The 51,959-nt window shown below is 49.4% G+C and overlaps 2 protein-coding genes across 3 annotated transcripts in view; one reads left to right on the top strand and one right to left on the bottom strand.

The window, feature by feature from the left end:
• The window catches only part of STK32A (serine/threonine kinase 32A), a 24,491-nt gene extending 12,131 nt beyond the window's left edge, over positions 1 to 12,360 (top strand). Inside the window, exons 7-13 of the mRNA XM_032125343.1 lie at positions 4,271 to 4,360; positions 5,608 to 5,705; positions 7,522 to 7,638; positions 9,363 to 9,488; positions 10,424 to 10,552; positions 10,898 to 10,962; positions 11,234 to 12,360. Coding sequence (XP_031981234.1) covers positions 4,271 to 4,360; positions 5,608 to 5,705; positions 7,522 to 7,638; positions 9,363 to 9,488; positions 10,424 to 10,552; positions 10,898 to 10,962; positions 11,234 to 11,321 — 713 coding nt within the window. The 3' untranslated portion in view covers positions 11,322 to 12,360. The remainder of the gene's footprint in view (positions 1 to 4,270; positions 4,361 to 5,607; positions 5,706 to 7,521; positions 7,639 to 9,362; positions 9,489 to 10,423; positions 10,553 to 10,897; positions 10,963 to 11,233) is intronic.
• A 1,869-nt stretch (positions 12,361 to 14,229) lies between these two features.
• On the bottom strand, positions 14,230 to 46,225 carry DPYSL3 (dihydropyrimidinase like 3). Of its 2 annotated transcripts, none has more exons than XM_032125057.1 (14): positions 45,886 to 46,225; positions 28,765 to 28,853; positions 26,363 to 26,547; positions 25,182 to 25,346; positions 24,910 to 24,971; positions 24,422 to 24,502; positions 23,292 to 23,360; positions 20,683 to 20,803; positions 19,834 to 19,990; positions 17,368 to 17,509; positions 16,858 to 17,028; positions 16,080 to 16,259; positions 15,367 to 15,529; positions 14,230 to 14,923 (listed from the first exon to the last, which is right to left on the bottom strand). In XM_032125057.1, the coding sequence occupies exons 1-14, from the start codon at positions 46,189 to 46,191 to the stop codon at positions 14,835 to 14,837; spliced, it is 1,980 nt and encodes a 659-aa protein (XP_031980948.1). In that variant the 5' UTR covers positions 46,192 to 46,225; the 3' UTR covers positions 14,230 to 14,834. The 2 variants fall into 2 exon arrangements, with proteins under 2 accessions (XP_031980948.1, XP_031980949.1); XM_032125058.1 differs by lacking the exon at positions 45,886 to 46,225 and adding an exon at positions 35,458 to 35,598.
• Positions 46,226 to 51,959: the final 5,734 nt, after the last annotated feature.

Genomic DNA, 51,959 nt, shown 5'->3' with positions numbered 1-51,959 from the left:
GTATTTATTGGTTTGTAATTCATTAGAGAAACATTTTGTTAGCTCATATTTTTTAAAAAATCCAAGTAACTGGCTTATTGTGAGAAATTTTCATTAGCAGTTACAGCAAGGTGCTTGAAGAGGAAAAAGTCAGTGCAGGGAAGAGGCATACCTGAATTTGTTATCACTTCAGAGGCTGTAGCAGAGATGCCGCAGCTCCCAAGGGAGGCATTGCCTGGCTCTGTGACCGGGTGTGTGTGACCAGGGTTGCCTGGCAGCATCGAGCCCAGGCTCGATCTGTTTGCATACGACCTCTAATTTCAGAGCACTGGTTGATTATTTATTTAGGAGCTGGCAGCAAAGTGGCTTTGCCTCCAGGTGCTGGAGCCCCTGTCCTGCCTCACTCAGTCCTTCTCTGGCTGTTGCCCCATACACAGACTGTGGAAAGTTCTGTCCTTCCTGATGTGTTGGGGACCTGCTCCTCCAGCCAGACTCCTGGCACTGCTGGGGCTCCAGGCTGCCCGTCTTTTGTGGGACTGCCTTTGGTCAGTTCGGTGCTTTGGTGACCCATCACCATTCTCCCAGAACCTCTGTGCCCCTCAGACTGGGATGACACAGCTTCCTGAGGGATCACCATGGCTGTGGGAATGTAGGTCAGCATTCCTTGAAGAGGGAAAAAAAAAATAGGAAAAGGCTCTGTACATGTCTGCAGCTGCATTCAGCCCAAAAAGACACAACCTACTAACTTCTTTAATGACACTACAATTCAGGATGAGTTTTGAGTCTATTCTCTGTTCACTGTGATTTTTTAACTCTCTATTGCAGAGGTTTCAGAGTGTTTTTTCTGGGGACATACCCTTGACTCCAATGTCCTTTTGTCTGTGACTTGTAGTATTCCTTTTCTTCATCCATGGCCGCAAAGGTTTGTCTTCCAAGGCATACAGAAAGCTTTGGACACACACAGAGTTTTTTTTCTTGTCCCCAAGGCAGCTGCTATTGTAGCTGCATGTTTATCTATATTTAGCCTAATAGATCATGGTTGTTTTTCAGTATCTCTTTCCCTGTGGCGCAGAGCTGCAGCTCCCTATTCTCTCTTCTCTCCCATCACCAGGCTTTCACACCTGGGATCACAAAGCAGATGCAATTTACTAACATTAATTTTTTTATAATTTTTGGGACCAGTCCCCTGAGACTATGAAGGACCTGAAGACCTTCAGCAATCAGACTTCAGTCCTTAATATTTTTATACTCCTCTTGTCCCTTAACCCTGCCCTTTGGCGCATCTACTTTTCCAGCTGTGAAGCTCGTTTCCAGCTGTGACCCCTTCAGATTTAAGTTTGGAAAGGCCCCCAGCTTTTTTGCAGATGCCAGCACCCTTTTTGTGGGTGTTAATAGCCAAGGGAGTTACAGGAGCCCTTGTGTACATCACTTAATCTTTGTGCAGGAGGCTGGTTCCAGTTTTTAATGCCTCTCATGATGCCACATACTGGTTGAAATGTGTTATCCTGACACTGACTGTCATGGACTTGACACTTTTGCCTCCATCACCCTGGTTGGTGACATTCTGTATTACCGTATCAATTTCAGCCAAGGAATTAACATGAGCCATAAATGAAGTGGAATATCAGACAAATACCTCTCTGTGCAAGGAAAGAGCCATTGTTCAACATCACAGATTGAGATTAGGTCCCCCCAATGAAAAAGCCCTCAGCAGATGACACATCCAGCAGCCATTCCAAGCACAAAGTGATTTCCTCCTTTAAAGACATGTTCATCAATTTGATTCAGTGACAGCATAGCTCATGTGGGAATGAACAAATATAACAGATGGCAGTTTCCAGGAGCTGTGACTAATTAATCAGGAGATTTTGGCCAGGTCATTTGTCTAATAAACTTGAAGAAAGGCTCAGTTTTATCTCTAGTGAAACAGAGATTTTTTGCAAGAGCCCTGTAATGGCTTTGCTCAGTATTCTTGCTTGTACTACTGCCGGAAGGAACTCAAGGGCAGTGTTGTAATGGGTGAGTTATGCCAATGCAGGCATGGCACACGCGGCCCATTTGCTCTCTCATCTCAGGTGAAAAAAAACCCTTCCAGTAGCCTCCATGCTCCATAACTCCTGGGGTTTCTAGTTTCATATTCTTTAAAATGTTTTCTTGGATGAATCTGCAGAAGCATTATATTTTTTGCACTAAAGATGTTCTAGAAAGATGAAGGAATTATGAAGTAACAAAGGTGTAAAATACGATAAGAAAATTGTTTGCCTTAAGGCAAACCCAGTGATTGATCATGCAATGCCAGTTTCAGGCAGGCTGGGCTTGGGGAAGCCTCATGTGGTGCCTGAGTGCAGCTCTGGCCATGCTGGTTCAGAACTGGCTGCAATTAGAGATGCTAAGCAACCAGGAAGACACAAGCCTTAAGGTTTGACCCAGCAGCAACCCCCAGTAAATCCGTTGTGGGCACCAGTAGCTCCCACCCCGTAGCTCTCTGTCACTGTTCAGCCTCGTACTGCCCCAACCCCCTTCCTCAGCCTCACTGGCTTGATTTGGTCATTTCTCAAGTGGGCTAGTTTATAAAACTTGTCATTTATTTGAAGTGAATAATTTAAAAGATGAATCCAGAGAAAGTCACATTTGTGTTTGGAATATCAAATTCTTAATAAGCCTTGATGATTCGTATTTCTGAAAACAGCTTCTCACAAAGTGGAATGAAAGCTAGCGTTGAAAGGGAGAACGGTGCAAGGATGCAGAGGACGTAGCCAGATAGGGCAGTTGGATATCATTCTTCCTCCCTAGTGCTCCCCAGCAATGCGATGCCACTCTTTAGTGGGCAGACTGGGGGACTGAGTGCCCAGTGGATGGCGTAAGTAGTGGGGAGGGCTCCATAGGTCTGTCAGGGACTCTGTGCGAGGCGAGTGCCGATGTCTGGCTCATGCTCTCCCAGCAGTGCCATGGCTCAACAGAGGGAACATGGATATGATACAGAGATTTTAGGTGAAATCACAAGTTCTACTTTTACTCCCCAAGTTTTCCCAGCTACATCAGGTATTTGCAGCAGGCAACTTGTATTGCTGCTCTCACAGAATAGATCTATAGGCACAGTCATAAATACTTACTGAAATGCTCATGGCATCCAGAGAAGACAACAGAAGTTTATTGCCAGAGCATCAACTTTTAGACCTATGAAGGTGATCTTACTCTGCTTTGACTCATGAACTAGTGCAGCAGTGAATTTCTAGCTGTTGAAGCTAATGACTGAGGAAGGTGGTGTCACAGCCTCTGTGTCAGTAAAAGTCGCTTTGCTTCGACCTCTGTGGTTAGTGGAAACAGCAGCAATCCAGCTCCCTTCTGTTACTGCCAAGGGCGCAATGCTGCAAAACACTACAAACAGAACAGCCGATGTGTTGACAGTGAACCCACCTTTGTCAGGGGTGAGCGGGCTCAGTGCTTGAGGAGATGCAGGAGGTGGGGAAATGGAGCCTGCCTGCTTTTGATCAGGAAAATTCACCTGAACCAAACCACAAGTTTCAGAGAGACTTGCTTCTGTGCAGCCAGCTGTGTCTGATCACCTGCATCACCTTGTGGGACTGCTCCGTTCATTGACAGTGGTTCAGTTAATGGGGAATAATAAATTAAATGCCTTAGGAAAAAAATCAAGTAAGAGCACAGGCAGGAGCTAAGTGGGAGCATTGTCTTTCTCATCATTGCAGATCACATCTACCTTTTTTATTTCCTTTTTTGGTTCACAGGCAGCAGCTGTGCATATTATAGGCATGGCAGCAGAGCCTGTTCCTCCCCCAAGGGAATTTCATGATGTTTGAATTTCTGTGCAAGACTCTTGCTGCCTGCTAAAGGTGTTTGGTTCCATTCTGGAGGCATCCTCTAAAGAGGAAAATGGAGGGAGCGCTTAATACCTGGAACACCAGATGGCAAAAAACTAGGGAGCTGAACTTCAAGATTTTGGGTTTTTTTAAACATAGTGGAATTTTTTTCTGTGAGAAAAGTGCTGTTTTCCTAAAATACAGGAAGACTCACAACAATCATCACTAAATTACTTCTTGGAGAACTCTTATATTTTCTGGTTCCCCAGAGGGAAAATAAGGGAATATTTGGAAAAACAAGAGACATCTGCAAGCAGCCTGCAAGCTGAAGTATTTTCTATCAGTTCTCCCACCAGAATTTTTTTCCTGGAAATTCCTTTCCATGGAGTATTTTGCTTTATGTTTCTGATTCAGAGCTATTTCTTGTGTGAAATTAAAACCAACCATCTTATACATTAGCCTCTGTCTTTCAGGACATGTGCACATCACCGATTTCAATATCGCCACAATGCTGACAAAGGAGAGCCATGTCACCACCATTGCTGGCACAAAGCCCTACATGGGTGAGAACCAATGGCAGTTGCATGTTCTTGAATCACCATTCTATAGGCTTGGGTGGACTGCTGTGGTGGTACACAGTGAAGACATTTTTGATTAGAGTTTGGACCCTTTTCTTCCTGTTCCGCATCAAAACATACACAGTTTGAAGTGAGGGGAACCCTGGAGAGGAGACGCAGGGTGGGAACAGGAGTCCCTCTCCAGAAATGCCTCAGTGCAGCTGGGGAATGTGTGTGTCCGTCTACTGACGCAAGCACACCATGAATACAGATTTTAGCGCCATAATGCCACACTGTACAGCATGGATTTGATTATTAACTAAGATAGTTGCACTCCTGAGATCCCCAAGCACTTCACAAGCAGCAGTCACATTGTGTAGCAATGATGAAATACTCCTGCTACCCTTGAGAAGGGAAATTATGCACATCAGTTTGTTTTTAGTCCCTCAGTACATCAGCACGAAAGTCTTATGCTGCTGTACCACTAGCAATAATTTGAATTTTTATATGAAATGACTGCTTTAAAAATTAACATTACTCTGTGTTTAGGCCAAGTGAGTGGTTGTAAGAAAACATTGCTCCTTGTTTTGTTTGGTTTAGAGCAATTCTTGACTCCCAGGTTGTGCAAAAACCCTGAAGTACTTTTTCCCGTTAGTGAAAAATCTAATGGCTAAGAAAAAACATTTCAGTTGGTCCCTCCCCCCGCTTCCCATTAAAAGCTGTGGTTCTCAGGCTTCATTCAGTTAAAATTTGGTTTTCCATGCCAAGGATGCAGTTGGCACCATGTCTGCATTTATGCTGCATATTAATGTTCCCAAAGAGCTGCTTTCATTGATGGCTGAGACTGGATTTGGGCTCTGCCAGACTGAAGTGCTTGAACAAAGAGATGAGTGGGATGGGAACAGCTTCCCAAGATGCAGATCTGCTGAGCTCTGACAGGGGCAGAGACTCTTCACCAGGGAGATGAAGAGATACTCAGGCCACCTTATGCCTAGATTGAGTGAATGTGCTTACTCTGGAGGACATTTACTGTGAATGATGGGAACTCCTGTGTCAGTAAAAGGAATTTGTTCTTTTGGGGCCTTGGGGGCAGAGAAGCACAGAGAGTTTCACGTGGAGAGGACTCTGGGGCTACTGGGTGGCCCTGGTGCAGGAGCATGGCAGCACGGGAAGGGCATGGGTCAGGTGTTCCGTGTTCCTCGTTCCCACTTGGGATTGCAGCTAGGCAACTTTTTCTCCCCTGTATTTTACAGCACCTGAAATGTTTAACTCCACAAAACCCACCAGCTACTCCTTCGCCGTGGACTGGTGGTCACTGGGAGTCACTGCCTATGAGCTGCTCAGGACTCGGGTATGTGTGTGGCTCATGGCCTGGCCTTCTCTGTCCTTGGACATGCTGTTGGGAAGGTTAATGCTTTATAACAGAGATGAGACAGCCAAGATGAATTCGAGGCTTTAGGGGTTATTACAGCAGAGGAAGCAGAGACCACATCTTCACCAGGGTTCTTGTGATCATGGCTAAGAGCTCAGAGAAGCTGCTGCAATACAGAACAGCATGTTGTGGCAGTTCCCCACTGTGGCTGAGGGCCCCGGGGTTGGTATAAGTGGGACAAGGCAAACAAGCAATAGCTCCTGAAGTTTGGGCTGCAGTGTCCTTTACTTGGAGCTTCTATCCTGCAAGGAAAAAAGAAAACTTGAAAAAATAATCTTGTTGCTGTTGTAACAAGACTGAGCCGTTGTAGCAAATGATGGGAAAAGCCCAATCCCTGCCTGTGCCATCAGGGCTCTGCTGCTGACTTGGGCAACGTTGGGAGCCGAGTAGATAGACAAATACATCAGTGTGTTGGAAGTGTTGTGTAAAAAAGTGGGACAAAATTTTAAAAATTACATTCTTCTAAACAAAAGAATGTAATTTAAAGAGGAATGTTTAAAATCTTGTGAGGCTCTGAAGCTTCTTTTCAGTATGAGTATGCAAAACATGTTTTTTAAAAATTCTATCATCAGTCTTTGCAGAATGCCTGAAAAACATTTTGATTAACAGATTTTTTCAGTCGAATTTGTGTGTCTCACTTGTGAGAGATCAGTTTAGCAGACATTGAGGAGATGTGGCTGTCTGACTTGTTAGGTAACTGAGAGGCAATGCACTCTCTGTAAACATCTTAATGTAATATTTGAGTTTTCCACATATAATGCTAAATGAATGGCAGGACTGCATCTCGTTGATGGCACTGCTTCTAAAGGCAGGAGCAGAAATGCTATTTTGTGCTCATACTTGATGGCACAGCCATGTTGAGATGGTGGCACCTGCGTGGCTGCCACGTGGGGGAAGTGAAAGGAGACCATGAGGTCCATCTAGCGTTGGCACATGTCAAGCGCACCGCACCTGATCTGATCTCACTATTTATAGCTACTATTCTTTAAATGTACTTTTAATACCCTCCTGCCGTCTTCCCCCCAAAATAAGGTAAAAATCTGTGAATCAAAACTTTCAAGATGGAAACACTCTGCCATTTTAAGTTCTCTCTCCAGGTTAGGCAGCAGAATTTTTGTAGATGGAAAATAAACAGGGAGGTGACTTTACCTGAGCAGTGTCACTGGCTGTACACTGCATGTTGATGCAGGAGGAGTCCCTGGTGTTCCACTGCACCATGTGCTCCTCTGCAATGGCTCACCTATCCCAGTGACATGACACTGGCCATGGGGCAGAAGGGACTGTCACCCTGCGTCCTGACGCACACCTGAGGCTGGTGACCCTTCCTGGGACATCCTTTTCCGAGCTGATTTTATTGTTGGGACGCATTTGTCTCCTGTTCACCGGCATTGTCCCCAGCACGAGTGAAGTATCAGGAGTGCTCTAACCACAGCACTATGTGTCATAGCCTTGTAAGATAAAAACACTGAAAAGACCAAGCAAATTCCCACTGATAACTCTGACTTCCGGGGTTTGCTCCTGCCTTTCCTGCTGTTAAATGCCTACTTATTAGCTTAGTTCTTGCTGACATTTTGTTTTTTTCAACTGAGCCATGGTCACACAAGGAGAGATGTCCCACAGGAGGCTGCGGACTGGACAGTGAGATTGTGTGAAGCTTCTGGGCTCTAACCAGATTTCCCAGGGAGTCTGAAAAAGCAGATAAATTCAAGTGCTTTTCTTGTGGCGTTTCCCACAGAGGCCATATCACATTCGGTCCAACACTTCCGCAGATGACATCGCTCATGTGTTCAAGACAGCTACAGTGATGTACCCTGCCGCGTGGTCCCCGGACATGGTGTCACTGATCAAGAAGGTGAGGGTGGCTGCAGGGCGGGCGAGGGGCTGGGAAGTGTCCGGTGCTCTTGCCACTTGCAGCCTCTGCACTACATGGTGGGAAGCCCTTGCAAATGGTGACATGGGCAACCTTGGCTTCCAGAGTTTCCTCTATAACTTTGCTTTTGGGAATTAACTGACTTAGAAGCAGATATTGATATATGTGTCAATAAATTTAGCCCCAAAATTAAATTTTTTTAATTCTCAGCAATTTTTTCCCAGTAATGGAAATATTTTCAAGAAGTGCTGAGACTGTTGAAATCCTTTGATGGCATGTGGTTTATGTACCACTGCAATTTTTTTTTCAATAAAGCTGTTATCAAAATTGCTTTAAAATCATTACTGGAAGCATTTTGAAGCTGAAATCCCATTTGAAATGAAGCCATAGCTTCAGTAAACAAGACTATGGCTTAACAGTGGTAGCAAAACTGAGCACTTAACCCCTGCATACCATCACTGGCAGCAAATTTTAGGGAAGTTTAAATAGTTTTTTAATTTCAAATCAGTGTGGGCAATAAAGTAGTACTTAATGTAGCTTTCAACTATTTCTTGTTCCAAATAATTCGTATATGTATTCTATAATTTCTAATGAAATAGATGATCAAACATTTTAATGAAAAGAGGCTGTCAATTCTTTGCTGAGACAGAATCATGGTGTATTTTCCAGGAAGAAAATTGAAGAATATCTCCATTTGCTGAAAATTCAATGAAGCCAGTATTTCATTAAGCCTAACAGTAATACAGGGATATTTACTGCAGATGTCCTATGTGTTGCTATGCTGGAAGTTTTTCCCTGGACCACAGCAGGCTGCAAACCATGGAGGCTCCCTTGTGAATAAATAATACCATGTCACAATTATTTAAATTTCCCAGTGCTCCTTTGCATCTGGTTTAACAGCCATATGTATTATACATGAAGTCAACTGTGGCTCCTTTCTGGCTCAACCATCCCCTGTGGGTTTCTGTATTTATTAACGTCCCAGGCAGATGCTTATCATCGTGGAGCCGCAGTGCTGGTGTTAGGCTGGAGTCCAGAGCTCTGCAGAGGGATCTGGGCAGTGGGAACATTGCTGTGTAACTGGCTGCATGCCAGCATGAGGAGGGCTGTGCGAGTCACTTTGCCTATACCCTCCCCAAAGGGTTTGGATCTTCTGGTTTTCCTGCTCTGTTTTAGGAGTGCATGGTGTCAGAGTTTATGCAATGTATAATCCTTGAACAGAGCCAACCTCAACTCTTCCCTTCCACACAAGTAATCCCTACGGCAATGTTAAAAAATGATGAAAATAAGCAGTGTGAAGGCATGCATTCACACTGGAATAAAATTATTACTTTGGTAGAGTGAAAAAAGAGGATGTTTTACTGATCCAGTATTAAAAGCAGAACACAAAGGCCTGAGTGGAACTCCCCATTCCAAACAGATGCTTATTTTTAACATTGGACAAATTGTTTAATGCCACTGTACTGCCTCATTGCCTGCTCCTGCAATGGGGATAAAAGTAATTCGTAAAAATGGGAATAAACAGAGTTAGAGGTTGTGAGCCTGTCACGTACCCTGGTGAAGGGTACGTGCCAGAGCAGGAGAGGCACTGGTCCAAGCACCAGCACTGATGCGGTGTCTCTGGCGCCATGTGTCCTTAGCCCTGCTCCACAGAATGTGTATGCTGTGGGGATGGTCTCATCTCTTCCCTTTAACTCTTGCTGCAGTTGCTCGAGCTGAACCCCGAGAAACGTTTTTCTCAGCTAAAGGACATCCAGTCCTTCCCGTATCTCTCTGATGTGAACTGGGATGCTGTTCTCCAGAAAAGAGTAATGCCAGAATTCATTCCCATGGTAAGGCCATCTGAGTGTAAAGGTTCCTCACACCCAGCACTGGGACATGGGACATTCTGACAAATTTCCACTGAAGCATGAGGTGTCACAAGGGAAAAAGAGTGACCAGGGCAGAGCTGTCTCTTCCCAGTGTAGCAAAGAGTAGTGGAGGGAGACTGTAGTGTGGGTGCCCCAAAACTGACATGCCCTGTTTGTAATGTTCCCAGAATTTCTGGGTGCAGAACCCACTGGGTTGTGCATCTGTGTGGGATGGACAGTGCCTGTGAGCCCTCTCATGCTGAGCTGCTCCCCACACCCAGTGCACCAGGATGGGCTCAGCAGCAGCCTGGGGATCACCCACCATCTTACGGGAATTGTTTTCTCCTGTAATGCCTCCCCTAACAACCTCATTGTTAACAGTAAATAGCATATACACTAGATTAGTGTTTCTGGGCCCTTTTAAATTGAATTAAAACAGCACACAAGTAACAGAACCCTTACAGAGAATAGTCCAACTGCTCCAACTGGTTTTCAGCAGAAGTTGGGCTGAAGTATGAATATCTGTTAATTGTATATCCACCCTTTTTTCTGGGTTTCTCTGTGGTGGGTACGATTCTGTATTGCTTGAAGACCAGTTCTGCTGGCTGCTGTGCTACTCTCAAAGAGGCACAACCCAGCCAGGACACTGTCCTCCTCCTCATTGCCACTCCAAAGCATCCAAAGTGCAGAGTACATGCAGGACCACAAAAGGAGCCACTGTCACGCCTTGAATATGGCCCCTAGCTGAAGGGACTGATAAAGTATATCAGGAGTATGGCCAGTGCTCTTGGCTGCATGTGAAATTATAATGAGTCCATCTTTTTTACAAAATTCCGCTCCCAGATGCAGTCCAGTTTATAAGAGACTCCTTAAGACAGGCTCTGATCATTTAAGGCCACCTCTCTCTTCCCCTCCAGAAAGGCAGACTGAACTGTGACCCAGCCTTTGAACTGGAAGAAATGATCCTGGAATCCAAACCTCTTCACAAAAAAAAAAAGCGCTTGGCTAAGAAGGAGAAAGACACAAGCAAAAGCAATTCATCCCAGGTGAGAGCAAGCAGGTACAAGCATGTGGTCAAGGAGGTCTTTCATTTTTCAATGATTGCCATCTAGCAAGACCACAGCAAACTGAACAGAATAATTTTTTTCCCCTTGTGATCGAGTTTATTCCTAAAACTCTCCCCCATCTTCCCTGTGGCAAAAGGCAGAATGTGTATGCACAGGTTTACTGCAAGAGGAGAGCCTTAATGCCATTCTCCCCACTGCAGGGCTAAAGATGCTCTGTGCCTAAACATATCGCCATGTCTCATTGAAACTGTCCTTACAATGTTTTTCTGTGTCAACTGTGAATTTATTCCTGATCTAGTTTATTTTTCCATTCTGATGTGAAAGGCCAGCCACCTCCAGAAGCACCTGGAAATGCTCCAGAGGGACTTCATTGTTTTCAACAGAGAAAAGTAAGTTTTGATTCAGAGGCAGCAGAAGAGGCACTGGCCCTTGCCAAAGCCTGTGACAGTTTTGGGGGGCCCAGGGCTGAGGGAGCTTGGGGAGGGAGGCTGTGGGGGCCCTGTGTTGAAGGAGCTTGGGGGGCTCAGGGCTCGAGGAACTGTGGAGTGAGTGGCAGCTCATGCCAGGGAGTGGGGTGCTCCAAGGTGGCTGTGCCACTATGGGGTCTTGGCACTGTCTGGGCTTTCCCTCACAACTCAATCATCCTTTTCTATCCCCAAGGGTGAGACCTCATCATGACAGCATCCAAGAGACCATGACAAAAAGTGGAGGTACACACAGGGAGGACAACCAGAACAACCACCTCTGAGAACAGCACAGCCCGTGCAGGGGACCTCCTCGTGGGGCTGCGGCTCACCAACCCATGCACCTTCACAGTGTTGGGCCATGGACTTGTCCTCTGCTGCTGGGACCCTGCCAACAGCCCAGGGCACAGAGGAGAGCTGGGCCACAGTTGATTAGACTCAGATCCTGTTATGTTGCCTTTCCTGGTGGCAGGAATGGGACCACAAGACAATGGATAAGACAGTATCCACTGTTTTGGCTTGGCTGGCAGTTGCCACAGCTCTTGGTGTCACCATGCAGGCAACTGCCACAGTGTGACCGAGAAGCTGAGCTGCATTGTGCTTAGAGGTGCCCACCACCACGTCAGTCGCGGTACTGGGACCACAGCTGTGCCGTGCCTGAGGGCTCTGCAGAGGTTGGGATTTCTGCATGGATGGGCTCATGGCTGGCTGCCTGAGGTGGAAGAGGTGGCTCTCAGATGCAGGGTCTTCACCAGTGCATTGTGACAAAAGTGGCCTTTGCTTACAGGCAGCTCCTGCAAACATCTATGAGGATGGGCACAGGAGGCTGAAGATGAGCTCCTTCCTTAGTTGGGAGGAGGCAGCAAAGGTTTCCTGCCCATTTAGCCCTCTCTCCATGTACCCAGCAGGGCTGGCATGGTGCGTGGTCGGTGTGCCGACAGATGTGGACACCAAGAGGTAACAAGCAGGCACTGGTGAATCCCGATGCTGTACCAGTCTAGCCTGAAAAATCCATTCACTATCATGTTAAACTGCTGGAGTTCACTGAATCTGATGGGGTTTGGCTTCCAAAACAAGAGGGAAATGTGAATGTGTATTTTGAATCTCTCTACCACTGAAACAACACTCGATTTAAGCAGGGACTGCTTACAGGAAAAACTGCAGTGCTGATGTGGTCTTGCCAAGACTGAGATTGGCCAAAGCATTGCTACTGCGGTAATGGCGGGAATTATGCTATTATTTAAATGCTTTGACAGGCCTGAGGTTTCACCTCCTTATTTGACATTTTTCCCATTCTCAGCAATATAGTGAATGCATGATGAACTCTTTACCTCCCATTAACCCAAAGGTCAACATCCTGTCTGCCCCATCTGTCCCTGCAGTGGCATGCAGCAAGTGTCCCAGCATCGAGCAGCCCAGTTTGTGCCTAAAAACAAGCTTTAGTTTGGTGTCTTCCATGTTGTCGCCCCTCCTGCAGGGGTGGGGAGTGGGTGTCCCACAGCTGCTCCCCAGCTGGCTGCCGTCACCTCAGGGTGCTGGGGTGAGGGGAAGCTGCTGCGACCTTGGCTGCAGCGCTCGCCACGCCGGTGCCCCGCGTTCCTCCGCGCTGCCCGCAGTGCTCCGCACGATGTGCTGCGGCCTCACCACCTCCCTCCACACGCTGCGCCTGGGCAGCAGCATCGCCGTGCCTGTGGAAATAACCACAGGGAAAGGCCACCCTGTTCCGCACAGGGAGCCGAAAAGCTGGAGCGGAGTTAGTTCATCAGTAAGTGGGTATCGGAGTCCTCAACGAGTGTCATTGTCATGGGAAAGTCACCTTTTCCTGCTTAGTCACAACACACCTTTCCCTGCTCTGTCAGAAGACACCCCAATTAATGTCACAGTGTGCTTGCTCTCCCCTTCCCCAGCCATGCTGGCTTTCAAGCAGTAGGACTTCGGAGAGAGGTGGGGACTCCATGTCTCGGCCTTTGACTCATCATTCCCAGGAAGCCTTTCCAAAGCACCTCCAACGTTTCCCATTGATCCTCTGCTCTACACCCAGTCCTACACTGGGTCTGGGGCCGGGCACTGAGTCTGGCACCAGGCACTGTCAGGCGGACTGTGCTGACCGCTGTCCCTGTCTCCTGCACAGCACATCGCTATCATTGCCCTGCTCTGGTACAGGTAGAGGTTCAAATACCGTAAATGTATGTATCTGGAATCCTAGCTCTGCTCCTCCCTAGGAAAGAATCTACTGCTGCAGAAATACCTCTCTACTGGCTGGTCAGAGAAGCCCCAAAACAACTGAAGTACTTAAATTGTAAGAACATTGCATATTTAAAAATTCCTCAAGGATTTCTTCATCTCTCTATTCCTCTCTTCCTCTGTACACAGAGGCAGTTTCAGCTTAATCTCTACCAGGCAACAGGAACAAGCCTTAATTATTTGATGGAAGAACTTCACAAAGCTTGTAAGCACAGCCTTCGCCACCCCGTCACAACTATTCTGGCCTGGCCCCTTAAGGACTGCTGCAGGGACAGCTTGTCCTGCCTGAGTTGCAGACATGTAAAAATAAGTATTTCAAGGTCAAGTACTGAAGAAGGGGAAGAAAGTGTATTTGTTTACCACAGCTGAAACTGACCCTTAATTTTTGTAGTCTTTAGAAAACAATCATCACTTTTTTTTTTTTTGCATGCTTTGCAAGCTTTGGAGGACAGTGCCTCTTGGTCTAACAGACAATGCCTGATGGAAGGCGGGCATTTCACTGACAGGAGTCCACAGAAAACAGCCTCCAAGGCTGTCCAGACAGGATGACCCCAAAGCTGTGCCCAGGCAGTGCCATGTGGAGCTGGTCCCTGTCAACACACAGAAGACAGGGCACAGCTCTTGTCAGGCAGTCACAGCCCATGGTGGCCAGGCCATGCTCAGCCAGAGACTGCATGGACAAATGGAACAGGCTTTTACAAATACTTGCAATGTGCTGTTTTGCCAGTACCTTTACCTTTGCCTGAGAAGCTACACCAGCACCCTGAGACCTGTAGCAGTGACTACTGCATGGTATTGCCCCGATGGCCTGTTGCTATAGCCCTCTCCAGCCCCAACACCACCCAAACCCCTCTGTCATCTCAGCCCAGTTCCCTGCGGGTGCAGCTGTGCACTACCCCTGCCAAGCAGCAGCAGTCTGAGGAAGAGAAGAGCCAGCCAACAACATGAGTTTTTTGAAGGAACAACTTTTTTTTTTAATAAAGTGTACAAAGTAGTAAAACTCCTTATACAAGGTGCCGTGACAGCCATTACAGAGATGATTTGAGCTCCCCCATAGGCCTCACGATGAAACGCCAGAGCATTCAGTGGAGATGAAGGAGATGAATGTGACAGACCTACCTGTCCCTACGAGCTCAGTGCACCTGCCCTCCCCATCCAACATCCTGCCTCCAGCCAGACCCTGCCCCCTCATCTGCCTGGCCGGGTCACCCTGAGGGCTATTCCCACTGTCCCACACCACGGCATCCCACACACATTCAACACCAATAACACTGAACTGAGCAACCTGTCCGAGCGGCATGCATACAGAGAGGAAGAGCAAAACACAACCCAACCAAACCCACAACAGTAACAACAACAGAACTTTAAGGCTATGCAAAAACAAAATGAAGCAACATCTTTAAAGCTAGGTAGCAAGTAGCATTTGTGAAACATAAGGCTTGAGGCTTATTGATTCTTCAGAACAGGTTTATTTCTTTTCATTCTTAAACACCAATGTACCATTTTCTTCCTTTGCTTGAACAGGGATTTTGTTTCCTCCTCAGCCAGGACATTTAGCTCAGGGAGGTGATGTTGGAGCGACCTCCTGGGGGTGCGACGATGCGCTTGCTTGCTGAGCGCATGCCTTCATCAACCTGGGTACCTGGGATAGGACAAGAAAGTATGAAGGGAATGGAGAAAAGCAAAGTTAAGAGCATCTTCTTCACAGGACTGAGCAGTCAGGAAGCCTGGAGCCTTGCCAAGGCCCTCCAGAAACTATCTACTGCAACCTGCTCCCTCTCCAACTCCAGTAGTAACCCCAAGAGCAGCAGTGGCTTGAACATCTCTGCAGATGCATTGTGAACAGACCCATGCAGCAAGAACAGCATCAGATGGTGTGCTGGCCTCTATAGTCTGCCTTGCTTTTACTGCAAGGTGCAGCTCCAGCCATGTTCTTTAAGGGACACACAGGATCTTGCCCTGCCATGATCCACTCTTGTGCTTACCTTACCCCAGGACACCTCCAACTGCCCCCTGCCCCAGGCCAGGGACAGGGATGCACAGCCAGTGGCTCTGTCCCCTCCCAGTCCAGCCACATGTGTTCACCTGACAGGCTGAATCCAGACTGATGGAGATTCCTGACAGGCGGTGTCTGACGCGTGGGGGACTCCCTGGTTGACCCCGCAGGGGTGCTCCCCTTGGGGGTGGTGGTCAGGTCAAACACGGGTCCGTCATACAAGCCCCGGGGCACAGCATGCATCTCTGCCATCTGCCACCAGAGAGAAGAGGACAGTGACACTTCTCTAGCCCAGGGAGCATCATGCTCCAGCCATCCCCCGGCTCCTCAGTCCCCCTGCAGAAGGAACTCACACTGCCATGCACCCTAAGTCCTGCAGCACTGAGGCCTGGCACAGCCCCACTGCCCATCCTTCATCCCTGCCCTGGAAGGGGTTGCGGAGCCAGTGCAACAGGCTATCACCCAGATGGGGTTTTTGCTGCACAAATAGGGGAGGAGAAGGCGATTTTGGCCAGCCTTTTAACTCAGCATTTCCCTCCAGACTCCTGCTGCAGCAGGAAAGGATGAGGAGAGACATTACCACTGCTAACCTTGAGGAGCATCTGCCTCCAACATGGCCCACCACTAACACGAAGGGCTCCCTATCCAAGCCTCAGCTATTTTGTACATTCAAAAACATCATCAGTTTGCAGTACTGCTTACAGGGTCCGCCCAGAACAGCAAAGGAAACCCAACCAGTTATCAAGGGCAATTTGGGCTAACAGTATCCAAACTCTGTCTCCTGGCATCCCCATCTCCTCACCTTCCTCCTGGCTTTGATGCGCTTGTAGACATAGTCAGGGAAAGGGCTGCTGGGCAGGAATCGTCCAGTCCCCTGGGTCACATGCAGGTTGCCATCCTCCAGCATGATCTTCCCCTGGCATATGACAACCAGCGGGGCCCCACGGAGCTCCATCCCCTCAAAGATGTTGTATTCAGCCACCTGCAGCAACCCCAGGATGATGGTCAGGAGGGACAGGAGCACTGCCTGCCCATTCAGGGTGGCTCAGTCCCCACACCTCGCTGCTGGAGTCACCAATGCAGGCAGAAGACACCTCTAACAGCCTTGCCTGTTCAGAGGCCTCCTGTAGCTCACTAGCCCATCACAGTAAAAACCCACCAGAGCTCCCAACATGAACCAGGACCTGCTGGTTTGAAGCTCAGTGTGAGGAAGTACTCCAAGAACAGACGAAGGCAGGACCTAGGCTTGAGGTAAGGCATGAACAAAGCACTGTGGCAAGGCCAGGAAAAATATTTGTGCCTGGAAGAGGAACCAAGGTAAGGAGAAATGTGTGTCTTAACACCTGCACAGGGTCAGGAGAAGAACACCCAAGCAGGGTGAAAAAAGCCCCATGTCCTGAGCCTAGGGCTCACAGACATTCTACCCCCAGTCACAACTGGCACCACCTGGAGCCTGGGCTCAGTCAATCCTCCTCAGAGTCAAGCAGGACAGTACCAAGCTCCCAGCAGCCAGGCCACCTTTCTACAAAGCTACTTGCATGCCACTCTTCAGCATTCACACAGATGAGTAGAGGACTTACAGATTGATGGGTTTTTGCTGTGATGATCTTTACTGCATCAGGATCCCATATAACCAGATCGCTGTCCGAGCCCACTGCTATTCTCCCTTTTCGTGGGTACAGGTTGAAGATTTTGGCAGCATTAGTGCTCGTCACAGCCACAAACTGGTTTTCATCCATCTTTCCTGTGGCCTGCTCACACACAAAGAGAACTAAGTCCTTCTATGGGAAAAGGGTGAGTAAGAGCCCTGGGAAGCACCATCTTCACTCCCACACAAGGTGCTGGCTGGCTGGGCCCAAGCTTCTGAGGCTGATCTTACTAACTGGTGCCAGACAGACCAAGACTGGGGGCACAGCTTCTGGATGTTCATCCCAAGCCTGCAACAGCCACCCCTCCTGCTCCAGCTTGATTTGACTCTCAAAGCCAGAGAGGGAACAAGCTGGGTGCCCAGCTCTGTGGGACAGTAGCATGGGTGTGTGAGATGGCAACCACCTCTGCTCACTCTGCCCGTTCCCTGGTGGGGCTCTCACCACTGCCTTGTCCCAGATGACAGACATTCGTTCCTCGATGCCGTTGGTTCCTTCTGGGATCGCTGTGAAGTTGTCTTTTCCAATGGCTTTCTGCGCGGTGCTGAAGGTACAGTGAGCACTTCCCGACACCTGCAGATCACCACTGAAGAGTGGTGGAACAAACCCATTGTCAGTCATTTTGCAGTCAGACAGCAACAGAGACATGAGGGATATGGATTTCCTCTGGCTACGGGCAGCCCCCGGCTCAGTGTTTTTTACTCTGCACCCTCATTTCCACAGCCCCTCAGCCTGAAGACTTCCACCTGACCCAGCCCCTGGGGCAGCTGTATCACGTGGGGGCAAGAGACCTCTGCCACACTGTGCTACCTGCCTGAGCATGGACAGCATCCTGTACAAAAGAGAAATCAACAGCTCAGCTCCTAGGGAACAGAGTGGTCTTTGTGTCAATCCAGAAGATGTCCTTTCATACCAGACTCCATCATTTGCACAAGTATGAAGAAAAAAACATGCCAGTGCAAGTCACAAAACCCATTTCTGGCAGTTTGTCAGGTCTGCTTGAGAGAGCCCTTCTGCCACACACGGAGGAAGGGGCATCTCTGCTCCAGGACCATTCCCCACTCCCACAGGCTGGCCCTTGTGTTGTGCACTGCCAGCTCCTGCATGCTGAGGGCTAGCACAGTCCTCCCCTGCCCCACGAAAGCCTGCTGCAGTGGGATGGAGGGAGTTGGGACTGCCCAGAAGCAGCTCTCTGCAGGAAGCCCAGAAGTGCTTCACTGAGGCCTCTTCACCCTCTGCCCGAAGTGGTACCTGGACAGATGAGATGCCCTGACCCATCCCGCTCCTAGGAAACAGGAAGAGCCAGCGAGCTGCCCACAGACAAGGCAGGGAGAGGAACTGTCCATGGCTCCCTGGAAGTCACCCAGGTGCTGCTGGGTCCTCAGGGAACATTGGACAGGCAGCAGCTGGAAAGTCCTTGCTGCCAGGCAAAAGGAAGAAGACCAAAGCAAGCCAGTTCCCAGCACTGCCTACATGAGGCAAGGGGCCTCAAGCACCTGGGCAGTGCAGACACAGTGACTCTCCTCAAGGCTGCAAATCTGCCCTAATCCACTGATCATCTCCACCTTCCTCTGATAATTTCTGCCATATGTCTGACGGACTGTACAGACAGAAGTCCAGAATGATCACACAACATGCTTTCTGCTGGAGAAAAGCCATCCAGCCCAGTTGGAACCTCACAGTGTCCCTCCCGCTGCAGCCTCACAGAAAACAGTACGGCAAAGGTGTCAAGACAGTCACCTATGAGCTGCAGGGACCAAGAATTGCTTGTGTCTTCTTCGAGGTCTGGCATAAATTGGAAGGTAAGGATTAGAAAACCAGTTCAGGAGCTGGGCTCACTTTTCCTTGCTAGTCGTTAAGACCTGCATCTCTATCGTACATCCAGTACGAGCTGAGGTATCTCTTGTTCATTGACCACAGCAAAATGCAGGGTGAGCTGCATATTCAGACCCTCAAATGCACTGGCACCTCTCTTACACCCAGACACAGCATCTCCACTCTGGCACAACCCGGGTTTATCCTAAGGTGCCCCGCCAAAGAGACACCTCTTAGTGACTGCTCATCCCTTGCTCATCTTGGCAGAGATGTTTCCAGCATTACCTCAAAGGACATTTCCACTTACAACCCCCTCAGTGTCAGCCATCTGCTGGCTAACAGACCAGACAGTGTGCACACAATCGGATGTACAAACACAGGCTGAGTGGTGTGCGATGGACACACAGCACAAAGACAGGGCCAGGAACGCGCAGTATCTTCAGCTGCATGCTGGCTTTGCCAGTGAGAGGATGGAGTGTAACTGTGAAAGGTCATGGCAAACTGCTGAAGTGCTTTTCTTGTTTGTCTTTGTTTTCAACAAATCCCTTCTCTACCCCCTTGCCTTCAGGATGAAAAACCAACCTGCCATCCCAGCCAGATGTGCAGGAGCTGCTCCTAAAGGTCTCTTGCACTCTGCAGGCTCTGCTATTGCTCACCTCTATAGGTGTGTGAATATATCTGCTTTGTATTTGACTGGGGTCCCCACCAGCCTGTGAAACATGTAATGCCCTCCGCATTGGTGCAGCATCTTGCATCATCTTGCAGCATCCCAACTCAGGCAGCCATTCCCCATTTCTCCAGCTCAGTGAATGGTTCAGTTGACAAGTCTGTTTTAGCTTGTCCTCATTTCTTTGCCTTCTTCAGGGCATTTAAAATGGTTTGTGACTACTGGTATTTTTCTCATTAGTGATGTTAAGCTTACGGTGTCCTCCCTCAATTCTCGAGGATAAACCAACACGGCTTGGAGTCAGAGCCATTTCACTGGTCAGTTCATTACATCCCTACGGTGAAGTGGTTCAGGTTGGACTAACCTCTTTCTTCCCTAGCCAGAGTCCACTTTCCCCTAGCAGTATCCCCAGCAGAGCTGTCACTCACCTGGCCAGGAGGGAGTTGATGTAATCAGGAGTGGTTGGGTCTGGGCTCAGTGGCGGAGAGACCACAAATGCTGCAGCCTTGGCCCAGTTCTTGCTCCAGTAGTGTGTTCCATCAGTCCCCAGACTAGCTGTGATGGGCTCACCAAACACCACAATGCCTGGAGAAGGGCACAGAAAGAACAGTGTTTCGGTGGAGCCCAGTGGCATTCTCTGCTCCACAGCACTACCAACAGCCTGCCATGTCCCGAGAATACCCAGACCCATGCCATCACCACAGGGTCCTCCTGCTCAAGGGCACAGATCCTAGTGCACCAGAATCCCCCTTCATACCTCCTGGGGCAGGGGCAGCGAGCCCACTGAACAGAGCTGTGGACATGCCCACACTTGTGGGGCAGCCCTGTGCTCCACCACCACTGACAAATGGAGCTCCCAGCCACCTGAAAAGGCACCCAGGCACCTCCAAGGGGCCAGCACGTCAAAGGAAGGCCAGAGCTATACGCAGCAGCTCAACCCATTACCACGTGCAATGAACAAAGCGTCCTCATCAAGCCCTTCACAGCTGCAGACAAACTGTGGTGTTTAAAGCATTGCTCCTACCTGTGCCCCACATATTGATGTTACCTCACTGACAACAGGAGGTGATTCTATGTGGCCTGCTGCAGTGTCACCCTGCCCTTCACAAGTCAGGCAAACTCCTAAGCTAACTACTCCCCAGCAGAAGGGGAAGCAATGCACAGCACTCAAAGCAGAGTGCTGATCTTGGCAAAACAACCACGAGGACACAGGGACCACATAATCCAGGATCCTGGTGGCAGCAGCAGGGCTGAGTGCAGCACCAGCTGCCACTCACCTTTTTTTCTGGCTTGTGAGATGAGGTCAGCAGCACTTTTGCTCATCACTTTAGTCACGTAGAGAGGACAGTTGGTCTGGCTGGCAATAGTGATGGCCCGGAAGACAGCTTCTGCTTCCAGCTGGAACAGAGGATGGCACAAAGCTGCAGAAGAGCACTGGCTGGGCAGGGAGGAGCCCCTGTTACTCTCAGCACACCACTGATTACTGCGGACACCCTGTGCCCTCACTTTTACCCTTGACTCCCCCAGGGCAGTTTAATCAGGGAGACCTGAGGGGGGGGGGAGCTTCCATCTCCTCAGAGCCTGGCCCAAATGGCAGGCTACAGTAACACAATGCCTGGCACAGGAGCACTGCCTGAACCCTGCTCCATGCCCAGCACAGGAGCACTGCCTGAACCCTGCTCAGGGACAAGCAGAGCCGCATCTGCTGTTTTTTCCACTGCCTGGTTCCAGCTCTCCCGACAGCCCAAGGAGCCCAGGGACTGCTGCCCAGCCTGAGAGCACAGCTTACAGGCTGATGCCAGGCAGCAGGAGGGTCCACCCTTTTGTAGCACTCCCTGCTCCACGCTGTCCCACGGCTGCAGCAGGGTTAACCAGATGTCCCCTGCCACCCCCATGGCAGGGTGCAGAGGGCTGAACACTGGCAGGCTGCTTGTCATTGAGGCCTGGCCGTCCTGCAGTACAGCTGCTGCTTGCCCCAGCCTGCCCCATCTCACTGTCCTGCTGTTAGTGGAGGGTAGATTTCCACCACGAGGGATATCTTTGGACTATTACATCAGCCTGTGCTCCGCCCAAGCTCAACCCCAGAGATCTCCAAGTGTTTGCTCTACAATTTGGCTTCAAGTGCTGGCTTGAGAAAGTTCAAAACAGAAGCCTTAAAAAGACACAATGATCCTGCCCCCAGGGCAATGCCTGGGACCATGCCAGTCGAAATGTCCCAGGGCAGAGAAGCAGAGCACTGCATCCAGACACACATGCACTCCTATGCCTCTCATACTTCTGCAGATCTATTTGCTGTACAGTGAAAAGAGGTTTTTCTCTTCTTAAAGACTCTTTAAATAGAAATTTAAATGAGAAGCCATTTTTTATCACCACACTTATGGGCTGTAGTAGTTGATGGGGTTTAACATGTGGACAGGAGCAAACAGCCATCACTGAATACCCCTCACAGCAGGTTACAATCTGGAGCAGCATCATCCTGCCCTACCAAGTCACCATCATCGCTGGAGAGAAGAACATGTCTTTAACCCCCACTGAGGTCCCTCCAGGACAGAGAAGACTCACAGAGCCACAGACCACTCTCCTAATGCTTTGCCATCTGCCTGCAGGCTTTATAGGGTAGCTGGGTCATTTGTGGTAGAGTGTGTTCTGGAAGAAGGACACTGTTTATTTTCAAAGGCAATGAGATCTGGATTTGGCTGAACAGATATCTAGAGCCTTGCACTGTTCTCAGTTGCCTTATACTTTAATGGCATTTCAAGATCAAACACTGAACAATGTTTATTGGCTCTGGATGAGATGTGCACTGCTTATGGTAACAGGACAGTTCTCAAATCTGGGCACAACCACAGCATCCTGTAATTGCACCTTAGCTTGCCAACTAGTGGCAACAGGTTAGAGTCATAAAAGTAAATGGCAGCTTACACACAGAGGGACTCTGAGCCACTTATTTGACACTGAGACTCTTCCCTGTATAGGAAAATGCTTTACACTCTTGTATTTCAGAGAGAGTAAGTACTGTTATTACACTAGGCCATATATGTTGTTACTAGCCCTAATACAGCCAACTTCTTACACTTTTAATTTAAGCCAACTGATTTTATTTCAGCAGGCCCTGAAGTACAAATCTGTCCCTGTGCTCCCCTGCTCAGGGGAAAGCTTTGCTATTGTACCAAATTCCTATTGTTTTCTTCTTTCACATGCTGTGGGAAGTCAAAGTACCTCTCGGCAGGGAGTTACATGAAGGAAACCTATCTAAAATTAGATTCAACTCATATTAATGGACCAAACAGAAAAATCCCTGCAAGCTAAAATTAGAAGTAATCTCATTAGGGTTCTGACAATGACTTGTAACCAGGGAATTCCCCCTCTCTTTCCCTCCCACTCCTTCCGCCAATGGCTTTGTCCATCTGACTCTGAAACACTTTAGAGACTAAGCAGATATAAAGCAGGAAGAGGTTGGAATCTGTCAGCACTTAAATGTGAATTCTCAGAGAAACTAAAACTCGTCATTAGATTCTTCTTAGGCTTCTCACACCCATGGAGTCACCTACACAAGACAAATGCCCCCACAATCCAGACTCAAAGGCTGCTAGAGCCATACAAACACTTTGGTTGATTGATTCCTCTCTGTGAGACTCAGAACAAGGGCTTCTATCTCTGCTGGGCAACTCAAGCAAGACTGAGAAATGTTGTCACAAACATGCACCTTGCTCTTTCCTGGGCTGATGATGAAAAAGACAGCAGTGCCTGTATGAATGGATACCCCTGGATGTACACACATTCTCCCGTGCCCTGATGCTTGCCTGCCCCCACTAAACACACTGAGCCCTACTGTGACTGGAAAACGCTTCAGTGAAGCAAGGCTGAACTGTCCTCTGCATCTTACCTCCTCAGGTCTGCTCAGCACATGGCCTTCGGGGCCTGTTATTCCCATCTCCAACATCCTGGCTTGTTCCTAGGACATCAAAAGAACAGAGGGATATTACAGGACTGAAGCTATCAACCAAAAAAAGCAGATCCCTTCTGTGTCAAGCTCTTCCCTCAGGACCATCACCACCCTATGTCCTGTGGGACCATCAGGCACAGTGAGAGGCTGCTGTATGCTCAAGGGGTTTGAAAGAGGGAACATGGGGAAATGGGAGGTCAGGCACTGACTTAAACCTCTTCAATAAAACAAGCACAATGTGCAGACAAAAAGGGCTAGAAAACTCCTCATCCTCTCCAATTCCTAGGACTGTGAAGTCCTATCAAATAGTAATTTTGGGGCATTTTATGATAAGGCAGGTACTAAAATAGAGATAAGCTCTGGCCAATACAATTCCTCTGACCACTCTCAGTTTTCATGTGAAGGAGCCATCCAACTGTGCACTGCAGCTCTAAAAAGTCCAAACAAAACTGATTCTTGTAGTCTGAAAAGATGCTCAAAGAATGACCTCTTGGTTCATGCTCCTTCAACTCCCAAGAACAAGAGAAATAGTTGCAGAGCTTAACTGAGCGGTGTCTTCTGTGCCTTAAAGAAAATCAAACATTTGGACCTTCTGTCATCCAGCACCAATTACAACACAGCGGGCCAATACACACTACTCACTTGATCGCTAAACCACATCCCTCAGAACACTTTCCTTGCAAATCCAGCTTCATTAGCCACCTGTTTGCTTACAGGGACAAAATCTCTCTTGTCAAGGCAGTTCTCAATGAACTTTACCTCTCCTGGCTTGTTATGTGCAAGGCAAAGGTCTCTGCCTCTCCACACTGAGGACAGCTGCAGCTGGAACAAACATACCATACTTGATGGATACTCACTTCCATTTAGGTAATTGCTAATTCACTATTGCAGATTTGCTTGTGCACAACATATTCACAACAAAAAATCTTGCTAAATTGGATATTGCTGCTGAACAGCGAAGGTGTCACCTGGCACAAGATGTCCAACTTTAGAGTCATTTTGCTAATGCCCCACACCAAATCTGCCTGAAAAAGATTTTCAGTTCTTGCCTGCCAGAAGTAGTTAGTTACCTGTGCAATTATATCCCCATTTTCTGCATGAACTTGAGCTATGGCACCCAGCTCTGCCACGCAGCTGAATATCTCGTACAGCTAAAAGAGAGACAAGAAGAAATGATTACTGAGCAGGCTGCCCATGGCCCTGACACCGCTCATGGCAGTTCCACCCATGCCCCTGGCAGCAGCAGGACGCAGTGTAGCCATGCCAGGCAGAGCTCTGGCTGTGCTGGGACCAGCTCTCTGAAGGATGCAGTCACCAGCAGATGCTCCTGGTGATCTCCACACTAGACCTGTGCCTCTGCCTGCAATGCAGGAGCCCAGCCAGCCCACAGCACAGCCTGGGGCAGCCCTGCACAAGCAGCCAGGGTGGAGGAGAGGAGCAGCAAGGCCTGGCCAGGGACAGCAGCCACCAGCCTTATGAGCTGCCCCATGCCCACCATGGCTGTCACCCCCCACTGCTCCTTGAATCAACACAACCATGGCAGTGTAGGAGGTCTCACCTCGGTGTTGGACATCTGGTACAAATCCTTGTAGGCCATGTACACCATGAAGGAGTTAATGCCTGGGGCAGGGCAGAGAGGAGACAGAGGTGAGCTTTGTAGGTTAGGCTGCCTGCTCTGGCCACCCTCCCCACCAAATGCCCTGCAGAGCACAGCTCCTGCTGGCAGCTGTGCGAGACCCCATGGGAACCCAACAGCGCAGCCACCTCATGCCTTCCCTGGCCAGGGGACAGGGCTGGCCAAGGCCAGGCAGGGAGCAGCAGGCAACAAACCTTTCTCCTGGACCATGGTGTGCAGCTCCTGCCTGACGTGGTCGCTCCAGCGTGGGATGTCCACATGCAATGCATAGTCACAGCAGGCCTTGCCATCAGCCCACTCCCGCCACCGCTCCAGCGCCTCGGCCAGGCTGGACTCCGGCTCTGGCACCACGTGATCCACTGCAGGGCCACAGCAGAGGAAGGGCTGAGCAAGGACTCCCCAACCAGGCCATGCCACTGTGGCCTGGCAGCTCCACCACCCCAGGCTGGTCTCCTCAACAGCTTCAGGGCAGCTCCCAAGAGGATCCTGTCCCCTTCACAACATGCCTTGGCTCCTCAAGTGCATTTATTGGCAGGGAAGTACACAGAGCCTTTACTTAATGGCCTCTGGCACAGGACCAGAGGTTTTTACACGCTTCTGCTGAGAAACTGGCTGGAAGCTAAAGAGCCTTGTCTTTCCCCATCGCCACTCCCACCCCATTAGCACAGAGCCTCTTCCTACACTGCAACACTAATGCACCTTTTATTGCCCACCATGGAATCTCCACACCTTACCACAGACCATTTCACAAAACATATATTTTTGGCACAGAGGAAGGAAAAACGGTGGGGGGAGGACAAGGAACCCAGCCCTTTACTGGAAGGATCAACACTTGCTCCTGCATCCCAAGAAACCCTGCAGTGCACCCAGCTGTAACCACTGCACAGGACAACACCTGGACCTCAAACCAGTGCACAGCCATAGCATTCTCCAGGGAAGGACCTCAGAATTCCCTTTCCTTTTTCATCAGCACTGTTTATTTTCAAGCAGTGTGGGATGCCAGCACACTGCTCTGTTCCTCTGCTCAGAGCCATCTGAGCAACATGCTGTCCTACTTTTATTTAAAAGAGAAGTTATGCCATTGTTCCTTTTTGAGGGTCCCAGGGGCAACAGTGGCTGCAGACAAGCACTGCAGAACACAGGATCTGCAAGGGCACATATCCTGTCCTATCACATCATCATTACTAAGGATACAAAGTTCATCCCAATCCTTACTCGCTAGACTGCATTGACAGAGATCACAGAAAATATGAACACACTTTCATGGACTTTGAAGACAAAGAAGATTGAGAAAAGCACAGAAAAAAGAAAGAACTGGGTGATCTTGCAGGAGTGCTGGGTGGTGTCATGCACAGGCCATGCCTGCTGCACTTACTGATCATGGTGGTTCCACCAGCCAGAGCTGCTTTTGTTCCTTGGAAGAAATCATCCACAGCAGTCATTCCCCTGTATGGCATCTGCAGGCGAGTGTGGACATCAATTCCTCCAGGGATCACCATCTTCCCATTGGCTTCTATGGTTTTGACCCCTCCAGGAACAATCAGGTTGTCTCCAATCTGCCTGATAAGATCATACCAAGATACTCACACAAAGGAAAACCAGCCACAACATAACCTCTGAATAGCTCAGCCAGGGATTGCCAGGGCAGCTCCCTGCCAGCAGGAACACCCTACTCTGTCTTGCTCCCAGACCCAGGCTTGCCAGAGCCAGCAGAGCAAAACCACTCCACTCTGCAGCAATGTGCAGGATTGTCTGGCTTGCTTATACCTACGCTGTGCTTAGTCTAGGCGTGGCTGCCATCTGTCCAGTTGTCTCTGCAGTGCATGGTGAGAACCTGCCTAGGACAGTTCATACCCTACAGGCTCACAAAACAGGCTCCAGCATGCATTTCCAGCGTAGCAGTCCTAACTACCCACCCAGGGTGCATGCTCACAAAACCTGACACCAGCCCTGCTTCCAAGCGAGCTACACCCCTAATCTCTCCTGTCCCTCTGCCCACCTTAAGTAAGGCTCAAGTCTGAGCTTACTTACAGAGAAAGATGATTTCCACTGTAATGCCACAGCTGGTAGGCCAGCTCAGGGCTCATCAGGGACTTGCAATGCTGCTCACAGCACAAAGTCCCAAGAGTGAAGGGACTCCTGGGAGCTGGGAAATAGCTCAGCAAGTGCCCAGCCTGACTGGCTGCAGCCTGCTGGGCTCATGGCACAGCCTGCAAGCTCTGGGCTCACCGTCTTCCCAAGAAGTCCACAGTTCTCCCCTCTCACCTTGTCTCTTCTGTGGCCCTGAAGGACAGCTTTGCTATCAGCAGGGCCACACTGTAGTGAAGGCAGCTAAAAATCAAATACTTAAAAGTGTCCTCTGAAAACAGGAAACCTAGAGAGTTCCAGTATAAATCCACCAGTAACCTAATACACAACTATAGTGCTCTGGAGCCTGTCCTGTTCGAGCACAACTTGATGCACCCAGCCCTCCTGCAGGCCAAGTCACCTGAACCTCAGCATTGCCTTTCTAAGCCCCTGTCCCCTCAACCCTTTATGTGTCCATATGTACAACTCAGCCTTCAAATCTCTTATTTCAGAAATCCTACTTTCATCAAGCCTTTCTCAGTTTTCCTTGATAAATTAATATTAAAGATAAGTTGGTTTTAGTGGAAAACTTCTGATTTCCTTGTCACACTGGGGAGGTAAAAATGAGAAGCAAATTCAATTTTTGCATTTCATTCAAGCTGAGTCACTTTGCAGGGTCTTTTTTCCCCTAGTATAACAAAAATTCTGTGGACAGAACTGCTCCCTTTACTGTCCTCACAGCAATAAACCAGCAGCTCTTCCCACTGCTTTTATGGAGATGAATCCATCACTAAAGGTTTTTAATTACTCATTGTATTCTTACAAGAACTCACTTGTAAAAGCATTTAGCTCCCAAGGCAGTGAAATTCTGTGGCCTCCAGGCTGTAGATGAGGCTCAGTCATTTGCCCAAGCATACTCACAAAGCCTGTGCCATAGCAACACCTGAAGCTGGCTCTGATCCCTGCCTGTGTACAAGTCCTTGTCAATCACAAATGGTCTTGTCCACCAGATAAAAATACAGTCACACTTCTTGAAGTATTTATCTGCGGCTGGATTTTTAACATATACCACCCTGGGAAGGCTGGATATTTAACTCTTACCATAGAGCAAGCAATGCCTTTTCAAGTCTCTCTGCTATGAACTATCACGGTTCTTTCACTTCACCCAGTGTGGCGCAGGCCCCAACACAATACCTTTGCCAAATTTGAATGGCAGCCTTTAAACAATGGAGCTATTCCTGCAGCTCTGAGACATACACGAAGAAGCTGGGGGAACCCAGAGGTTTTCCTGCAATTCCTGGAAATCTCAAGGATGCAGATGACTTGTAGCACAGCACTGTCCTTGTTAGTGCTAACAAAAAGGATCTTGTCTGGGGTCATTCATGCTAATACAGTTAACACAGGAAAAAACAGAAGTCAAAGATAAACCTGTTCTTGGTGTAATTAGACACAACTTTGCTTTACAATGGACACAGTACCACAATCCCACAAGCTGACAGCAATTCAGTCACTGGAGTTCCTCTGAAAACACATCAGCCAATCACGTCTGTGCTCACACACACTGCAGAAAGCTGAGCCTCTGATCAGAGAGGGTTATCAAGCTTTACTGCCTGACAAGTTGGGTACAAACCACATCCACAAAAAGCCGATAACCACCTAACCTGAAGCTGGTTTAAGAGGAGATGGAGAAAACAGAAATCCCATACTTACTTTATGAGGCCATCCTCCATGTAAATGTCAGCATAGAATGACTGGTCATCATTGACTATTCGCCCTCCTTTAATAAGGAGACGATCACTCTGAAAAGGGAAGAGCACAGCAGTTGTCAGTAGCAGGTAACACACATGCTTCATTCACTTCTGACTGTGAGGGTGGTTAGACACTGGAACAGGTTGCCCAGGGAGGTTATGGATGCCCCAAGCCTGGCAGTATTCAAAGCCAGGTTGGTTAAGTCCTTGAGCAACCTGGTATAGTGGGAGGTGTCCCACTAGAGGGGGTTGGGACTACATGATCTTTAACATCCATTCCAACCCCTTAACATATTACAATTTTATGATTCTCAGCACTCTGTACAGGCACTCTCCCACTGCTCACCTCAACCACCAGTGCTGCAGAAAGGTCACTGGACCTGTGCTAACACTCCAAACAACAGTACAAGATCAAGGATTGAAAATGTCATATTACAAAAGCTGTTTCCAAATGGGAGAGGGGGCTGCCAGAAACACCACCAAGGCAGACTGAGCACAAGGGAGAGTCACTGGGGAACACAGCAAATATGCTTCCATAAAATATAGAGAGAAGTCAAAAGCTTCCTATGCCAGGACATTATGCACAAAACTCTGCAGGCAGCATGAGCCACACATCAGTATTTAGAGCAAGTTCGTACTAAGGGCATGTCCTTAAACCTTATCTAGATACCATGTAAAGTAAGTTGCATTAAAGAAGACAAGTTACTCTCTCCTCTGTTACCACCTCGCAAAGACCACCAACAGGACAGGCAACTGGCTGGTAATCTGTCCCTCTCCTGCTGTGCTTGGGGTAACATTTCTGAGGCATTTTACAGGTCTGTACAAAACCCAGGAGGCACTGGACTGCACTCCAGTCTCATGATTTACCACCTCCTCTGTTCTCCTTTCCATTGACCGAAGTGGCCAGCAGCCCTCTCTGAAGGAGCACAGCCAGACAGCAGAGGAACACCCCAAGCAGGACTGTGCTTATGCTCTTCCTGCATTCACACTTTGGGACCATGCAACTCAGCATATACAGATGGGAGAGGATGGACACTGTGGACACTGTCCTGTGGGGAACAGACCCTATCCAGAGGAGCTGCGATGGCTCAGCTCCTGCTCTTCTACCTACCTCCACCTGCACAAGTCCACACAAGCAGCTGCAGGCAATACGGGGGAAAACCACCTGATCTCACATATGCCTGTCACAGATTCAGGTGACACAGGCTGACTGCTGTGCCAGAGAACATGTTGTCTACCTGACTGCTTAAAACACATCCAGTAACTCTTCAGCTCTTGATCGCGCCGTACATTCCTCTCTTTTACCCCTGGTGCCCACAGCCCAAGTTTTGGCATGTAAATACACTCCCCTTCCACAGCCTGAGCCTGACCGACCAGAGCCTTCAGCAGGGCTCACATGCCAGCCTCATCCTGTGACGCTCTTGCATGGTTAATTGCTCTGCAGGGAAACGGGTTTGCTCTCCATCTGCCGCCCTTGGGGCAATTTCTGAAGTATTGCCACCGAGGTGGGAACTTGTAAGCTTCCCTTCTGTCAACAGAAGGATGCAAAGAATACTCCTGCGTCCCGGCAGCAGCCAAAGCCCAGAGCCCCGCGTGCATTTTTACAGCAATCTCATCCACACGCAGCAGAGACAAAGGAACTGGGTGGGGAAAGGAAGGGAATGCCGGCGCGCTCAGCCCTGCTGCAGCTCAGCCCGTCGCGGGGGCACAGCCACCGGCTCCCGACACTGCCCAGGCAAGGGCCACCCCACGGCTCTACAGATGGCCGGCAACCCCAGCCCTGGCAAGGGGGATTTACCTTCCCCGCCCAGCACAGCCCATAAGGAGCCTCGCCTTCAACCAAGAAAAGAGCTCAGCTGAGTTGTTCCCGGTTCTCCTGCCACTCACCATCCTCTCCAACAAGCAGACCCAGGGTTCTTCTCCAACAAGCAGCCCCCCTTCTTCCCTGACCCAAGGTAACACATCGGGCAGAGGTCTGCCCAAACTGTGCTGTCTAAGGGGGCTCTGTAAGCAAGGGCATGTTGCTGGTCACAGCCCACCATGCACAGCTCCTTCAAACATCCTGCACTGACGCACCTCCATGAGCACACAGAGATACTGGTCTTAACCAGCGACCTGGGGGACCACAGCCACCTCTCATGAGCAGCCAAGGCACAAGGACAGCTGGTGTGCGCTGGCCAAGCAGTCCCAGGTTCTTGGGCCAGAGCACGGCAGTGCTACACCTCTCCCCATGGGGCACATGCTGGGCAATGCTCAGCTTTGAGGCTGAGGACCCTGAGCACAAACAAGGTAAGAAAAAAAGTCTCCCTGCCCAGATCCACTAACAGCCCTCCATTTCATTTTTGTCTTGCCCTCCTGAATTCCTGGAGCTGGTTCTCACTAGAGTGTGGGAGCACCAGCAAATACTGATTCTGGCCTGCCCTTCCCTGTGCATCAGACAAGAGGAAGCCAAGGGAGTCAGGCACAGGCAGCACAGGGGCAGGAGACAGTCGCATTGACAATTACTGAATAAACTGTTAATATGAGCTCAGGAAATATGCCTGCTCCACACTCACAAGTGGTTATTCTGCGGCAGATGTGAAGGGCTGCTCAGTGCTAACTCTCTTAGTACACAAAATTGAGAGATCCACAGTGGCTGAAGCACAAACAAGGCATCCACTCAGGAGATCAGGCACTGCTAGAACCCATCGTGCCCACCCCACAGTGAAGGAACTGCACCAGCCCCCACCCACTGACTGCAAGGAAAAAATGCAACAAAGTTGAATAAGGAAAATCCAAGTGACACGCCTACAGGCTCTGGCATCCTTCCGGAGTGCACCCAGGTGTCAAGAGGCAGGAGAAGAAGAAAGGAAGAGAATGAAACAGTTATGAGGAAACAAGTCTAATTTAATAGCCAGGCTTCTGCAACGCACGCTCCCAGAGCAGCCCCAGACCACAATAAATGCACTGTTCCCCTATCAGGGCTCACTGTGCCTCTGCACACCCACCTCAGCTCCTGCCAGACAGGGTCAGGCTGTGTCATCAGCCACTGTCAGCAGAGGGAAAAGCCCTCCTGCATCAGGAGCCACGAGGGCATGGCCAGGGAGGGAGCAGCCAGTGCCTGAGCCCCGGCCACTGCCCAGCACAGCCTCTGAGCAAAGGGCACCGAAGCAGCAGTGAGTGTGAGATGCTGTGCAGACCGTGGCTGCACGTGGCTCTGCCTGACCGCTGGCACTGACCTGTCATTGGCCTGACCTCCACTGCTGACAGTGCCTCCAAAGTACTCAGGCAGCCAGTGACAGCTCATCTGTCACCGGTGTGGTGCTTTCTGTGAGGATCCATTTCTGCAGCCACAAGGGATGCCTATGAGGACAAGACAGGAGCTTCCCTCCAGCTCAGCTCTGCCAAAACCTTCTGGATTCACCACCAGCCCTCAATACCTCTCCATGCTGGTAAGCCTTTATGCAGAACTCTCCCTGTCCCTCTGCCTGTTTGCATTTGGGATCAAGCCTTCAAACCCACTACCCATTCCCTCATGCCCACACTCTGCTCCTGATGCCCTTAAGCATTATCTGATCATTTTGAGACCCCAAACTATGAGGTAGTCTCTTAACATTTTTCAGAGTGATGCTGCAGAAAGAAAGGCAGGCAGCACTTCCAGAAGGCTGCTGAACCCAGCCAAGAATAGTGTTCACCTCGTTAACAAAGCACAAGGGCATAATTAGGGGAGCACAGAAGTAGGTGTATGGTTTTACTGCTTTTTCCCTTGTAAAAGAAGAGACACTAATTGCAGTGGTGTTTCATCAGAAGCTCATGTTTCCTCCTTACTAATGTACCACACAACAGCATGGAAGAACCCCTGGCTAGAGTCACAGGGAGAGATAGTTAGCTGCCAGCTACATTCCCCGCGGTCTGTGGCTAAGAACTGACATAACAACAGCTACCAGTTTACCAAAATCTGTCTAGTCAGCAACTGAGGCTTTCCTCCCCACTTGTACCTGATACAACATACTGGCCATCCCCATACAGACCTCCTTGTTTTTAGAGGTGGCAGAGACACCACAGAGATGGTGTATGTGGGCTCCTGCAGGGGGATTGGGGAGGCCATGGCTCACAACAAGAAAAAAATATGGGATCTCCAGTCTACCTGGCCTAGGAAAGGATTTTATGACAAAAGGACAAAGACTGAGTAATTTTGACTCAGCCAACAGTTCTGTTAACAGGTATTTTGTGAAATCAGGACAAGATTTTAGTCTTCCACCTCTCTTTCTGCAGAAAAGCATACTGTGGACAGCAAGAGGGGAAATACTTCGATTACTTTTCCAAACAGCTAAAAAAAAGGAACCAATAAAAAGTCTCTCAACAGACACACAAGATCTGAAATTACTATTCCCCTGAGCTGGGCACCCCAGCATCAGCACACATGTGGAAAGTAATACCACATTTAGTGGTCTCTGATGCATGGTGCACAACACGAGGCAGTGAAGAGCAACACATCCATACCAAGCTGATGGAGCCATCACTGAGAAAGCCAAAGCTTTGGCTAACCTCCCCTCCCGGTGTTTTCTCCTCTGCGCAACTGACAGACACGCCTGTACTTCCCAGTCTTCCATCAGTGACTACAGTCATGCTGCCACACACAGCTTTTGACCAGGCTTTTTACAACTCATGTTGGGAATAATGTGCACAGAAATTTATCTCACACTAACATATGCACCAGTCACTCGTGATGCTGGCCTCTCCACTAAAATGGCTGTCCTAGAAAACATAAGAAACTGCTGCAGACACAATAGGCAAGCTGTGGTTTTTCAGATGTTACTGGCAGAAACCAACTACAAATACTGACTGCAGCACTGCTGAGTACAAGAGGAACCAGGAGGGAGTGTTTCTGCATCTCCAGAAACACATTAGGCAGTTGAAACAATAGCTGTTGGAAGTACAGATACCCAGTTTTCTAATATATCCTTCATGAAAGCCCAACCTGCCCATTGCTGGGGTGAAAGAAGCAAGGAAGGCACTGCTCCTCTTGTTTGTGAGCTCTGTCCCTGCTTCAGTGCTATCAGCCCTGAGATCTAAAGGTGAGTTACCTGCCTGAGGAAGTGGCTTCTATTATTGTCTGTATGCTCTCATGCTCCAGTACTCCCCCACCTCAAATACAATGCTTTAGATGCTTTAAAGGTAATGGGACAACACACTCTCAGACCTCTCTCTACTAACAAACATAGCTTAGGTGACAATCTACCATCCCCATCAGCTGCTACCTGTACTGACATGCAAGAAGATTCTGGGGCAGAAATCTAGAAAGGAGGAATAAACAATGTCAACAGTGTCCAGGGAGGGGAGCACAATCGGTGAAAAAGGAGACACTGGAGCTGAGCTTTTATTTCTGCCACTCCATACTAAAACAGAGGAGACCACCCGCCACCTGACTTCACTTCATTGCTGCCTCTGAGTCCCCTGATCATTTGACCAGAATTCCATGGCCATGTCTTCCAGTCCAGCCGGAATATGATAATGCTGCAGAATAGGGCCAGTGAGTCATAGAGGGTCATCCTCAAGCTGTAGAAGTCAGAGGAGAGAGCTACCTGTAACATCAGTGACACAGACACCATATGCCTGCAGCATTTTCAGCTTCAGCAGAAAAGGAAAGGATTTAATAGGGATAAATCGAGCAGCTTGGGAGATTTTGTTACCATTGAGGTGAGAGAGCTCCCATTGGATACCAGAGGAGCAGGCACAAGCCCTGCGTATTGATAAAGCATATCATAAAGAAAAAGCCCCAGAGAATGGGAGAAATCCCACCTGCAGCAGCAGTTGGGGTGTCTTCATGGCAGTCTAAGGACACAGGAAAGGCAAGATGTGTAAAGCCATAATATTGCTTGTGAAAGCAACTGAATCTAGGCTCACAAGGGAATTTCTCTTTATAGTGGTCGAGATCTTACTGCTTCTTTGGGAGCATTTGTTCACATTTGTACATGCAAAAGAATAATGGAAGTCAAGTGCTTTGCTTTTCCTTTTTCTTCAGAGGACCAGAGCTGTCCTCAATAGAAAAATCAGGAGCTACGAAGCCAGTGGAAAACCAACAAGATGAAAGACCAGATTGCCTTCCCAGGAACAAACCTTCTGCGGCCTCCGCAGGGCGAGCCCTGGAGCAGAGGGCTGCCACGGCAGAGATCAGAGCAGGAAAGCCTCAGAGGGAGCGGCACGGCAGGACACCAGTGGGACCGGGGCTCCCGCAGCTTCAGGGCCAACCCACTAGCCGCCCCCTCTCCCGGGCGGGCCGGGGCAGACGGGTCCCTGAGCGCTGCAGCGGCACCGCCGCACCTGATACGGCGAGATCGAGGAGCTGCTCGGCGGGGACACCGAGAGGGGGGAACGCCCTGCGGGAAGCCGGGGCAGCCGCCCGCCCCCTCCGGCCCCGCCCGGGGAGAACTCCCCATCGGCATCGGGTACCGCCGGGCACCGGCCACCGTTGACTCTCCAGCCCGGGCTACGCCCGCGGGGCCGCGGGCTCTGCCCAGCTCAGCTCACCGGCGGAGCCGGGGCACCTGCGCAGGCGGCGGCTCTTTGTCTGCGCGCCGCCGCCGCCCCGCTCCGACCCGCAACGCCGGACGCCGGCACCGAGCTTCCCCCCCGCCCCACGGGGCGCCCTGTCCCGGCCGCCCGCCGCACCCACCGTGATGCGCGGGATGTTCTTCTTGCCCTGGTACGACATGACGCCGCCCGGTTCGGCCCGACCCGCCGCCGCCCGTTCTGCCTCCGCGCCGCTCTTCACAAAGGCGAGACGGAGCCCGCGCCCGCCGCACCGGGACGGCCCTGCCCGCCCCGCCCACCGCGCCGCCCGCCGCCGCCAGGGGGCGCCCGGGCCCCGAGCAGGCGCGCCCCGCCCCGCCCCGCCCCGCCCCGCCCGGCAGGTGCCGGCACCGACCCCGGGCACCGACGCTGCCCGGTCTGCGTCTGCATGCAGCCTGCGGGGACAGCCCATGGGAGCAGCCACAACCAGGGCTCTGTGCTGGCCAAGACTTTCCATGTAACACTGGCAAGTACAATGAACGAGGTCTGTAACAGACCAGGCTGTCTCGGGCTGCTGGCATGCACCTGTATCACCTCAAACTTTCTTTCACATGCACAAGAATTGGAAACATTAAAAAATAATAAAATACACCACACAACTGGCTTCGGGAATCCTACATGCCATGCAAACACTACGAGTGCTGGCAAGGACTCTTCCAAGGACTTCTTCCCTTTCCTCTCCTGTGACTTTGGTAGGAAGGTTTAAATGGTGGAATTGTTTACAAGTACCCAGTGTGTGCTGAAACAGATGATGCTGAGCCTGGCCCACAGCTGGCCAGGACCACACCAGCAAGAACTGTACCACAATGGGATGAACTCGTCTACCCATTCCTGCTTGCCACAATCCACTGTGCTTCCAGCAGGTCCTAAGAAACATGGCCAGCCTGAACCTTGCTTTCTCTTCCAGGCCTCTTTACAGAGCTGTGACTCCACTCACGTGCAGAGCTTTGAACGTCATCAGCAAGATGTTCCTACAGACCCTACTGCCAGGCAGCTCCACTAGGAAAATCTTCCAGCCACACTTGGCATAGACACTGCTGTAAATCCAATTTCTACTTCCTGTCAGAAAAACAAGACATCTGACCTGGGTGACCAACACCCAAACCCTCTCTCCAGTTTGCTTTCTGAACTAGAACCTAACAATAGCATCAGGGGCCTGACAAGCACCCTGCTCACCAGTGCATGCATACGCAGAGCCATCTCACAGCACAACCCCTGACACTACAGCCAACTGTGACTGCTACAAAGCCCTGGGAGAAGTGGGTGACAGCAGTGTGGACTGTCAGTACCACGTGCTCTGCAGGAACCCAACCTAAAGCTTTTATTACCCACTGAGTCTCTTATTCTGTGTGCTTCTGCTGAAGTTCTTGGATAGTTTTACTGGATTCTAAACCCAAAAACCTTTCACCAGTTTGAAGTCAAAGTCAGCAGATGCTCAACAACTTACTTACTACTACCAGGACTGTGAGAATATTGACTAATTGCAAGGGCTGCTTGGCCTTTCTGTTTGCCTGTCCCAGCCCCTATGCCACTGCTGGTGAGCTGCTGTACCCCTGCAGTCAGCAAGAGACAGTTGGAAACCTTCCCCTCCAGGGCAGATCCATGGGCAGGGGATGTCTGCAAGCACCAGGCAGCGAATGGGGGAGCAGTGCTGTGCCAGAGCCTCTGCAACTAAGAAGCCTGTGGGGAGAAGATCAGGTACCAGACCGCACTGCTCTTGTCACACGACTGCAATGCTTCAAGAACAGGTCCTGGTCTCTACTGAAATTACACTGGCAGGGGCTGGGAGGTGAGAAAGAGCCTCAACTTCTATCACCTAACCTCTCAAAACTTCACTCATGCATTTTCTGGAAAGTTTATGAGTATCCCCATGCCTGGTGGTGCCACATTAACTTTGTCTAGATTCAGTAACAGAAAGAGCAGCAGTTAATTAGTTAATAATAGATAAATGACTATGCAGATGCTGCTGACTTCAACACTTGGACAGTTTCAAGAGCCAAGCTTGCATCAGCCCCCTGGATGCTGGCCAGCCACAGTGACTTCAGACCCCTCGTTTGAAGAGATGTGCTTTCCTCACGGTTGCTATGTGACACTCATGCAAATACAATCAAACACCCTGCCCTGGGCCCAAACATTCAAAACAGAAAAAAACTTTTTCCATAGGATCTCTTCCAGGTGCAGTGTGTGAGTACTCATATGCTTCAAAATACCCTCTATGAGAAGCATGGTCAATTTGAAAGTGACTTAAAATGGCAATCCTCAGAGCTCAAAACCTCCTCATGGCAGCAGATATTTGTGGACAGCCACAAGTGACAGAAGCAGGGTGAGGAGCACCAGTGATGTGAACACAGAATAGAAGGCCCATGCTGCTGCAAGGACTTTGGCACCAAAACAGATCCATCTCTGACTGTGGCCCACCAGCACTCAGCGGCCTGGCTCAAACCCCCTCTGTGGCGATCAGGAGGCTCCTGGACCCAGCTCTAATGCAAAGGACAAAAGCAGATCCCACCAGCCCTGTGTGTCTGTGGCCAATGACTCTTATACAGGCACAACCAATGTTCAGTGAATATCACCAGTCATGAAACAATCTGGGCTCAAATATAATGTTCAGCAGATTTGCCAGGCCAACCTGTCCCCATGCATACAATCTCCTCCTCCCCATATATACTCTTTGCATGGAACCATCCCTTCTGCTCTCCTAGCAGAGGAGTTTTCAGGGGTTAAGTTACCTCAGAGGCAGTGAATCCAAGGGACAGAAACACCATCCCTGCACCAAAGTGGGAAGTCCCATGCACCCAGAACAGTTCCTGCATCCAGCAGGCACAAAGAGAAGGTGTCCTGGCAAGGGAGAGGCTGTTTCTTCTCTTTGCCAGAAATAAATGATGTTGAAACCAAACATGTCAAATGGAATACACTAATATGTGTACACAAGTGACTGCTGCTTCAAGGCCAATTAATTCAATTTTAGCCTGATCCTGCAGAGCAATGAAGTGCCCTTGAGCTGGGAGGCTCCACAAGTGTTTTTCCTCTCCTGGGGCTGGGTTGGCTCAGTGACCCATATGAGGCCAGGACTGGGAGGGAGCTGCAAGCCGTGGGGGCTGGCCCAGCACACTATGGGACTGGTCACTGCTGGGGCCCCTGTCCCTCTGTTCAGCACCGCTGCCAGCAGCAGCAGTGACCAGCTGACAGGTTTCACCCCTGACAGCTCTGCTGGAGAAATCACCTCTTTCCAGTTCCTCCCTCAAAAGGCACAATGGAAATGTTCATGCTGCAGGCCGTGGCATCCCTCCCTCTTCCTGCTGCACCTGGGCTGGAAGAGCCTGCTCACCCAGAAGGCCATCCCTGGCAATACGCCAATGCCAAGTCTGCAGGGACATGGCTCCCGCTTCACTCGTGGCTCCTTTTGTGGCATGAGCTTTGGCTGCACAAGAGCTTCTGTATTTCTACTGGAACAACTCAGTTCCATCCCAGCAGAGATGGGTCAGCCTGAGTCCCTAAAACACAGGCATCCATCTAGTTCCCTTTAACATGCAGAGCAAGAACTAGGAAGGTTTGAACCGCCTGCTTAGTATGACTTCCCCCCCCACCCCCCCCCCACCCCGAGCTGTACAGAAACATCTGATACTGGATTCAAATCTATGTGCTGTAAAATGGAGCTCAGCTGTTCCCAGGAGGGCAATGGAAAAGATGCTGCTGGATCGAACCCACAGCCGAGAGCCAGCCCAGCTGAACAAGCCAAGGTCCAGCTGTAATTTCCAGCTTCTCAACCCTGTCTCCAGGAAGTCTGCTGACATGTTTGGGTTTTGTTTCTTTCTCCCATTTACTCCAGCCACCTGCAACAACTGCTCCCCAGCAGAAAAATCAACCTTCTCTGCTTTCCACCTCTTAGCAGAGGTGACGATGTCCATGTAGGGAAATCTTTTGCCTGAAATAAATCAACAGAGCACATGTAGCTCCGGATGGTCTCCGCCATGGTTTTCCTCATGATTAGGGCTGTCAGTGACCAGGTTTGTTCTCACCTGGACCATCTCTGAAGAGCAGACCACACATAGGAAATTACTTTTCTGGGTCTCATCACAAAACCTCCCTGGTTTTGTTGCCACTTGCAATGGCACCAACACTTTACAGTCTTTCCCTAGGTCTGTTTGCTTGTACTTTTGAGCTGAATCTCTTTTTGTCCCTCTTGGCTCATGTCTCTGAGCCTTCCACACCACATCAGGATAGTCCCTTCCCAACTGATATTCACAACATCACTGTCACCTGCACACATGCTGTACCTCTTCTTTCAGGTCACTAAAGATACGGGAGAAGAGTCACTTCCATCACAGATGCAGACAGCTCCCCGCTAAACAAGTCATGCACCCTCCCTTTAAGCCCCACGCAATTTTCCTGTGGAACCATATCTGCCAAACCAATTCCAAGCTCCCACTCCGGCGCAGGCATCCCAGCTAACAGGGTGCACACAGGGCCAAGATCATTTCAGGGTCCCCTCCCTTCAAACACAAGTGCTCTGCTTCTTCTGGCTGCCTCAACCTATGTGTCTGGTGCGGAGGGTGCCGCCAGTTGGCCACTGCCCAGCCACTGTGGGACTTCAGCTGCTTGGACAGGATGGCAAGAAAAACCTTCCTGCAAAAGGAAAGCAGCATGAGCACCACAAAGCACTCCCGGCCCTCCCTGAGCAGGGCAGCACAACTCTGAGTGACCACCTCAGGACTGCATTGAATCCTCCTGAAAGAGCCATGTCTCAGCATCTGGCAAGGCACCACCCATCGGGAAACAAAAGCCTCCAAAAGCTGGTCCACCTTGTGGCTGCACATATCGGAGACAAACACTTCTCCAGTCTGGGCAGGCAGAGCCGGGCAGTCCTGGCCTGCTGGAGGTACTAACATCTTAGATAAAAAGAAAAGGAAAAGATTATTTTAGACAGAACCAACTATTTTGCTGCAGCCAAACCACAATGTTTAATTTCAATTTAAACCTACTGAAGTTTGCATTTGACACTTTAAACTATGTTAATAAAAAATGTTTAGAGGAGTTTCCAACAACAAAGCCTCTTCCAAATGAGAAAGCAGTGAGCCTTGTCTTGCAAATCTCAAATATCACACAAATTTGTGAGAACAAGAACCACGTCCACATGGCTCATGCAGTTAGTTTGGCTCCCAAAATATGTTTGTGGATTGACTACTACCTGCCAAGAGGTGACACCTCTTCAAAACCCATGTCAGGACCACAGATGCCACTTCATCCCTCTGCCTCCTCCTACTGTGGTGTGACAGGGACAGAGGCTCCTCGTACCCTGCTGGGCCTCACCAGCCATGTCAGAAGAGAGATGCTGCTGCATCACTGCTGCCATGTCCTGCTGCAGGTGTTTTCCTTGTGGCACTCCCCACCAGAGCACTGAGTGAGCCCACAGCTGGCCTGCGGACCACAGGAGAAGCTAATCACAGCTACGCTGGAAGCTGCTCCTGGAAACAGCTCTTTCCTGATGAAGAACCAGGTGAGGCCTTTCTGTGTTTTCTGACAACCTCAGAAAACATATACAGTATAAAAAAAAGCATCACCTCTCCTACCTGCTACAATGGGCTATCACTAGAGAATCTTGCATGTGGTACTTCATGGCATGCTTGGTTAGGCCCACTGCTCCCCTAAAATGTACCATGGCCACTTTCTACTATTAATTGTTCAATGTGGAGAAAAAATATCACTGGGTTTTCATTTTAAACAAGTCTCCTGGGGTATTATTTTACAAAGGTAAAGAGCATTATAAACCCTATCATGGATGTAGAAAAGAACTCCTTGCCCTGCTTATGAGCCCCTTTTAAACCACCAGACCAGAATCCCTCTCAACATCGGGGTCATGGCACTAAAGAAAGATACCAACAGAAACCCTCCTCTGGCAGGTCGTGCCAGCAATCTGTCCTGAGCCCCTGCCATGTTTCTGGGGATATCTGCTTCAAGCAGGCTGAGAACAGGCTGCGTCAATGCGGGGCTGGCTCTCTTTTACACCTGGCTGCAAAACCCAGTTTCTTTCCTGCTTAATAATTCCATAAAGACCAACATGTCCTGGGAAGAGCATAAGGTTTTCAAGATCATATCAGCCCAAAATAACACTCACAGCATCATAGCAAAGCTCTGGCACTGCAAGATTGGCCTCCCACCTCAGTGCCCCAGATGAAGTGGCCAGGTACCCCAGAGGCCAATCCTGCCAGCCAGCTTCCTGTTCCCACTGGACTGCCCACATACTGGGGCCAGCCATTTCCAAAGCCTTCACCACGCTGAGCTGAGAACGAGGACAGAAGGAAACCAACGACTACTGCCACAAGGCAGTGTGAAAAATCAAACTACTTCCATGCTAGGGTAAGTTTTGTGATAAAACACAAGCTCTTTGCAGCAAGCAGGAACTCTTCAACTGAATCCCTAATTTCTCTGGAAATCTAGGCCTACTGCATAACTCCCATGGAATCCAATATCTGTCTTCTTACACAGGGGGGTGGGATAACAAACTCAGCAGTTTTGTGTAAGTGCTGGCAGTAACCTCTGTCCTAGCATGAGCAGCCAAAGAACTGACTCTTATTGCTGTGCTTCAGGCATCAGATTTCTTAAAAAACACAAACACATACATGTGGGAGTTTTTTCAATAAAGACCTGAATATTTAGCATTCAACTCCATGAACTGTAACGCAAGTTTAACTGTTGTGTTTGTTTTGTGGGAACTAGTTCAGTGGTTGGATTTGTTCCTATTGTTTGTAAAAGTAACAGAAATAATGTAACTCAAAATTATTCTTTCATAAAAAGAACAAGTAAAACCAAAACACAGATGCTCAATGGGGTGATACTGAGGTGATGAATTAATGCTATCAAAGTGCTTTAGGATCCCATCCTCAAATTCAGGATTTTAAACTGTGCTAAAGGCAGTGAACAACTGCAACTTCAGATTGCGCCAAGTTGCCTTGTGAGGTACAGACTGCCGTTGGCTTGGTGTTCCTGCTATAAATTACTGGCATTGGAAACCAAAAAGCTGAATGCTGAAGTCAGAGCACATTTTACAAGTGTCAGGAAAACGAAGAGAGAATCAAGTTAGTCCAAGCTTTGTTCTCCATTTGAGGCAGCCCTGCCTGTATTTCCAGGGTGTATGACAAGTTGATATCTAATCTATATTGATTGGTATCACACAATCAGACATGTGTGACACTGGCTGACTGCAGGAAAAAGCCAAGGACTGGCTCCTGCTGGTCTTCTGGAGGGGGCAAACTCTTCACCTGCTTTCACTGCCCGCTTGTTTCCCTTACGTTCCTTTTCCCCTTCCTCCCCAGCCAACAGAGCTGCTCCAGCCTGCAGTAAAGCCACAGTCCCATGTTTGTTTCCAAGCCAGTTGCCGTGGAAATGACAACTTAGCTGCAGAACCACGCAGAAGGACAGACAGACAAAACATCTGGGGGATAGCACCACGTGCTCCTGCCTGTATGACTGGACAGGAAGATGAAAATGCAGGGTCTCTGCATGCCTGAGCAGTGAGAGGGACGTGGACAAGGCCTCTACAGGCTTCTGGTTGACCTTCCCAGGCACCAGGCACAAAGTGTAAGGCTCCTTCTCTGCTTCTCAAAGCCCTGCTGCCTCTGCAGATGCCCAGTACTGCAGCTCTCCAGTACCTATTCACACATCACCAGCCCTCCGTGAACATCCGGGCCACAGGATGTCTGTGGGGTGGAGGGTGTCTGTAATCTACAGAGAAACTCTCTTTTTACTTCATGGTAGTAAAGTGAACATAGTAATCCACTCTGGCTAAACAAATAGCATGACAACTCTCAAAGAAAACTGCAGGACACTTCACAAGGGCAGAGTCCACACTGGCTATTACTGATAAAACCTGCACTGAGTTAAATCACTCTTGTTAAAAATGGTCTCTACGAATAGGCCAGATCAGCACTGAATCTGGCCCTCCAGCGTTGTTCCTCCAAATCTTAAGTGTTGTGCAACAACAACTCTTGCTGCAGCAGAACTCAGTAGCAGGGAAAGAGACCTCCTGCTTTGAGCAAAGAGCACCTGAAAGGCACATCTCCTGTTCCCCAGGCGGCCCACCAGCCCACAGAAGGCAGCCCCCCATAGCCGCAGCCTCCACAGTAGTCCCCCTAGCCCCTACCCTAACGACTGTCACTCTCGGTCCCTAAATCCACCGCAAAGCTCAAAGTTCCACTGACAGAGCAAAGGCACAGCTCCCAACTGCTCTGAGCTATATCCCCACTATGACTTCAATGCACCTCAATATACAGCCCAGTTTTGTCCTTCCAATAGACTCTGTGATAAAACAAAGTGAGGTTGGACCATGTGCCTGGGTCTGTATTATGCTGTCCAGCTGCATGACACCACGTGTTATCACCATGCATTTATTCACTACAGTTGTCTCCCTGTAGAAATGTTGGTGCTTTAATTGTAATTAACGTCATTATAGGAAAAAAAAAAAAACCACAAAACAACAACAACAAAAAAACCCACAAACAAACAAGGTGTATTGGTCTGTTGTACTTCCAAAAAACTGTTCACTGCAAAAATTAGAAGACAGATCTCTGTCTGTTGCCCTAGGCACAGGCAAGTCTCGTACTTTCAGCTTCTCTAACAAACAAGTTGCTTGGGCAAGAGTAGATGACTTGAGCTCTCTCTGTGTTTCTTAATCTGTGAAATTATTCAAAGTTCAATTTGCCTTGACAAAAGTGCCTTTGTGTGTCCCAAGTCTGCAGAGTCCAACACAGGCAAATTCCCCATGGCTGTGCAGGCAGTGGGGCTCAGTGTGCACAATTCATTTCCCATTGGACTGTCCTATTTTCGGACACCCCAAAGCTTGAAAGTCACAATACCAAGTCATACAATTCCTTCTAGCCATGCACACAGAAAAACACATGTATGAAGTTGCCCACCCTCTTAGGCAAGATGTGCAGATAAAAGGGATTTGGTTCCTGATGCTTATCAGCTGAAGGCCTTGGAGGAAGAAATCTAGAGGTAGAAATCATCAGGAAGAGAGGAGCAGCTGAAGGAAATCCTCAGCTACAAAACACCAGAGATAAGGGTCTACATAAGACCTTAAAAGGGAAGAAGACTTTTTTGAATTTTTGGCACAGCTAATAAAGAAAAGCCCACAGCAAAGCGTGCAGACAGGCTGTCAGGAGCTTCAGCTTCTTTTCCAACAAGCAGCAGCATTAAATTGTTAACGCAGTGGTCAGTTCTGCAGCTGCTACTTAAACCATGTGGACAAGGTTGGTACTGACAGGATAATGTTAATTTTGTTCCGGACTCTGTAAAACTGCTGTAAAGGAGCAAAGCTCAAGAACATGAACCGAGAAGCATGCCAGTAAGAAACCAAAAAGCAGAGGCTGAAGAAATTAAAGTGCAATGAAGACAGCTCAAAATAAGCATTGCCTAGCTAGACATTCCTACAGAAGACACTTAGGACAGCCTGATGCTTTTCCCCAAAACCAAGACAGGCCAAGTCATCGCAGTTCACTGCTGTGCTTCCACTAGGCTCAAGCTGGTGAGGTTAGGCCTCCAGATCACAGATGTCTGCTGTTTATCAGCGTTTGCACTCCAGGCCCAAGTGGAAGTTTCTGCAGAACCCCATGACAACCACTCCATCTCTTTGTGCTGACATGCAGGTGATTTTTCATTCCATGTTCAAAAGGGGGGGGGGGGGGAAGGACGGCGAGGGGGTGTTGCCCCTGTTCACGGTTAAAAAAGAGTGACCTTAAGACAGCTGTTAAAAAGTTCAGCCCCTAACAAACTTATTGACCAACAGCAGCAAGTGGCCTTACTTGCCTGATACAAAAATGAACCACGGGACCACTGAAATCCCAACCATGACATTCACCCAACACTATTAACTTAATCATCTTCTTGCCCAACTGCTAGTGCAAGTAGGACCAGAACCAGCACAGCAAGCCATCTCACCCTCCAGCAGAAGGACTACGCTGTGGAGCTGGATGGATTAGTTTATCACTTTCACTTCGGTGTAAGTTGAGAAACTTTGTGCCTGGTGATACCTTCAACACTGCCACTTCCAGTGCCGTCCCCCCACTGCTGGTGTGGTACTTCTGGTTTGTATCCGTGAGAGATAAGGATCTGCCTGGTTTGGAGCAACAGCTCCAAAACCCCCAGGTTTTTTTGGTTTTTTTTCCATGTTGGGTAGCGCGGGAGCAGGTATTCTTTCATACAAGTACAAAAGAGCCACTGCAGCAAACCAAGCCAGCGGCTCTGACTCTCCCGGTGCCGCGGTCAGACCGCCGACATCCCGCTCGGCGGACGGAGCTCCGCGCACTGGGAACGACCGCGACGCTGCCTTGCCGCGGGGGCGGCGGGGGACGCTGCGGGAAGCCGGGGCGGAGAAGCCACCGCGGCACCACCAGCGGCTCCTCCAGGGCCAGCCCCGGGGGCGAGCAGCGGCGGGACCCACCCGCGGCTCCGCACCGCCCCCCGAGACCCCGCCCCGGGGCCCGCGCCCGCTGCCCCGGTCCCGGCCCAGCCCCGCCACGCCGCTGGCCCCTACCCCGTCGTCCGCGGGGGCTGGGTCCTGGAGCCGCTCTTCGCCGGAGGCAGCGCGGAGGTCGCCAGCGGTCGGGCCGGAGCCGGGGGCCGCGCCGGGCGGAGGGTCGGGGTCGGGGCCGGGGCGGGTGGGCGGCGGGGCGCGGCGCTGCCCAACGCGCAGTGCCCCAAAGTCGAGGGTCTTGCTTTCAAAGGCGCCCTCGACGCTGCAGAAGAGCCCCCCGCGCTTCTGACGAGGCACCGCCGCCGAGCCGGGCCGCGCCAGGTACACCGGCAGCTCCTCATCGTCGCGCCGCCCGTCCGCCGCCATCCCCGCCGCGCCGCCAGGACGGGACGGACGGGGCGGGACGGGGCGGGACTGGGCCGCGGGCTCGGGGCGGGGCGGACCCGACGTGAGGCTGAGGGGCGGTGGGGCAAGAGTGGATGCCGCTCGGCCGGAGCCGGGGTCACCTTCTCCGGCGTTCTCCGGTTGTCCGGCTCGCTGCGGGGAGCTGCCACCGGCCGCGTTCGCGGCACGCTCCAGCCGTGAGGATGGAGCGGACACACGGGAGTGCCTCGCTGCTGACCATGTGGGGCGCTCGGTAGATGGGCTGTGCCCGGACGCATCGGCAGCAGCCCCGACAGCAGCCGCAATAGCCGCGTGTCAGTTTTCCCCCACCGGTGCGCGGGCGCTGCCCACAAACCAGCGTTTGCTCACAAGCCCTGGGCCGTACCTCATTCTGCTTGGGCCGTGGTCCCTGCAGAGGCACTGCGGTTAGGTGGACGCTAGAGCCAGACACAAGCAATATCCACTGCACGAAGTCTTCACTGCTCCCAAACGCGAGCACGGGTGTTCCTGTCACAAAAAACACCAGACCGGCCGCACAAAAAAGCTTCGTGTGTTGGCTAGTCTAAGCTGTTTCTTTGAGAGCTCTGTTGCAACTTCATTTCAAAAGTACTGGAGGCCCAAAGGACAAAGGGACAGCCAAGACTGGGTCTTACAAATGCTAATGGCTGTTTAACAGTACTAGCCTGTGAAATATATCGTGAGCACCAAAACTGGAGCTTTGACTAAAATTGTTTTGCCAAGTGCTCATTTCTTTATCTAGAACAAGTGTACATGGTACCTGTGTTCAACATCCTGTCAAGTCATTTCTCAAACTACATTTTTATGTTACGAGATGTTGTCAGTCATGCTTTTTCCAACCTTTTCTGTAAAACCAAAGCAGTGCCATTATCTCTCCGAGAACTGGTGGTTCTTAAGGAAAACCCGCATGGAGCCTGACCCATCGTGGAGAAAAATGACCCTGTGATTAAGCCTGGAGAGGCAGTCTCGGGGCATTGGCTGACTAAGGCTTGAGGCTATGTGGGAGGAAATGGTTTGGGACCAATTCCCTCCTTTTGCACGCTGGGAAACAGCCTGCTTTTGTAACAGGACTTGTACCAGTGTCATTAACTGGGTCCGTTTTTTCTCCATCTAAGTGAAATAATCTACAGTAACTTGAATTTTTGACTAATTATTCAGGTCTAAAGAGTTGGGAGAAGAGAGGATGCACTAAATATAAATAGACTGTGTCTGCAAACTTGGAAGAGTTACTTTAAAAGCTTTGTGTTACACAGCACAGTGAACACATCAGTGTCCGTCCTTTCTTTCTCTAAAGCAGCACCAGAGAGGGTTGCATTTGGTTGTTCTTGGGTTCTTACGTGAACTCTAATATGCAGCTGCCCCAGCATTGTGGCTTCATGATGCTCAGCACCATGAGTGTCATGCCTGCACCAGAGCCCCGCCTCCACCTGACCAGGATGTGACAGGAGAAGAGCCCAGTGCTGTCATGTTTCAGGTGCAGGGGCAGCAGCAGTGGCTGGCAGCTAGGGAAGGAAGTATCCCTTCAAAATAGCCAGAACACGTTTGTTCTAGAGTTTTTTCCTACTCCTATTCTCCTGGCAAATGCTCCTCCTCTGTAACTGGATGCTTAGCATCAAGACCACCAGTACTGGCCAAGCAAATGCACACAAAGTGGCTGCCCACCAGGTCTTTACCTTCCTAAGGGACTGCCTTAGCATAAAGGAATTTATCCTCCTCCTACTGCAAGTGGGATTCACTGAGTAGAAGATGAAACCCCCTCTCAGACAGCTTCTGCCCCTCTCGTGAGTGGGATGTGCTGATCTCAGAGCTGGTGGCTGGTGAGCTGAGTCCCTGCCTCCTCAGGGCCAAGCAATAGCACAGGAGGAGTGAGCCTTTCCTGGGAAGAACAGTGTGCCCCTGCACTGCAGGCTGCCTTGTGCCTGTGTGCACTAACCACAGTTAAGTTAGAGTGAACTCGTTGTTTTGGTTGGGACGTCTCTGTATGGCTGTGCAACTTTATGGGGAATTAAAATTCTCTGGAACGGGGCCTGGCCTTTGTCTGATTCTGCAAATGTGCAAAAGTTTCAGCACTGTACTTTAATAGCAATATTTATTTAAATCCTGATTCCAGTGTTTATCTTTCCTAGTGCCTTGCTGCGTAGATGGTTGCACTGAAATTATCTGCATCAGTAAAGGAGTACGAGGCTCTTCTGGGAAGTGAAGGCTTTAAAATCTGACTTTCAATGAAAATCATTCACTTTATAAAAGACAATACTTGATTTTTACTTTTTAAATTGCCATTCACTTTTAAGGTCTTTTTTGTTAGGTGTTGTAAGGCTACTAGTTCAAGAATACCATGAAAATGGAAGTTTGTGTTCAGTGTGTGTTCACTGCATGGTTGCTTTCAAGCCCATCAGAACGCATTATTTTTATTTCTGTATATGTATATCTTGGATCAAATGTGAAGCTTTTAATTATACAATGACAAAATGTCTGCCCCCTGTAGTTAAGTAAATGTCTGTCAGGCAAACAGTCATGAGTGGTGCAATTTCAAACCCTGCTGGCAAACCAGCTCTCTTCTCACTTCTCTGTACAAAGTAGATGGAAGATAGAGATCAGGGAGGAGATCCAGTGGGAAGGCTGTTTCTCCTGCCTGAGCCCAGGGAAGATGGAGATGGTAGGCATGTGAGCTCATGTGCCTTGTGCTGCCACAGGACCCATCAGAGCCAACCGTCAGTCCTGCAAGGGTTTCCTTTGCTCAAGAGCTGGGTTCACATCCTGACCCCAGAACAGGAGTGCTGGTCCTCGTGGGTCAGGAATCTGAGCTGAGCCCGCCAGATGGGCATTGCTGGTTGGTATAATGAAGGAACAGAAATAGGCTGCTCTTCTGATCTAAAAAACAGCATTTATTTTATGGGAAGTTCTGTAGTGGCAAGCTCCTGATTCATGTCTTTCTAGTTGAGTAAGAACTGTTTAAGGCACACTGAGAAATGGAAATCAGTCATGTTATAAGGTGAGCCGCACTGGTTATGAATGGGGGAATCATGCAGCCTTCTGGGAAGTGGTCTTTAAGCAAATCCCTTTCTGCAAAAGGATTAGTTAATAAGATGGGACATAATCACCCTGTCTGGGGTGCGGGTTTCCTTGTTCTGTGCTCTCAAAACTCCAGTGCTGGTTTTCTTTGTCCTCATTGGTTGCTGCCAGAGCACCAGCTGGGGTCCCCGTCAGAGCCTCTGTGGGGAATCGCAGGCTCTAAATGCCGACAGCCCGAGCCACAGAGTATCTAGTGAGAGGCACAAGGTGTCGTGTAACTTTATCAAGCATTTTCTCCATGAGACTGTCAAACTTACTGTTATCTTTTAAATGCTTGAAGAGGAATGTAAATTGCCAACTGAATCATTCAAATAGCAAAGGTATTGACAGAGAAGTCAAATTAGGTCATCTTGCCTGCAACTGCCAAGGCACAGTTGTCCTCTTATGGGTATTTTCTGATGGCTTTGCTAATTTATTTTCCATTTGTCAGGGCAGTGCGCAGTTTCTTAATTGGCAATACTCTGCATCTTCTGCTGGCAAACTTCTGTGCTGGTTCCCAGCTCCCAGATGCTTTGTGCAACATCATTCTTCCAGTAATAAAAATAGAAAATGGTTTAAAAGAATGAAGCGTGTCCCAGATCATGTCATCTTGTTCACGTAATGCTTCCTGTGTCACTGGAAGTTGCTCATTACACCAGGAAACATCTCAGGCTCCATAGCTGTGACTACAATGCTCATTAGACTCAAAGCATTTTGTATTATTTGAAGGAAGCAGACTGTTGACATTAGGTGGGATTTGACCCCTTCCTTCACCAATGCTGACAAGCTTGAGCTATGTCCTGAGTGAGGACATTTCCTTCCTTGATGTGAGATCCATACAGAATGGTTTTACACTGATTTTCTGTGGGTCTGGGGGCAGCAGATCTTTGATTGTGTGTGAAAAGGATATAACAACCACATAACATGGTGAGCAGGATAAATGCATATCAGCTTTCATAGCTCATTTTCTTCTAAGGTCTGTGGGTTCAGCTGGAGAAGCAGCAGGGCAGTGGTAGTAACAGGTTAACACTGATTTCTTCTAATTCCTACAGGATTTGATAAAACTGCATCCCTTTATTACATGCATGATAAGTTGCAATGATGAAGTAAGTTCTAGTTGTCTTGTTTCATGCAAACTTAGAGCTGCCTGCTCATACTCTGCAGTCATGATTTGCAAGCATGTTTCCTGTTTTGGAGGCTGCCAGATAAACAGGGGTGTTCTACTATCATTCTTGCGGCAGTGTCAGGACAGCCCCCGGCACTGCCTTTCATGTGCCTCAGGGAAAGTCAGGCTAAGTACAAATGCAGAAGAAACAGTGAAAGAGCCAAGAAAATCTGATTGTCCCACTTACATTTAGAAGCAGAGGTCAGGGATGGCTGGGCTCTTTTGTTCTCCAAGAAATTGCATGTTTATGAAGGGCAGGTGACTGATGAGCCTGCTATCTCAATCAGCTGGGGAGGGCCAGTGGCTGATGCCTCCATCACCACACTCCAGTTTCTAAACTTTCAGACATACCATGTTAGAAGATGAGACAGACCTTTGTAATCCTCCAGGCTGCTCTGCATATCAGTCACTGGGGAACTGCTGTGTGCAGGATGTTGTCCTTGGTGAAATCCTTTACCAAAGCCAAAGCACTTCAGACTCAGAAAGGCAAAGCATTTGACTCTGTCAAAAGCTTGTTCAGTATTTCATGTCAAAGCCACAGGGAGAGTGGGTTAATAGTGTGGTAATTTCTACTGCAGAATGCTATTGTATTGTTGGAGGGAGTAACTTCAGGCAACACACACAGCCTGACTTCAGCATGCTGCCAGTCTGTCATACTAACAGAGACCACAAATCCGATAAGCAGCTGGAAGTTATAATCTTCTGTGCTCAGTTATTCCAAGAATATTTCTGAAATGCAGTAATGCTTTTTGCTCCCAGATTTGTTTAGTGCTGAGCAAAACCCTATGGAAAATTCCAGTATTTCAACACATGGGGTAATTTTTCCTCCTGAAATGAGCTGCTAGTCAAAATGTTAAGAAATAGTAACTGTGGAAAAAGAGTTCTGAAAGTTTTTTCTGTGGGGAATCTGGACTCTCCTTCTCCCTCACCAGGTCCTCCAAAGAAAGACTACTGTCTTCTCGGCGTTGAAGGAACTCCCGTGGCACTGCCGGCCTTGCAGTTAGATGCAAACTGAATCACTCAGTTACAAAGTTGTTGGGGTCAAAAGACACCAGAGATAAAGCTCTCACAAGGCAGAAGAAGCAATGTTTTCAAGAAGGTCAGAAGCACAGGTTTGGCATCAGTATGAAACCCCAAGTATTCCAGCCTGGCTAGAGTCCACTGGGCCCACCTGATTTAACAAGGAGGAACGGGTGGTGACTCTGGAGGTTCTGCACATCAGGTGAGCTCCAGCCACCTTTCATTAAGATGGACCAACCCAGAGATATAACTCCAGATTTCTAGGAACAACTAAGTAAACTTGTAGACATCTTCTGTTGTTTGCATGTCAATGGGTATCTTCAGGATCACAGTTTCAGGAATGGTGAGATTTTAGCCACTCTAACAGCTGTCTGGCTTGGTGTGGTATGGACCCTTAGGGCCTGGATGGAATGGATTTATGTAAGAAAATACACATTCTGTGTAAGTTTGAAGCCCAGAATATTCTGCCAGATGTGTGTCACCAGATTCACTTCAA

Source organism: Corvus moneduloides, chromosome 15 (genome assembly GCF_009650955.1).
Source record: "Corvus moneduloides isolate bCorMon1 chromosome 15, bCorMon1.pri, whole genome shotgun sequence".
Classification (NCBI taxonomy): Eukaryota; Metazoa; Chordata; class Aves; order Passeriformes; family Corvidae; genus Corvus; species Corvus moneduloides.
Note: the sequence above shows the minus strand (reverse complement) of the source record. Positions and strands in the feature narration are given on the sequence as shown.

What these genes read in the sequence shown, in the direction of transcription:
- DPYSL3 (XM_032125057.1), bottom strand. Translation starts at nt 46,191, where the DNA reads ATGGCGGCGGACGGGCGGCGCGACGATGAGGAGCTGCCGGTGTACCTG. An exon ending in CTCACAAGCCAGAAAAAAAG is followed by an intron (nt 19,991 to 20,682) that starts GTGAGTGGCAGC and finishes GCCCTTCTCCAG; the next exon opens with GCATTGTGGTGTTTGGTGAG. An exon ending in ATCAACTCCCTCCTGGCCAG is followed by an intron (nt 17,510 to 19,833) that starts GTGAGTGACAGC and finishes ACCACTCTTCAG; the next exon opens with TGGTGATCTGCAGGTGTCGG.